Raw genomic sequence first — 72,089 nt, 5'->3', positions numbered from 1 at the left:
AAAATCATCTCCAAAAGAAAACTCCTTACTGATAAGCCTTCCACACCTAACCAAATCTCCACGAACATAGTAGACACCACTCCTCTCTTTAACTTCTCACCAGTCTCACATGATGTAGTACTTAATACTACATCCAAACTTAAAGCTTCAAACTTCAAAGGAAACAACTTTCCAGTGCACCTAATCAAATTATGTGCCCCTATTCTCACACCCATAATTACCAATTTCGTAAATGCCTCCTTCCATACCAATCAGGTCCCAGCTAGCATTAAAGCGGCGTGGGTTACCCCTCTACTAAAAAAGCCCACTTTAGATCCATTAGTGCCTACAAACTACCGGCACATAATGACTGTCCCTTTCCTACTTAAAATGATCGACAAATTAGCCTACAACCAAATACAATCCCACTTCGAACAAAATAACCTACTAGGAGCCAGACAATCTGTTTTCAGGCCCAACCACAGTACTGAGACAGCCCTCTTGGATTTGAAAATCCAATTGGACTCTATCAGAGACTCAGGCAAACTAGCCACCCTACTGCTACTAGACCTATCAGCAGCATTTGACCTGGTAGACCATGATAAACTATGCGGCACCCTAAAAAAAGACTTTAATTTCTCCATTAACGCGACACAGTGGATCAAATCCTTTTTATCGGACCGCACATCCAGAGTTGCCATCGGAAACTATGCAGCGGACCCCATAGTAGTACCTATAGGAGTCCCCCAGGGATCCTGCCTCTCTCCCACCCTCTACAATGCATATACTAAACTCCTTTTCTTGGCTCTTGACGATATGGGTGTCATCTACACTAACTTTGCTGATGACACCCAGATCCTCTTCCCCTTTACAGGTGACTACACTCAAGACACCAACACCATCAATAAAGTTTACTCTATAATTTAAATTGTTGGCCCTAAACAGTCTCTGCCTTAACGATGAGAAAACGGAGGTCCTCATCGTGGGCTCCCAAAAAAGAATAAGCACCCTCCACTCTAACTATTCTCATTTCAACATTGATGGTACACAGAACCCAGTACTCAAACAAGTTAAAACTCTTGGTGTATATATAGATGCCAACCTCACTATGCACAAACAAATAGCAACCCTCTCCTCGTCCACAGCCTACACAGCAAAACTTTATCAGCTGCCAATTTCTTACCCCTACAAATTGCATCACGTTAGCCAGACCACTGATTCTAACAAAATTGGATTACTGTAATATCCTATTCCTAGGAACCTCCAAAACCAATTTAAATAAAATCCAACTATTACAAAACAAAGCCCTTAGAGCGGGTCTAGGTATGAATAAATCTGAACATATATCTAGCATCAGAAGAGAAAACCACTGGCTGCCTATTGAAGCAAGAATCATTTTCAAAACACTCAGCACCGTTTATAAATGCATCACCAACAAAGCGCCTAGCTACCTCAACAACACTATCAAGAAAGAAATCTCCTGTAGGACACTGAGATCTAATAAACTGGCCCTCTTGGAAGTTCCTCAATACAAATACAGTAGAGCAAGAGGAAGCAGCTTCAAAGTCTTAGCTCCATCGCACTGGAACGCACTACCCATTAGTATTAAAAATGAGGACTCCCTACTAAAATTCAAAAAAGCACTGAAAACTTGGTTATTTAACAAATATTAACCTCAACTAGTCCTACTCCACCTTAGTACTAGAATGCCTCTGGTTTACAGCCTTTCTTTGAACCTAAACAGTAAATGTAGTCCCTACGGCTCGCATGTACCTCTAGATCTGCGACCAGTGTTTTAAACAAAATGTGACCTGCTACCGTGACCATTTGTAACTGAGCATAAGAAATATGATCACATGATTTATTTGTAATTCAGTATAAAATATGTATTATGTGATGGTAACTGTAACCCTGTATAAAAATGCTACAATTTATTGAAATTTTCGCCGTGATACCCGCGGGTCTGGGCGAGTAACACATGTAATAAATAAAAAAATAAAAAATACCTATTCCTCCTACCTTTTCTTCTCCAACCTGTTCCTTGCCAACTCTTTATTCTGGTCGCTGGATACCTGCTGGTTTCATCTACTTGTCGTCAGAGACCCCATTTGGACCTCACCATTTTTCAGAAGTCCCTGCCAAAAGTCTACATTCAACCCAGAGATATTGGACATAAAGACACAGCCAGGCCTTCCCAGCCAGTGCTTGTACTGATCCTGTGCCATGTAAATCCTGGGAAGAGCCGTCCTGTGGTGTGGGGAGCTGATTCAGGACTCCCCAGTCATACCCTGGTGCGTCCTGGGTTGGTTTGTCGCGTTACACTAACTTCATTACTCAGGACAGTCTGGCGTCAAAAGCACAACCATCAGGTAAAAACAGGTATGCAGTGCCAATGAGATTCATTGCTTTACTCCCTGTAGCCCTGACATCATTTATCATTTTTAATGTTTATTTCCAGTTTATCGGCTGGGGTTTCATTTTTTTCATCAACTATGTTTTGATTGAGTGCTCTCAGATACTCTGTGACATACCATACTCACTAACCACTGACCCCAACCTCCCACAGGAAATCCCTTTGTTGATACTGTAGTACTACTACTACTGCACTGTGAGACATAAACATAATGACCACTTGCAAATAAATCTTTCACAACCTGCCTTAACATTCCGTGCCCCTCAATACTCCTTCTTCTATGAAACTTACAGGTAAGGAAAAGCGCAGGTTAGGGCAAGGTCTCAATGGTTACCTCAATTGGTCACATATTCCTTACACAGGTTCCTGGGAAGTTATCAGCACCTCGGGTTGCATGCACACTGGTTTCTACCCCTCGCTTGATATCAGCTTTGCCGCTTTGGGTTTGTTCCATGCATCCACTGCACATTCAGTGAAAAGAATAAGCTCTCATTAAAAGTCCTGCGGCCTGTGACACGGGATTACTACATGCATGCGCATGCCATATTTGTGACTGGGAGTGCGGCAGTCTGGCAAGGTTGCAATTTTATATATGCATCCAGTGTAGTTAAATATGAATGGGATGTGTTACTTTAAGTGTTACTTTGTGTTAAATTTGATAAATATTAGATTTGCATGCGCATAGCAAGATAAATATCAAAATCACCAAATGAAATATAACCACAATCCAGATATGGTGTGCTATGAAGTGCCTAGATGCTGGGCAACAAGGGGTTTGATAATGCGCATGCAAGGAATGGGACTTCACATGGAGAACCCACTGTGAAGAAAATACAATAGTTATTAAGCATGCATGCACACTGATATACATACACAGGGAATTATAAATCTAAATGCAGTGGAATTTTTTATAAATTAATTAAACTCTGCAGTCAGGGTTTCACAGGGTGAATTTTAAGTGACTTGGAGAAACCAGTTTCACAGAGTTTTAGAGGCCAAAGGAATGGTAAATGAGTAACTATGACCGTAGCAGATGGTCAGCTCAGGAAACAAATCGGCCAGAGTTTTTAGGTAGATATCATCTCTTTTAAGTACACAGGGTCTTGCAGAAGGATCCGAACATTTGCTTTTGACCAATAATAAACGTGGAGTGAAGGACGCCTGAGGCCAGAGTGACCGATACTCAGGGGTTTTGATTGTTTTCTCAGATGTGCCGCACATGATGAAATGGTAGTCATTTACATTAGAGTGTTCCAGGACAGCAGTAAAACCATGGTGTATGAGATAGTTGTTGTCAGTTCAAAGGGAACCTTTTTTAATGCTCTCTCTCATGTTGCTGAAGTATCCATGTGAGCCATGTGCAATTATGGGAGAAAACAAGATGGTCCCTAGGTAGGACCCTCCAGTCCCCTGCACACTATATGATGCTGAACAAACAGCCTAAATTGTAATACAATTCACTTAGAATCTCTAGATTAGCTTGTACAACCATTAGTACATGATTTAGACAAAACAAGTTAGATGTTTTTTCAACAAAAATATCTAATAACATCAAAGATATCCAAAGATGGAAATAAGTCCGAGAGTAGCTGACGCGTTTCAGGGTCCATACCCCTTCTTCAAGAGCAATTCGGACTAAAACGAACAGACAAAAACTCATGCAGTTATGCCACACATGCAGCGATAAACTAACTTCATACATTCCCGACCCGCTCTGCCTGCTCCCTTAGATTCACGCTGGCGGCTGTTGGCTGGTGTCAGGCCGGACAGCTATGAGTGAGGCACTTCTGTCGCCTCTCCATACCTCCCCGGAAACAATAGAATGCCCCCCTCCGCCATAAGCAAGCAGCCGAACTTGGGTGGAGGAGCCTCGAAGGCTATTCTTATGACACACCTCACCCCACGCCAGTAACTGACAATTGAAAATATTTAAATCATGCTCAATTGAAAGTGCTGATGAACTGTAGGGCATCCATATGTAAAATACATGAACTATACTTTCCAGTATGAATGCCTGGGGTTGTAGTCAAATATTCTGGAAGGGTATGTTTTATGTATGTGACTGCATTGTTTCAATAGAAATAGTTTTACATAGTCATTAATGTGCCTGCATGTCCGACTGTGTGCAGTGCCCTGATGGATTTGGGTAAGCCTTGCTCACAGTCACTCGCAATAACTGCCCTTGTCGCCATGGAGTTATGCACTATTCCCGCAGCACTAGAGGGCCAAACACAACACCTACATACTCACAGTATCTTAAAGGTTTTTCCTTAATCATCTGAACACTCTAACACGCTTAATACCGAGAGGTTTCGGTCGCTGGGTTCGAACCTGTGTTGCTTAGCGTCGTCTTGCTTCCGAGGCGAGCACGTTGCCTTGAAAGCAAGACAAGCAATCTTATGTACTTTCTGAAATGAAATTATTGTTCAATACACTTTAAATGGAAAACATGCTAAATTTGGTGATGGTATGGGAACAAAATTTGTGACACACTCGGGAAATTACCGTAAGTTACCAAGAGCAATCTGGATGTGACCATGTGAAATTATGTTCAAGGTTAAGAGGTCTCAGACCAGCTGGGACTTGTAATGAATTATGTTTGTTTGTGAATGTCTACATGTATGATGATATCATAACCTACCACAGATGAATTCCAAGAAGGGATGTGCTATTAATATGATCTCAAGATGGTAGTTCAGATAACGGCCACCAATGAGAATGGGGCAATTGGAGAAAGATGAGATTTCTTTGCAGAGGTTTTAACCAATCACGTGTGGTGGGTGGTTTATAATAAAATATGTGGGAGTGTTTTAACTGTTGAGAAAATGTATATAATGGGTCAACTTGTGTGGTTCAGGGAGACTTGGGTTAGTTTGACTCCATAGGGTCATCCAGCTCCTCCTGGCCTTTTGTACAATAGACCTGCTTTATGGACAAAATGTGCACTTTCTTCTTAAGAGGTGGGCCTAATCTGAGTTAAGGAGATTAGAGACCGACCCCTTCACTACTTACAGAAACAACACCTGAGGGCTCATTCCGAGTTTGGTAGTGGGGTAAAAAAGTGGCAGTAACAGAATAGCCACCACTTTTACCACATTGCCAAATTATAGCCTTTGAGGTAAAAAGAGGAAAATCCTCCAGCACTTGGATGGAGGTATTTTCTCCACTTTACCTGCCAAATAATGGAGAAATGACTGCTGGCTGCAATACCTGCAAACCCCAATGGAGTTTTATGGGACTCCAAATTGGGGACTAACACAACCTTGGAATAGAGAGGATTTACCTGCAGTTTCCAAGCTGGTAGCTAAGCAGTAACAGTAAATCTGTTTACTGGATTTACCCCTGGAATGGACCCAGAAAGCTGAGCATCTCTGCAATAACATAATTAAACGTATAATATGGTAGAGTACAGCTTTCATTTATGAGTTTGGTGATAATTCGGCAGTTAATCTTCCAAATTACAGCCAAACTCAATTAAGGTTACTGCCACTTGGTCCTGTCACGTCTCGGCTAAATTGGAAACTGCCTTGGCGATTGTCTGAGCGCTATCCGGCACGTAAAACCCTTTGAAACTACAACTCCCACAACTCTTGCTATTATAGCCACGTGACATACACGCATGACGTTGCTGTGTTTTCATTTGTTGTGAACTGCATTTAACTCCCGTCTATCCGGAGATCGAGTGCTCCTAAACTGTTGTTAGTTACGAGCTCTGTTCCCGGACTCCTGTTTGAATCCTTGACTACCCGGCGCTCGAATCAAGTTATTGTCTCTGCCTTGTCCTTGTCTGCCTCCCGACGCCTGCCTCCCTCGATTGTTCCCCTTGGATTATATGAACCCGGCTTGCTCATTATTGACCTCCCACTTCTGAATCCTTAAGTTTTGGTGACCTGATAACCCGAACATTTTCGTAAGGGAAATAGTGTGAGGTGAACGCCCGCTTCCCTGATCATTTCATTTCTTTCCTTGTCCACTCCTGTTACTTTGAACACTTTTGGGATGCTCTGCTGTTTACACTTTGGATTGCTTTGAACCTTTTTGGGACGCTCTGCTGTTTACACTTTGGATTGCTTTGAACCTTTTTGGGACGCTCTGCTGCATTGACTCTGGATTGCTTCGAACACTTTTTGGAACGCTCTGCTGCTTTCACCGTGGTGTTCCTAGGATACTGGCACACCTTCCCTTCACCAGACATCCTCCTTGTTTTCTGCACTTCGATACTAGTAGGTTACTGGTATATTGTTCCTACGGAGCAGGTAAGAGTGGGTAATTGTGGGCGGTGTTGGCTGTTTGTTCTCCGGCACTACTTGGCTGCATTTCCTGAACAACTGTTTTGTTCTTTGTCCCTCTAGCTCTGACGATTCTGCTCCGGCCTTTTCACTCAAGCCCCCAGCCTGCCAGGTGTATTGATCCCTGTAGGCTGAGCTCTTGGGAGGGAAGTCTTTGGCACATCACCATAAAGACCCCAGATTCCTTGAGTGAAAGGAACTTCCCCAGAAGAGTGGGGAAGTATTATTTGCAACGACCAGAAAACAATCTCTGAGTTGTGACAGGTCCTGTGGATTTACAGCGGGCTGATCGGTGCATGAACTGTGATTGCACCTATTCCAAGCCCACCTACCACCCACCCTCTGTTAACTTACTACTCTATGCAATGATCTGCTATTATACATACCTACCTCCTCCTCCCCCATCCAATATTCTGTCAAAAATGTATATTGTACCTACTTGTGATTGTAACTGCTGATGTAACATATTCTGTAACCAACTAAGCTCCTAAGTATACTACGCCGTGATACCTCCGGGTCTGGGCGTACAACAAATGTTGTAAATAAATAAATATGCGGATTTCAGCAGAATTGCCACCGGCTATCATTCCACTGGTGCTAATGCCACTGATTTTGCCAATTTTAAGTGACAGACTTACCTCCAACTTTCTGCTGGAGGCAAACCGTTCACCTTACCACCAGATTTGGTATTACAGCGGTGCAGTAATCTGCCGGTCATGTGCCAAAAACGGTTTTACCACTGCATTACTGTCGTTTATACCCGCACGGTCGTACTTGTAATGAGGCGCATTGTGCGGTAAAGAAAGTTTAGAAAAACCTGAGGCCACACAAGACTATTTGACATCACTAGGCAACTAAGATTGAAGGGGTGGGGGCACAGAAGAGAAGCACATTGATGAGATGGAAAGGTCACAGGTGGGTGACTTGTCATTCAGAGGCACAGGGACAAAAGCTCAGCCCAAGAGAAAATGATGCAGCCGACAGCAGCAGAGGAGGTAATGGCAAAATAATCCCAACTATTTCCTAGGAACCATGCGTGTGTTTCTAAGCTGCTGCGGTGCAGCTGCTCCGCGGACGCTCTCATCTCGGCCTCCGCCTGCCTGGCAGCTCATTCAGCGATCATTGCAATGGTGGCCGGGAAGCAGCGTTTCCCTTCACTAGATTATGCAAGAGCCTATTCAGAAGGGTAATTCCGCCTGCGTTCAGACTCGCGGCTAGCCATCGTTGGAAATTACCTTTCTCCTCTGTTTAGTGTGCCAGCAGGTCCGTGTTTGTGCCTCATTTTTGCCTTGCACCCCGCATTTTCTAAAGCAAGTGATGAGCTTCTGTTTGCACTGGCTGCAGATTGTATTAATTTGATATAATGTGATATGTTCGGTGTCCACCTGTTGTTTGGGATAATCTTTTCCAGATGTGAAGAATTACAGAATGCATAAACATATTAGGAACATTAATTCGTGCCAGTGATTACATGCGTCTCTTTCCCCTGTGTGACGTTCGAACACACCTTTATCTACAGAGAACGGCAGAGCTGCTCCGCTGCTGCGCTGCCATAAACTAATTAGGAATCGTCTCTTGATTAACAAACGTATTTGTTCGCTTGAGTCTGTCATCTGGACATATAAATGAACAAAAAACTGCCCTCTGTGGGTGAGCTCCTTCTCAGGAGAGATGATTTTTTTTTACTTATTTGCATAATTTGCAGGCATTGGGTGTGTCAGGGGAGAAGCTCTGCACATGGAAACCACATCTCTCGTTGAGGAAGGGGTGTGCTGATGTACAACAGTCCCTTATGGAAGCAATGCTAACAGCCATCTGCGTGGAGACTTGGCACCGTTTCTGTGCCGCAATTAGAGAAGCTCATGTTAGGCATGAGCGTTTCCATGTCGTACTATGAAACATGTGCCTGTGACAACACTCCATCGCTTTCACAAAAATGTTCCTGAATAAATCCCAAGACTACATGCCCACCTGTCAGTCAAGCCTATCCATTTCTAACTGCCTCCCTTCCCAGGGCCCCGCTGTGGACTCTGCAGCCATGAAACACCCATTAAGATCCCCTTCTGTGCTAGAGCCGGACTCCAGTGCAGAGATCTGCCAAACCTCTTCAGAGAACTCCTCCAAGCATCCACAACTGCAGAGCAGGGCTGCAGGAACCTCAATGCCTTGTCTGAACCGACAAATCTCCTGACAGAACTCTAACTGTCCTTCCCCACACCATAACTCTAACCCCAACTGGAACCGTAAACCTAACCCCCAAGAAATCCTGTTTTAATCTTGATGGCCCGGAATTACGTTAAAACAGCAAATGTTTTACTGCGAGGTCGAACCTCGCATGGAAAACCAGTGTTTTCTATTTAAAATCCCCCCAAGCCCTGCTTCCCCCATTTTAATATATACCCCAACCTAGCCCCCCATATATTTTTTGTTTCCAATCATTGCTTTCCACCTCACAGTAATGGTTTGCGTTATAATAGGATGATACCGATGGCCCACATATTTACAGACCTATAGCGAATGGCCGCTTCAGTCTGCTGGCGAAGGCCGCAGGGAAAGGCATCTTGCCTGTCTATGCCTGTCTCCCTCCTCCATACCACCTAGGAGTGCAGGAAGCAGACCTCCCAGGATGCCCATTCATTCCTCCTCTACCTGTTGCATCCAGCCTGAAGATCGAGCGGATGCTTTCCCAAGATGGCCGCCACCATCAACATACCCCAAAACCGTTCCTGCTGCTGGGAGCAGTGCCTGATATCTTCAACCCGATTGGTCCTGAGTTTCCAAATTTCCATGGCCTCCCCAAAGCCGGCAGGCAAAGTCATTTCCGTACACCGGAAAGGCCGCAGGGAAAGGCATCTTGCCTGTCTATGCCTGTCCAGGGCTGGATGGCGTCTCGGCGCAACACTCCCTTCAACTCTACTCGCGCCCTACCTGCACTGCCAAAGACCTGGGAGCTCATTCGCAACCCACAAAGTAATGGGCTCACTCATCGCAAAATCAGATGTTTTACACTGGCCGCCCGCAATTTACCGACTGCCCTATCCACCTGATTATATCGGGTTATGCACTCCCGACTGGACCTACTTCACCCCCACCTCTACCGTGCTCCCTTCTTGAATCTCCTGTAAATAGTCGCCCCGCTTATGTATCCTATTCCTACCGAACTGCAATGCCCTGTCTTTACACCCGATACAACATACGCATCCTACCGACTGAATCCTTGGATCTCAAACATGTTACTCGGATACGACTCTGCCGTAAGCCAGCCACCTGCAAATGGCATTCATCAGATCCTATAAGAAGGACTCTATACCTGTTATAACTCCCAGCATATGTTCTTTTCACCTTTTTGTTAAGATGGATTTCTGAACTCTGGCCTGGAGGGGCAGAGGTTCATAAGGCCAGACTAGTTTCTTGGAACAGGGTAACCTCTGGACAAGCCAGACCAATCAAGGTAGCTATGGCAGGCGGTCAAGACTAAGTCACAGGAGGAGTGAGGGTGACTGAAGGACCTCAATGAGCACACAAAGCAAGGACACTTACAAATTTACTCCAGACAGGTGTTATATCAAAAATATAGACACATTTATTACACAGCCTTTGTAACATAGACTATAGGAAAATAATCACAGTAACACTAAGTAAAGCAACACAACACTATAAATACAATGCATATACAAGACCATTGGGGTCTAAAGGGTTAAATGCACGGAATATGTCGACAACCTAGAGGGGAACGAAACAGGCAGTGCAGATAGTCTTTAGGCCCCTTTCAACATCGACAATACACCTAACTAAGAGGCAGTCCAAGCCCTAAGAAGAAAGTAGCCTTGTGCTCAATAGTACATGCAATGCAAGCGCACACGGTTGTTCCAGTGGGCAAAATAGGGTCTCTTCAGGGGTCTCTAGCAGCTCGGGAAGGAGGATGAGGCGATGCAGAACAAGTTCCCACTATTCCGGGAGGACCTCCACTTGAAGGCAGAGGCAGTTCCAGAGAGCGGGGTGGAGTCGCTAGTTCGCACTAGCAGTGGAAAGGAGAGGGGACCCTAGGGGCCACTTGTGCGTAAAAGGGGCCCTTGGCACCAGGGGCCACTGGTTAGTGTTGGAAGTACTCAACGGTCCCATGCGCACTCTGACCCAAACTTCAACCGTTCAGTCCACTCGGGTTGCAGGTTCGAACACAACAAAAAGGACGTCTCTGCGACTTTCAGTTCCTGAGATAGAGATGATTCCCAAATGGGACAGTGGTGATTTATCTGCTCAGGCTGGATGAATCAACCCAGTTTTACTGCAGAAGGCTTCAGGGGCAAGAGGGTCACAAATGCAGCGTACTTGCAAAATACATTGCTGCGGCAGGGCAACACCGTAACCACGTTCACTCCGGTCCTGGCGCTCTCGTCTCACTGCAGACATGGGAATGCTAAGTGTACGGATTTCGGTGTGAGGGTGCCAGGTACACAGAGCTAGCAGTACACCAAGTTTCGAAGGCCTCCTCGAAACAGCGGTGGTGACAGAGCAAAGCAACTGGGTAAGGTGGTCAGACCACTGGTTGGCCCAGGGACACTTCCGAGAAAGCTTACTTGCAGGGGTGGGGAAGGTGCAGGGAATGGTTGGTCCCACTATTCCAATGGGTAAAAGCATCTTCGCAGAACTTCTAGGACGACCAGATGCAGAGGAGTCCCACGGGACGACAGCGGGCTCAGGGTGCCAAACCTTCCAGCGGGTCACCAGCAGTTCCTTGACTTGGCTTCATAGTTGCAGGATACTTGGATCTTATCCTTTGTTCAGTGAGAACTCAGGAGATCGACATGGTATGGGTGTTTTTGGTCTCCTCTTATCCAAAGTTCCCTTCGCGCCAAAACAAAGAGGACCCAATGGGAGATCTGCTCACAAACACACACTCCATACTTGGACCAATCATGGACCACAGTGGTCCCATTCATTCATGGAACTCCATACTCTCTGGCACCCAGGATGTGTATTGGACTCAGACGTTCCAGCCCACATCCTTGAGGCACACACACAAGGCATGCAGGAGCCCGCAAAAGCATTGGGTTTCGCGGGAAAGTACATGACCAAATAAGGACTGACCCAGGTCGACTAGACCTGGGGAAGGTGAAGGGGCAAGATGGCCAAAGGACAGGACAAAAAACCTTGTGGCATGGCCATTTCGGAGCCAGGCCACCTATTCATGCCAAACGCAGTTAACATGGTTAACATGGCAGGAAAGGGTTAAAAATAATGCAAAAAGATAGCTGCCACCAGTCCTGTCCATGACACATCTGCCCAGTTCATAAAAAGTCCAGCGAGAGTATCTGGGGCCTTGGGAAATGAGTATAGACCCAAGCGTGCTATATGGTAAGACAGTTTGCACATTTGATAGATGTTGCACAAAAGTTGCAACACAACATGACTAAGGAAAACAAAGTCTCCTAGTACTGACTTTCTTAAGGGCATGTCAGTTTCCCCATAAAAAATGAGCGAAAGCCCAGAGGTGTGCAGCTGAAGACTGTGCTTTTTTGGCAAAGTCCGTCAATGGTGTCTAAACAGCAGCAAAAACTTTGAAGGTGTACACATGGAGGGAAAATTACAATCTTTCATAACACTCGTCCGCCCTCCATCCACCCCCAGACTAAGGATAGGGGGAACTAATCCAGCCCTGGATGAGTTTCTTGTTCAGGTCGGTTAAACATTCTGGACAACCCATCAGCATTGCTATGTTGGACACCTGGCCTATGCTCAATATTGAAGTCAAAGCCTTGCAGACTTATGGACAACCTAAGCAACTTTGGATTATATTGCTTCATGTTCATTAGCCACTTTAAGGGCCTATGGCCAGTTTGCACAGTGAAGTGGGTCCCATAGAGGTAGGGCCTCAGCTTCCTTAGGGCCCACACAACAGAGAAACACTCTTTCTCTACTGAGGACCATCTGAGCTCTCTGTCCTTAAGCTGGCGACTAATGAAGCCAATAGGGTGTTCCTTACCCTTCTCATCTACTTGTGATAGTACAGCTCCTATCCCAGTGTCAGAGGCATCTGTCTGCACAATAAAAGGTCTTTGGTAATCAGCGGCCCTGAGAACAGGAGTCTGGCACAGGGTGTCTTTTAAGCCATTGAAGGCCTTCCCACACTCTTCAGACCAAGTTACCTTCTTGGGTTTCTTTGGAGTGGTGAGAGCAGTCAGATGGGCAGCTATGGTACCATAGTCTGCCATGAAATTTCTGTAGTACCCAGTGAGTCCCAAAGAGGCTCTCACTTGGGTCTGTGTAGTGGGGGTAGGCCAGTCTTGTACTGCTTGTACTTTACTGGGTAGAGGCTTTATCCTCCCTCCACCTACTTCATGTCCAAGGTAGACCACTGATCCTTATCTAATCTGGCACTTACTGGCCTTTATGGTAAAGTGGGCCTTCCGAAGAGCATGTAACGCAATCCCAAGCTGTTTCACATGGTCTTCCAGGTGGCACTGAAAACTGCTATATCATCCAGATATGCAAGACAGAATTTATCCAACCCATTCAACACATGATTCACAAGCCTCTGGAAAGTGGCAGGGGCATTTTTCAACCCTAAAGGTATTACCCTGAACTGGTAAGGATCCTCTGGTGTTGGGAAAGCTGTCTTCTCCTTGGCATGCTCTGCAAGAGCTATTTGCCAATAGCCTGCAGTGAGGTCAAACGTGCTGAGGTACTTGGAGGCACCCAAAGTATCCACTAGCTCATTTGTTCTAGGCAAGGGGTGTGCATCTGTCTTGGTGACAGCATTCAGAGCCCCGTAATCCACAGAACCTCAATTCTGAAGTACATGCCTTTGGAACCAAAACCACTGGGCTGGACCAAGGACTACTGGAGGGTTCAATCACCCCAAGATCTAACATTTTATTGACCTCTGTCTTAATGTAAGACCTTACTTTGTCTGACATTCTGTATCCTCTAATTTTGGTAGGTACACTGTCTCCTGTGTCAATGTTATGTTTGCATCAATGTGTCAAACCAGGGGACTGTGAAAACAAGGGGGAGAATTGCCTAAGCAACTTTTTCACCTCAGCCTGTTGATCAGAAATACGGTGAGGGGCCACTTGGACACCCTCAATGGAGCTGTCTGAAGGACTGCTTTGGAACAGGTCAGGGAGAGGTTCTGATTCCTCTTCCTCAACATCTGAAGCCAACAGCAGTGCAGCAATTTCAACTCTTGGGATGAAAGCCTTCAGCCTATTTACATGGAACACTTTTGGAGCCTGACCAGCCCTTCCAAGTTACACTAAATAGTTGACCTCACCCAGTGACTCCACCACTGTGTAGGGGCCTGACCATTTGTCCTGTAAAGCTCTAGGCCTTATAGGATTCATGATCAGGACTTGCTGACCAGGTGTGAAATTGATGAGGGAAGCCTTCTGGTCATACTAATGTTTCGTAGGGCTCTCATGACCCTTTGCAAATATCCTGAGTCCAAGGAAGAAGTTATTGCAATTTAAAACCATTCCTGCGCACACTCAGAAGGGAAAAGAGTGTGCTATTTTTATAAGAGCCTCCCCTTCTCAATGGCCCCTTGGCCCACTCTTAGCTCACCACGCTTCTCCACACATTTTGAACTATAAGTATCTCCGATTTGATGTGACCTATGGGAACAATTAAAAGAATTACAGACAGAAAGGAATACGAATAGCTGACCTGTTACCAGGTCGTTCAGACTACAACAAGACCACTTCAGGATCTAATTCCAAGTTCTGGACAGTGCTCTCAAGAACCAATGTGGATTTGCCTTCTATTTTTCCAACACTCCCCGCCGTATACTCCAGTCTGAGCAATTTATCATGTCAGTCATATCTGTTCATAGAAACCACTGAATTGCTTCATTTCTATAAAACCGTTGTTTTTGTGCTACCACGTCATTCCCGTTAACGGTTAAAAGGAATCCAACGGCTTGTCCGTGCCCTCCCATTTGAAGTTATTGACCCTGTTTGTTGGTATCATACCAATGTTTCACAATAGCTTGCCCTGCCTTCAACTTTTCACTAGCCAGACCCATCAGGAGTACCATCCTTTATCTGAGCCCTAGCACATAGTCTACTACGTTGGTAGAAATGAGGGGAGTGGGCATCTCCCATCCCTCCTTGACTATGGCTAAGGGTCCCCTTACAGGGTGACCAAACAGAAGTTCACAGGGGCTGAAGCCAACTCCCTCTTGTGGTACTTCTCTGTAGGCAAACAGTGAGCGGGGTAACAGATGATCCCATTTTCTTCTTTGAGGTTCTTCCAGAGCCCCAATCATGATTTTCAAGGTCCTGTTAAACCTTTCAACCAGACCATTGGTCTGTGGGTGGTATGCAGATGAAAACTTATAGGTGACACCACATTCCTCCCACATGGCCTGCATATATTTTGACATAAAGTTGCTGCCCTTATCAGACACAACTTCTTTAGGGAAGCCAACCCTAGTAAATATGCCAAGCAAAGCTTTTGCAACTGACTTGGCAGTCACAGTTTTCAATGGGATGGCCTCAGGATACCTGGTGGCATGGCCGACCAGCACCACGATAAACCTATTTCCTGAGGATATTTGGGGGGTCAAGGGGACCAACAATGTCGATCGCTGCCCTTTCAAATGGTACCCCCACGACTGGGAGTGGTACCAATGGAGCTTGGATTGTTGAGCCACTCTTACCAAATTACTAGCAGGAGGCACAACTCATGCAGTGACTTTCTACTTGCACCCCAGCTTGGGCCAGTAGCAGTGCATGGATAACCTTTGCTTGGTTCTCTTGATTCCAATGTGACCATGACCACAAAAGTGATGGGTGGAAGGTTTTGAATGAATCTGTACCAATGGCATTGCTCTGGGCAACCTTCCACACAACCATTTTTTAGCCTGCCTGTGCCATTGCAAAAGGGGTCTAGCCGTATGCAAATCAGTCAGGTACTGCCACCAATGGTAGCAGCCCAGCCCAAACTGCTAGGCCAGGTCCCCTCTGCACAGAAACACAAGCAACCCCAGACATGTTTCGGCCTTGTTGGGCCTCCTCAGTGAGGTGCAGCTTGGTTCCCTATGGCGCAGCGAGCAAGGGACCCACGTCTGGGCATACCCTCTCTCACATAGTGAGACAAACTGTGACCACAAAAGTGATGGGTGGAAGGTTTTGAATGAATCTGTACCACTGGCATTGCTCTGGGCAACCTTCCATACCACCATTTTTTAGCCTGCCTGCGCCATTGCAAAAGGGGTCTAGCCATATGCAAATCAGTCAGGTACTGCCACCAATGGTAGCAGCTCAGCCCAAACTGCTAGGCCAGGTACCCTCTGCACAGAAACACAAGCAACCCCAGACATGTTTCAGCCTTGTTGGGCCTCCTCAGTGAGGTGTAGCTTGGTTCCCTATGGCGCAGCGAGCAAGGGACCCACGTCTGGGCATACCCTCTCTCACATAGTGAGACAAACTGTAATGGCTTGGCAGGCGAAGAATGATGGTCTGGAAGGTTGCCCAGAGCAATGCCTGTGGTTAAGATTCAGTCTAAACCTTCCAGCCATCACCTCTTTGTTTTTGCTTTGTCACCCCGAGTGGGACAGGTATGCCCAGACGTGGTTCCCGTGCCTGCTGGGCCTAGAGATCCAAGCTACTCCTCACTGATGAGGCCCAACAAGACCGAAACATGTTTGGGGATGCTTGTGGTCTCGTGCAGAAGGGATGTAACCTAGCAGTTCGGGATGGACTGCCCCTTTTGGGGTGGGACCAAGCCTGATTTGCATATGGTTTTACCCCTTCTGTAATGGCTTGGCAGGAGAAGAACGATGGTCTGGAAGGTTGCCCAGAGCAATGCCTGTGGTTAAGATTCAGTCTAAACCTTCCAGCCATCACCTCTTTGTTTTTGCTTTGTCACCCTGAGTGGGACGGGTATGCCCAGACGTTGGTCCCGTGCCTGCTGGGCTTAGAGACCCAAGCTACTCCTCACTGATAAGGCCCAACAAGGCCGAAACATGTTTGGGGATGCTTGTGGTCTCGTGCAGAAGGGATCTAACCTAGCAGTTCGGGCTGGACTGCCCCTTTTGGGGTGGGACCAAGCCTGATTTGCATGTGGTTTTTCCCCTTCTGTAATGGCTTGGCAGGTGAAGAACAATGGTCTGGAAGGTTGCCCAGAGCAACGCCTGTGGTTAAGATTCAGTCTAAACCTTCCAGCCATCACCTCTTTGTTTTTGCTTTTTCCAATGTGACCAGCAAGGGTCTTACAGCAAGGGGAACCACTAACCTCCTATGGTCTCCTTCTGTAGACTCTGTAGGCTCACTATATGGGCCCATCTTCCCAATAAATCCTGCTTTTCCCAGGAGGTTCACCCTCAAGCTGGGAGCAGGCCTGTCTCCTTAGGCCTTACAGAGATGGATACTCACGTTGGCCCTTACTAAATTTTTCCCTGTCAGGACCACCTTCGACTAACACATCTTTTCGTTAAGGATGGTCATTTGGGTCAAATACTTCAGGTATCAGCACCTTCTCGTCAGGTCCTGGTGATTAACCAACTACCTCTACTTCAGTGGTAGGTGAGTTAGGGGGAATATTTTATTTACCTCTATTGGATTTTCTTACTCCTTTAGCCTTGGGTTTCCCCTTTGGCTGGGGCATTGCATGGGTCTTGGCCAGTGCTGTCCTTGTTTGAGACCTTGTGCAGGGTCATTCAGCTGTATCTCCCACAAGCCCTAAAGCTCTGAGATCATTTCCCAGCAAGACCTTTGCTGGAACACTCCTCTGTATGCTCACTGGAATCCGGACTGCTGTACCATTTATATTAAGATTTACAGGTATTACTGGGAACATGAGCGGTGGGCCATCAGCCAACTTAGTGGGTAACAGAGGAGCTCTGACAACTTCTTCTGGGTCTACCAAGGTAGAATCCACTACAGTTCGACTACACCCACTATACCTAAGAGCTGGAGTATCTACTCCATTGATCAGCACATGGTCTTTAAAGTAGTGCTTGGTATTATCTGGAATCCTAGCATAAACCTCTGAGACTTTAGGCTCCCAGGAACCCAGGGAAACTAAAATTACCTCTGCTTTTATCCCACTTGGGAAGGAGCCTGAGGAGAAGGATGACCCTGTAATCTCTTCTTCTTCATAGGAGGAGAAGGTCAGATTAGCAGAGTGGACCTCCAAGGTTTTGACCTTACATCTGGGATCCTCCTTCACATGGTCAGTGGCTCCACAAGCAAAACAAGATCCACTGGGTCTGTTTACATAGGGAGGCTTACTATAACCAGAGTTATGGTTTGGAGGTTGACCTCCACAACCCTGTGAGTTCTCTTGTGTTTTACCCTTATTTTTCCTTTTGTGGCCCTTTTGGGAGGAAGTTTTATCAGATTCTCCTCCCTCCTTATCTTTGGACTTTTCCCCCCTCCTCCTGCTTACCAGGGTGAGTCTTGTCCTCATGGTACACACTATGTGACACCCACAAATCTGCTGCTATGGCAAGCTTCTTAGGATCTATCTCCTTTGAATCTGCCAAATGCTGCTTAAGCTCAGGGGAAGAAGATGCAAAAATATGTTCAAGCATGACAAGACATATCATACCTTCAAAAGTAGAAACCCTATAATCTTCGACCCAGCCAGTCAAGCTTTTTAAGGATTCAGTTACATAAGATACCCAAGTACCACCTTCCTTCTTTTTGTACTCTCTGAATCTTTTTAAGTATTGGGCAGGAGTCTTTCCAAACTTTAAGATGAGAGTTTGCTTCAACATTGCAAAATCTGCTCTCTGAGCTTTTGACATTTCCATAATGGCACTGAAGCCAGAATGGGGCAGTCTGCTAAGTAACCAGGCAGTTTTATCAGTATTGTTAACTTGTTGAACTTCACATGCATACTCATTGTATTCAGCCAGTCCATTTATTTTATTTATTTTATTTATTCGCATTTGTATAGCGCACTTGCAGCCCATGGACATCGAGGCGCTGTTACAAGTAAGTGTTGGATTCTTAATTCAGCAGATATGCATGAGACCAGAGGTCTTATGGATACAAAATTACAGGCATAGTTGCAGGTGAGGCATGATATTCATAATACAGTAACAGAATGCATTCAGGTACGTTTCATACAAAGAGCTTGGTTTTAACAGCTTTGCGGAAGGCTTGGTGGGATTCAATCATTCTGATGTGAGGTGGCAGTGCGTTCCAGTGGGTGGCGGCCCGAGTGGGAAAGCTGGCGCCGCCAGCGCGCACCTTGCGTGATTTGGGCGTGACAATCGTGTTGGAATAGCACGTTCTTAATGGTCTGGTGGCAGAATGCTTGGAGATTCTTTGGGTCAAGTATGGTGGAGCAAGTTCATGGAGGCATTTGTGGGTGAGGGCGAGTGTTTTGAAGACAATCCTCTCTTTCACCGGGAGCCAATGTGCCTGTCTTCTGACTTCTGAGATGTGGTCTTTTCTAGCGGTACCTGTGGCCGCCCTAAGTGCATTATTTTGAACTAGCTGAAGTTTGGCCAGGTTCTTGTTGGAGGTCCCAACGAGTAGGGCATTACAGTAGTCCAGCCTGGATCCAATTATTGCCCTAGCAATGGTGAGGCAATTCTGGCGTGACAGGAAAGGTCTGGCAGCGTTGAGGACTTTCGAGTAATAGGCTGAGGAGGAGGCAATGGCATTGACCTGTCTATCCATTGACAAGTCGGAGTCTAGGTAGACTCCGAGTGTCTTCACATGTTTGGAGACCTTGATGGGAATGTTATCAATAGTGAAGGAGGTGTACTGTTCACCGAGGTTCCCCAGCGTGGAAGGTGCTCCTATGAGGAGGAGTTCGGTTTTTTCACTATTAAGGCATAGCCAGTTATCTGCCATCCATGATTGGATAGTGGAGTAGATGGTGGTAAGAGTTTTAGTATCCGCCAAGTAATCGCCTGTGAGTGGGATGAGGACCTGGGTGTCATCCGCATAGTTTGTATACGAGATGCCCAGGGAATCGAGGATGCTGAACAGTGGCCTCGTGAAGAGGTTGTAGAGCGTGGGCGCGATACATGAGCCCTGAGGCACACCGCAGGTGATGTGGCTAGGGGTGGCACAGGCTGAGTCGGAGAAGACTTTCATGGCCCTTTCTTGGAGGAAGGAGGTAATCCATTCGCAAGCTTTGGGGGAAAAGTTAGCTTGGGTAGCTAAATGGCGACACAAGGTGTTGTGGTCCACCAGGTCAAAGGCGGCGGATAGATCCAGGAGCAGAAGGAGATCAGGTTTCCCTGCGTCTCTTAGATCGTCCATTTGGTTCTTTAGGTCCAAGAGAGCCGTTTCGGTACCGTGTCGTGGGCGGAAGCCAGATTGCCGCAGGCCGAGGAGACGGTTTTCTTCAAGGAACTTTTGGACTTGCAGGTAAGCTGCTTTGTCCAGGATTTTCAGCAGGAAGGGTACAGTGGTGATAGGTCGATAGTTCCCCGGGATAGTGGGGTCCAGCAACGGTTTTTTGAGGAGTGGGCGTACCCAGGCCTCCTTAAGTCCCGTTGGAACGTGGCCGGACTGGAAGGATGAATTAATGAATGCTGTGAGAAATGGAGCTAGGATCTGTGCTGAGTCTTTAATGAGACTAGCTGGACAAGCATCTCCCTTACAGTTGGAAGGTTTGATGGACTTGAGCAGGGCGATGACCTCGTGCTCAGTAATATCTTTGAAGTCAAAAGATGGAGAGGGATTAGTGGTGGAGGGTGTGGTGGGTTGACTATGCAGGTTAGTTATGAGGCGGGAAAGGGCTTTTTGGTGGCCACGAATTTTAGTTTGAAGAGTGTTAAGCTTGTCTAGCATTGCGGATTGAATGCTATTGCACCAGTTGTCATCTTTGATGAGAGCGGGAGGAGGAGAGGATGGTTTTTCCAGTTCCCTGAATATGGTGAAGATTTCCTTTGACCCCGATTTGGCGTCATAGATCCTAGCGTTGAAGGAGGCAGCTTTAGCTAGGGTGATGTTAGTTTTGTAGGATTTAGAGATGGCTTTGAACGCATTTTTGGTGGTTTCTGAAGGGTTAGCTTTCCAGGTGGAGAGGGCAGTCCTCTTTTGCGCGCGATGTTCAAGGAGTTCTTTGGAGAACCATGAATTAGCGTGTTTGGTTTTCTTGGCTTTTTTGAGGGTCAGTGGCGCAACAGAGTCAACTGCTTGGGTGATGACTTCTTTGAAAGTGTTGGCTAGGGTTTCTGGGTTATTGGAGAATGGGGCCTGCAAGGCCGGGTTGCGGAGGTAGGGTGCTAAATTCTCGACTGTGAGCTGGCGGGAGCTCCTGGCGAGAGTAGCTGGGCAAGGGGCGGGAGGTGAGTTGGTCTCTTTTTCGGTGCGAAGGTTGAATTGGATGTAATGGTGGTCAGACCATGGGATGGGCGTGTTTTCCGTGACAAGTAGTGAGCAGCTATGTTGACTGATCCAGTCGAGGGTGCGCCCTTTGATGTGGGTGGAGTCAGAGACAGATTGCGCAAAGCCCAGGGTGGATAGGGCGTTCTTGAGGGTTTTGGCATGGGGGTCCTTGGGGTCATTGAGCCCCAGGTTGAAGTCGCCCAGGAGTAAGACCTGGGAAGTCTTTTTGATGTTGTTGGACAGTGCGAAGATGATGGTGTAATGGAAGTCAGTGCAAGGACCCGGAGGTCTGTAGACAATGTGCACAGTTATGGTGCAGTTAGGAGAAACATAAATTTTGAGTGGGAGGTAGTCACTATTGTGGTCGAGTTGCCCTGCCATTTCCCTAATAGCAAAGGATTCCCTGGCGATGAGGGCCACGCCACCACCTCTCTGAGAGGTGCGGTCCTTCCTGAAAATGGAGTACCCAAACGGAATAGCCAGAGATAGTGCCGGGCCTGAACTTTCATTGAGCCAGGTTTCCGTGAGGAATAGGAGGTCAAGATTGTCCTTAATGATCAGGTCGTTGATGTCGAGGGCGTGGGCAGGTACAGAGCGAGCGTTGAGCAGGGCGCAACTAAGGGTGTGGACCGTTGAAGGTGTGGTGGAGGTGGGTGGTCTGGGGGGGGTAGTGGGTGGGTCGGGGATAGGGGGTAGTATGTTTTTGGACTTGGTCGTGGTGTCAGCACTAGGCATAACAGGCAGTGCAGAAACAACATTGGGCATAGGGGCAGCAGTAACAGCAGTGTCAACAATATCAACATTTGGCATGGGAGCATCACAAGGCATAACAGGCGGTACATAATCCACATGAGGTATAAGTGCAGCAGAGACAGTAGTGGCAACATTGGGCTTGTAAGCATCACTTGGCCTGGGCGTGGATGGTAGTTCCGCGACAGTGTTAGTAATGGGCCTTTTGATTTGGGCGTCTGATGAGTTTGGGCGGAGATGAGGAGCAATGGCTTCAGTGTACAATGGTGCCATGGTGCAGGCAGGCCTGTGGGGCACAAGAGTGTCATCCGGGTAGGTCGAGTTAAAGTTGTGCCTGCATGACGGCGGCAAACATCTGAGACCTACCTTTAGGTTACGGTCAACAATATTCGGGGTGTAGGTGATAGAGGGGCGGGTGCGCGACCGGAGTCATGCGTTTCTGAAGCTGCACGGCACTGTGCACAAAGTAGTAGGGAGGGCCTTCCCCCATGATGGGGGGGACAAGCAGATATTAAGGCAAGTGGCCTTACCTTGTGTGGGGCAGCATAATAACGCCTTGCGCGCCGTCGAGCAGCGGAGAGCTGCAGAGAGCGGCGTCGGCCTTTGCCAACGGCCTTCGCCAGACTGCGGCTTCGCCTGCCGGTCTGCCTCCTCTCCCTTTAAGGCAGGAGAGGAGGGGCTGGCGGGCGCGGCAGGCAGATCAGCTGTGCTGGGACCAGCTGTGCGGAGTCGCGCTGTGTGGGAGGGGCTCTGCTCCTCCAAGTGCATCGCGGGCCGGGCCGCGTGCATCCCAATGGCGGCGGGGTGGGGGCTGCAGCTGTGGTTCCTGGGGGGGTTCCTGGCGTGAGGCCCTCGCAGCGGAGCTGCAGAGAGCGGCGTCGGCCTTTGCCAACGGCCTTCGCCAGACTGCGGCTTCGCCTGCCGGTCTGCCTCCTCTCCCTTTAAGGCAGGAGAGGAGGGGCTGGCGGGCGCGGCAGGCAGATCAGCTGTGCTGGGACCAGCTGTGCGGAGTCGCGCTGTGTGGGAGGGGCTCTGCTCCTCCAAGTGCATCGCGGGCCGGGCCGCGTGCATCCCAATGGCGCCGGGGTGGGGGCTGCAGCTGTGGTTCCTGGGGGGGTTCCTGGCGTGAGGCCCTCGCAGCGGAGCTGCAGAGAGCGGCGTCGGCCTTTGCCAACGGCCTTCGCCAGACTGCGGCTTCGCCTGCCGGTCTGCCTCCTCTCCCTTTAAGGCAGGAGAGGAGGGGCTGGCGGGCGCGGCAGGCAGATCAGCTGTGCTGGGACCAGCTGTGCGGAGTCGCGCTGTGTGGGAGGGGCTCTGCTCCTCCAAGTGCATCGCGGGCCGGGCCGCGTGCATCCCAATGGCGGCGGGGTGGGGGCTGCAGCTGTGGTTCCTGGGGGGGTTCCTGGCGTGAGGCCCTCGCAGCGGAGCTGCAGAGAGCGGCGTCGGCCTTTGCCAACGGCCTTCGCCAGACTGCGGCTTCGCCTGCCGGTCTGCCTCCTCTCCCTTTAAGGCAGGAGAGGAGGGGCTGGCGGGCGCGGCAGGCAGATCAGCTGTACTGGGACCAGCTGTGCGGAGTCGCGATGTGTGGGAGGGGCTCTGCTCCTCCAAGTGCATCGCGGGCCGGGCCGCGTGCATCCCAATGGCGGCGGGGTGGGGGCTGCAGCTGTGGTTCCTGGGGGGGTTCCTGGCGTGAGGCCCTCGCAGCGGAGCTGCAGAGAGCGGCGTCGGCCTTTGCCAACGGCCTTCGCCAGACTGCGGCTTCGCCTGCCGGTCTGCCTCCTCTCCCTTTAAGGCAGGAGAGGAGGGGCTGGCGGGCGCGGCAGGCAGATCAGCTGTGCTGGGACCAGCTGTGCGGAGTCGCGCTGTGTGGGAGGGGCTCTGCTCCTCCAAGTGCATTGCGGGCCGGGCCGCGTGCATCCCAATGGCGGCGGGGTGGGGGCTGCAGCTGTGGTTCATTCTTTTCCTCATACACACTTAGCAGATCCTTTGGAAACATTGGATGAGAGAAGGACCCAGACCCATGTCCAGGACTCTTGGATCCATTGGCAACCTGAAGCTTGGTCAGTTCCAACTGGTGATCCCTGTCTTTCTGTTTTTCTGCCTGCTCTATCTTCAGCTTGGCCATGTTAAATTGAACTCCTTCTGCCTAAACAGCAGTTCCTGTTTCTTGAATTCAAGTATGGCCTCACCTTCAGCACTGGCAGAGGAAACATTAATCATTACATCCTCCAAATCCTCATGGTCTATATGAAACAGTGCAGCGGCAGAACTTCCAGTTCTGCCAGTGAGAGCAGCCCCACCTCCTTCTGCACTGTCATCAGAAGCTATGGCATTAAGCTGAGCTTCTTGCCAGTCCATGAGTCTTTGGATCATTTCCATTTTTGTGCCTTGAGCAGAGATACCTCTCTCAGCACACATCTTTCGCAATGTTTCAGATTTAGAAGCATTTAAAGTTAACAAGGTACTTGTTTCCATATTGTTAGATATGACTATGGCTTTTTTCAGTTATACTACAACAATCCACTATGTGTCCTGGTAGGGATAACTCAAAATGCCTTCACTAGTATTCAACACTGGATACCTTCAGTCCTATCCCAAAGCTGCCACCAATTTGTTGAGATGGATTTCTGAACTCCGACCTTTAGGGGCAGAGGTTCAGAAGACCAGCCTAGTTTCTTGGAACAGGGTAACCTCTGGACAAGCCAGACCAATCAAGGTAGCTATGGCAGGCGGTCAAGACTAAGTCTCAGGAGGGGTGAGGGTGACTGAAGGACCTCAATGAGCACACAAAGTAAGGACACTTATAAATTACTCCAGACAGGTGTTATATCAAAAATATAGACACATTTATTACACAGCCTTTGTAACATAGACTATAGCAAAATAATCACAGTAACACTAAGTAAACCAACACAACACTATCAATAAATGCATATACAAGACCATTGGGTCTAAAGGGTTAAATGCACAAAATATGTCGACAACCTAGAGGGGAAGGAAACAGGCAGTGCAGATTGTCTTTAGGCCCCTTTCAGCATCGACAATACACCTAACTAAGAGGCAGTCCAAGACCTAAGAAGAGAGGAGCCTTGTGCTCAACAGTACATGCAATGCAAGCACAGGTGGTTGCTCCAATGGGCAAAATAGGGTCTCTTCAGGGGTCTCTAGCAGCTCGGGAAGGTGGATGAGGCGATGCAGAACAAGTTCCCACTATTCTGGGAGGACCTCCACTTGAAGGCAGAGGCAGTTCCAAAGAACGGGATGGAGCAGCTAGTTCGCACTAGCAGTGGAAAGGAGAGGGGCCTCCAGGGGCCACTAATGCGTAAAAGGGGCCCTTGGCAACAGGGGCCACCAGTTAGTGTTGGAAGTACTCACCGGCCCCATGCGCACTCAGACCCAAACTTTGCCCGTTCAGTCCACTCGGGTTGCAGGTTCGAATACAACAAAAGGACGTCTCTGCGACTTTCAGTTCCTGAGATACAGCGATGATTCCGAAACGGGACAGTGGCAATTTCTCCACTCCGAGTGGATGAATCGACCCAGTTTCACTGCAACAGGCTCCAGGGGCAAGAGGGTCACAAATGCAGTGTACTTGCAAAATATGTTGCCGCAGCAAGGCAACACGGTAACCGCAGCAAGGCAACACGGTAACCGCGTTCACTCCGGTCCTGGCGCGCTCATCTCTCTTCAGACCTGGGAATGCCAAGTGTACGAATTTTGGTGTGAGGGTGCTGGGGACACAGTTCTAGCATTATACCAAGTTTCGAGGGCCTCCTCGAAACGGCGGTGGTGACAGAGCAAAGCAACTGGGAAGCTGGGCAGCCCACTGGTTGGCCCAGGGACTCTTTGGAGAAAGCTTACTTGCAGGGTTTGGTGAAGGTGCCGGGAGTAGTTGGTCCCACTATTCCAATGGTTCAAAGCATCTTCGCAGACCTTCTAGGACGACCAGATGCAGAGGGGTCCCACGGGACGACAGCGGGCTCAGGGTGCCAAACCTTCCAGCAGGTCACCAGCGGTTCCTTGACTCTGCTTCGTAGTTGCAGGATACTTGGATCTTATCCTTTGTTCAGTGAGAACTCAGGAGATCGACATGGTATGGGTGTTTTTGGCCTCGTCTTATCCAAAGTTCCATTCAGACCAAAATAAAGAGGACCCAATTGGAGATCTGCTCACAAACACACACTCCATATGTGGACCAATCACAGACCACGGTGGTCCTAGTCATTCATGGCACTCCAGACTCTCTGGCACCCAGGATGTGTATTGGACTCAGACGTTCCAGCCCACATCCTTGAGGCACACACACAAGGCATGCAGGAGCCCCCAAAAGCATTGGGTTTCGCAGGAAAGTGCATAACCAAATAAGGACTGACATGGGTCGACTAGACCTGGGGAAGGTGAAGGGGCAAGATGGCCAAAGGACAGGACAAATAACCTTGTGGCATGGTCATTTTGGAGCCAGGCCACCTATTTGTGTCAAACGCAGTTAACGTGGGTTAACATGGCATGAAAGGGTTAAAAATAATGCAAAAAGATAGCTGCCACCAGTCCTGTCCATGACACATCTGCACAGTTCATAAAAAGTCCAGTGAGAGTATCTAGGGCCTTGGGAAATGACTATAGACCCATGTGTGCTACATGGTAAGATACATTGCACACTTGTTACATGTTGCACAAAAGTTGCAACACGACAAAAGGACTAAGGGAAACAAAGTCTCCCAGTACTGACTGTCTTAAGGGCATGCCAGTTTCCCCATAAAAAGTGAGCGAAAGCCCAGAGGAGTGCAGCTGAAGGCTGTGCTTCTCTGGCAAAGTCAGTCAATGGTATCTAAACAGCAGCAAAAAGTTTGGGGGTATACACATGGAGGGAAAATTACGTACAATTATGAAATCTTTCCTAGAACTTTCCAAACTGTATTTGTGCACCTACCTTGTCCTATTTATTTATTTATTTATTTTATATTTTTAAAGCGCTCACACAGCCCGTGGGCATCGAGGCGCTGTTACAGAATGTGTTTGTTTTTTTAGTTGTGTAATTGTTTTTTTTTTTTTGGGTGTCTTAGTTGCGTATTGATAACGTGTTAAACACCCAGAGGATTCTAAGCGTGGACCCGGGGATTGAACCTGTGTTGCTTTGTGTCGTCTTGCTTCCAGGGCGCGCACGTTGCCGCTGAGCTATCCTCCCAGGACACTGTATGCACGACTGATGTAGCTCCCCGTAACATGTGGAGAGGTGTTACCAGTCTGTATATTGGTACCTATCTTGTCTTATGTATGCATGCCTGATGTAGCTCCCTTAACATGAGGAGAGGCGTTACCAGTCTGTATATTGGTACCTACCTTGTCCTATTTATGCACGTCTGATGTAGCTCCCTGCAACATGAGGAGAGGCTTTACCGGTCTGTATATTTGTACTTACCTTGTCCTTTGTATGCACGCCTGATGTAGCACCCCGTAACATGAGGAGAGGCTTTCCCAGTCTGTATATTTGTACCTACCTTGTCCTATGTATGCACGACTGATGGAGCTCCCCGTAACATGAGGAGAGGCGTTACCAGTCAACTGGTCAACAAGCAGCCAACTTACCATTACTGGAGTTCTCAGTACACAACCTTTTAATGATGCCGAGGAACATTCATCATTGCCACAAATCACTTTAAAATCACGCTTACACCAATGGTGGCAGAGAGGTACAGAGAGATACTGCTGTCCCCTTGCTGTACCTATCTGCCATCTTCTACACACTGGAACATCCAAATCTAACCAACCAATTAACCCTGATGGGGCTCAAGTTCAAATCACTTGGTTCCTCTCAGACTGAGAGCAACTCATCTATTATTTTTATACTCCACACTTGTCTGATCCCTCTAGGTTCATTGAGTCCCTCTCCACACTGCGCACAACCTTTTTCCCACCCACTTTCCCGACCAAATCTTTTCCACTTGCTGCCCAGAATTACATCAATTTCAAGCAAGTTATCTCTGAATTCCACAACAATCCTGACCTAGAACACATCCACTACAATACCTACTTGAAGTTAATAGCTGAAGGACTCTGAACCACCTGAAACTAAATGCACACAAGATGGGGCTATGAGCTGTGAACCTAGTCCCTACCTCTTCCGAGCTACCACTGTAGGTAGAGTTGGGCACCTCCACCCATGTCAACTAAGGCAGCAAAAAACAAGACGTGGATCTATTTTTATCCCCTAAGTAACTTGGTGGTCAAATCTTCCTTCTTCCTTCTGGAGGTCGTGCCTTGCATGTTCTTCTTCTCTTGCTGCCCTTATTGAGCTCACGCTACCATGGCCCTGATATCCTCTGTCCACTAATATGACAACAGACTTCTCCTGGAACCATGGAATACCTGCTCCACAAACTGCACGGTATCTACACATACCATTTGCATCTCATCCTCCTCAATGAAATTTCCCCCAATCGGAATATGCTTCGTTGGCTTCTTGTCTTTGGCAGTATTTTATTTTAAATCTTATGCATTGCGCACAGGACAGTTCAGTGCACTGGCCCCAGGATCTTAGGGGCTGACTCACACGGAATTTACGGTGAGAAACTATAGCTTAACCTTGACTTGAATCTGGAGAGGGCTATTCGACTCACAAAGAAGTTATATTTAATCATAGTTTGACGTGCCACTAAAGAGAGCAGAGTACATTGGATCAATCTACTTTGTGTGTTTATTCAATGAGGTGGCTTTCAATAAAGAGGAAGAGACATTTGGTGCTATGACAACACTCTAAAAGCACAACACTGCATGACAAAAAAGAGAGCCTAAGAAGTAACATGGACAAGGCAGTCTGTGTTCAGCCACATATTGTGCAAAATACAGGCGCCAAACAGAAGGGCCTTATCTGGAGGCATTGCTATTTATAAATGGGATTGAACACATATGAATATTGAGAAAATAATTATCCATTTCTATCAGAGTGCTAAAAAAAGTGACGTGCTTCTGTTACGAAACGTGTAGTGGACTATTTAATAGTGGATTGAAACATATTTGCTGTATGAAAACACATGCGTTTTCATGAATTAACAACTTTAATATCATTTAGAAAAATCAATGAACATCTTTACTTTAACAGAATTATGGGAACTCAATCATAATAATGGAAGAATCACTACCTGCTTTGTATTCAGCGCCCCTTTTTGCTGCCAATGCCAGTATAGCATTTTGTTGGAGAAGTGCAACAATGCCAAGTTCATTGCTGGGTGTTGCCCCTTTGTTGACCATTTAAATTCAATGACACTCATGGCACCCAGATATGCCTTATCAATAAGAAACAAATAGGACCAGGAGCAAGGAACAAAGTGCCTAAACTATACACTGTCTAAGGTGATCAAACAAGCAAATAAGGTCTACTGCATAGACTGCATTGTCAAAACATCTCCACCTTCACCTTTCTAAGAGTGGGCCCATCACTTGAAGAACAAGTGCACGTTTTTTACATAAATCAAGTTTATTGTACAGTTATCCAGGGAGCAGTTAGATGGTGCTGTATGACCAAACTAACCCAAGTCTCAACAAACCACACCTGTTGACATCCTATATAAACATTTGCAAAATTCAAAACACTCCCAGAAACTTTATTACATTCCACCCCCCCACATGTGATTGTACAACAACCTCTTCAAAGAAATCCCATCTTTCTCCAATTCCTACGTTTTAAATGGTAACCCTTATCTTAACTACCATCTTCGTTCAGCTCATGTGTAGAACACACCTCTTGTTAGGATTCATTTGTTGTGGATCATGACATCATTCAATTAAACATGTCTATGCAAATATAATTAATTACTAGCCTTAACTTTTGATTGCCCATGGTTTGTATAAATATTTAATGCTATATGGAGAAGGCTGGGTAATAAGTTCTCTTTGAGTTATCAATGCTATCTCATTCCCCAGGTCACTGGTTCCATTTGAACATTCTAATCTAAATAGCTGCCACTTTATCGCACATAGCACATCTGAAGATACAATTGAGACTCCTGGTTTCCAGTTACATTAGTCTTGGGCATTGACTCACCCCGTGTTTTACTGCTAGCAAACAAATAGTGAAACCCGTTCTGTCCCGCTCCCATGCATCAGGAGAATACCTCTACCGTCTGCGATATTTATCAGACCATACAATATTGGCCAGTTTCTTCAGCTGAGCTGACCACTAAGGATGTGAAGTTACTTATTCACCCGTACCTTAGCCTCTGAAACCTCACAGAATCAGTTTCTCAAAAGTCAAAGTTCACTTTTCAAACAGCCCTGACCACCATGTTTTGATTCATTTGTAAAAAGGCCACTGTATTTAGATTCATGAATTCCCCATGTATGTGTATCAATGCACATACCTGTTTTCTATACCCAGTACTCTTCATTGCATGCACATTTAAAACCTTCTCTGTCTCTTAGTTTTCATGTACTTCAAAGCACCCCATGTGAGAATGGTGTTTTATGTTACAATTGGTGGTTTTAACATTTTTTCTTACTGTGCGCATGGGTAACCGGTCATATTTTCAAAAGCATATTTTCGAATGACCATTATGTCGAAAACATTTTGGGTAAAAAGAAAATGTCGAATGTTTTTTTTATTTTATGTTTTTTTGGGTTTCGTTAGTAAAAGAAAAGTATAAATAAAAAAAAAACAGGGGTTTGGGGGGAACCCCCCCATTTTAAAACTAAAATAAAAAAAACATTCAAAAAACATTTTTTCACCAAATTTGGTGCCGAGAAAATGGCATTCGAAAATATGGGTTTCGGAAATATCACTATAAACCTTGCGCATGCAAGCTAATATGTATCATTTATTGTCACGGATGGCACTCTGTTAAGAGTGGCACAGGGCACCCAGGTAGGGTTTGGGTGGTTGTGCCGAAGTAAGATGGACAGATAAGTACACACACAGCTGAAAGTAAAAGAGAACAAAGAGTAGGCAAGTGTAGCAAGGAAATAAGGTACAACAGAATGGATTCCCTCTTGGGGTGTATGCAGATAAGGGAAAAGAGTATTCCACGGACCTTAGGAAAAACTCCAGCCTTCTGCACAGTTTGCTATAACAGAGGCCACCGCTGTTTGCTCATGGCTGGGAACAGCAGCTATGGGTGTCTGTAACGCAGAAACGAGACAAGGGAAGGGGCAGAGGTTGCCTGCCGGAACCAACAGACAAGCTCTGTACAAAGGGGTCTACAAACAGTACAAGAGAAGACACTAACAGACAAATCCAGGAAAAAGGAAGTCGATGAGCAAACTAGCAGAAGGAAATGAGGGGAAAGCCGTATAACAGGATTGGATAGGGATAAAGAACAGAGGGTTGAAAACAATGAAGAAAGCAAGGGAGCAGCAGTCAGGAAACAGGGGGACTGCAATAACTGAAAGTAATAAATGTAGGTAAACTGTTGTGGATTGCAGAGGACGGTAGGGTACAAGGTTGAGAGCTCAGAGGAGCAGGACAGCAAAGAGCAAGCCCAAAGGAGCAGGGCTGTAAGGAAGGGAGCCCAGAGGGAAAGGGCTTAGGGCAACGGAGTGAAGCAGGCTGCACGGCAAGGAGCCCAGAAGGGCCGGGCAGCAAGGAGTGAGCCCAGAGGAGCAGGGCCGCTGACTGTAGAAGGCTGCAGAGGACTGTAGAGGGCTGCTAGGCTGGAAGCCCAGGGGACAAAGGCTGTTGATAGAAAGCAGCGGAGCGTGATCAGCTGCAAGGCAGGAAGTCCCGAGGATAAGGACTGTTGACAGCGGAGTGAATCAGGCTGTGCGGCAAGGAGCCAGAAGGGCCAGGCAGCAAGGAATGAGCCCAGAGGAGGAGGGCCGCTGACTGTAGAAGGCTGCAGAGGACTGTAGAGGGCTGCTAGGCTGGAAGCCCAGCGGACGAAGGCTGTAGGTTGAAGGCAGCGGAGCGTGATCGGCTGCAAGGCAGGAGCCTGGAAGACAAGGGCAGAAGGTAGCAGCGGAGCGTGATTGGCTGCAATGCAGAGAGCCCGGCAGGGCACTGGAATCAAAAGCAGGAGTAAGGAGGAACAGCATACAAAGATTTGTAGCTCGAAGCAAAAAGGTTCTGGAAGGACTCTTAATGCAAGAGACTGAACCCCTGCAGGCAGCAGCTTTTATACCGCCCTGCCCAGCACAGAGGCAGGCTAATTGGCCGCACCTGGATCAGCACACCTGTATCCAATCTGCCTCCTCCCTCTCTGTCCCTGAGCTGGTGAAAGGAGCGCTGATCCCTAGGGCTTCTGGGGATTGTAGTTCCGATGATGACGGATAGGAATGGCCAGGAATAGATAGTTATAGCCAAGTGCATTGTGGTAAGTGTAGTTTGTTGGGTAAAATACAAAAGCACCAAAGTCTCGCAAATGGGGAATAAGGTCCAAAAAGCGAATAGAGGTTGATCCAAGAGTTTTCTGTAGATAAATGAATAACAATTATTCCATATTGATTGGCAATGTATGTGCCCATGGCGCAGGCATGATAGTATGCCCCTCTCCAGGCCCCTCTCCAGGCTCCCTGAAGACCGACCAACAAGAAGAATGTCTGTCACACCGTGAACGAGTCTTATACCAAAAAGGCACATCATGAAGCACCAAAAACTGTTTAAAGTTGCAAGGTGAGAGTCTTGAAGGACGGAGACAGTACCAATGTTCTGAACCTTTGAGGTAAAATTCAGAAAAGACAAATGGCCTCATTACGACCCAGGCGGTAAGTTACCGCCTGGGCCGTCACTTTACCACCATGGCGTAAACTACGTTTACGCCATGGTGGTTGGCGGACTTACCGCCCCATTCCAACCTTGGCGGGGCGGTAAGTCCCCAATCCCCATTTACCCTTCCCCATTCCCATTTTTGCCCCATAGGGCATAATGGGAGTGGGGAAGGCGTTAATTACGCCACCGTAAATTACGGTGGCGTAATTAACTCCATGGTCCCTTAGCGCCATGGATTTTAACACCCGCTAAAAGCGGGTGTTAAAAGCTCCATGGCGCTAAGGGACCTCGTAATTGGCGGTAAGGGGTCGGCGCAGCTAACGCTGGCGTAAACCCCTTACCGCCAGGGTCGTAATGAGGCCCAAAGTCTTTGGAGCACTACACCCAACAGTGTGTTCATAAAGTGAGGAACTGCAAAAATCTGCTGCAGGCTTCATGGCAAATTTTGCGCTGAAAGTAGTGGTCTTCCTAGGGGCCGGCAACAGTATAGTGTTGAAAGATGGAGCCAGAGAAACAGCTGAGTTGGTTGCTCTATGAAGGTTTTCCAAGGCGTCAGAAGCAACAATGGCAAAGTCAAGATTAGCCGCAGAGAATTCAGGAGTCACAGCGGCGGTTTCTCCATGATTTGTAGGAAGTTCAGAAGCCACAGCAGCAGGGAGATCATGAATGGCTGTTGATAGTTCCGGTGCTGTAGCAACTGGGAGTGTAGGTGCCATAGGAGAACCAGCGGGCAGGGACGCACCTGAGACTGGTAGAGTAGAGTCTGGTAGTTTAAGTGCTGCAGAGGCACCAGCAGGAATAACCGGAGCTGTAGTCTTAAAAGAAGAGGTGTTAACTGGCTTAGCAACAGGTACTGTCCTTGCAGGCAGAGAGGAAGGGGGTGTTTCTACTGAAGAAAGAGTGATGTGAGATGCTGCAACAGTAGCAGAGTTAGAAGTATTAGCAGGAGGAGCAGCAGAGATTGGGCTAGTAGATACAGTAACAGGTAGTATGACAGATGTGGGGTCAGGATAGGATAGGCATTCTGAAGGCTGGTCTTCAAAGTCTGGTGTGCTCAGATTGCTAGGTGGGTCTGGGGTATTGACTGTTGGAAAGGCTGGATTCCAGACAGGTACTGGGTATTGTTCAGAATCTGAATCATGGTCTGGTGTACAAAAATCCTTAGAAGCAGGGTACATTTCTGATTTGGTCACTTCAGAAGAGGCTGTAAGTGTGAGTAAAGGACAGTAGTCAAGGGAAAGAGTGGAACAATCCTTAGACTCAGAAGGATCTCCAATCAGAAGATTACACTTGTCTTGTGGTGTAATGGCAGTGTGAGTGATTTGGCCCACCGACGGAGTTGATTCTTTACTGTCTGTACAACAACCTGAGTTTCTGTGGGTGGAAAGTGAAAGAGCTGTGTCAGACTTTAGAAGGGATGCATATGCTAAATTTAGGTCTTCCATCTGCTTGGTATAAGTATGTATCCTTTTCTGCGTGGCAATTCCAGGCCTTATCATGTCGATCACTAAAGACAGAATGTCGGGTGTTGGACATAGTGTCTGATGGTCTGGTAAATTGTGTCCCTTCATTAAATTCTTACTATGCAAATAAACAAAGTCATCACAGAGGTCTTCGGTTTGTCTTTTAAGGCGTAAGAGTTGTTCTTGTAACAGGTATGTTCCATTAGCCTGATCTAAAGCTTCAGAATCTGGTGTAGCAGAAAATGTGCGTGTAGCAATAGGAAGACTGACATTAAAGTTATTATGGTTAGTAGATACTGAGGAACCATTAAGATAACCGATGGTCAGTATCGGTCTTTTGTACCCAGGACCAGCTGCACTAACCTCAGGATACTGAATGCCTTGTCCTGTTAAATGAGGGTTTCCAGCAGTCTGGGGAGCTTGCCAAGCTGATCTTGAGCATATCACTCTGGCAACAGCGTACTCTGGTTTAGAGTCTCCCACAATGAGTGCTATATCCTTGACTGTAGCAGTGTTAGAAGAATTGTCAGCAGACTCAGGAGTGTTTTTCACTGTTTGGGCTAACAAGATCTGTAAGAATTCATTATCTTGTTGTAGCTCTTCAACAGATAAGGACTGCGGATCATAGTCGCAAATGTCATAATAATTATACATGGAAGAAGGGTCAGCAAGCCAGTGAGTGTAGTACCGTGCTTGTAAATATTTGTTTACTAAGGCGAGACTGTCTTTTAGACTAAGGTTTTTGTTTGCTGTCTTTAGGGAAACTAAAGATTTTTGCAAAGGTTTCTTAACCCAAAAGGAAAACATCTTTGGTCTGTATGTGCCCTTCCTGCCTATGGAACAAGACATTTTTGGCTCTTGCATTCTGTCACGGATGGCACTCTGTTAAGATTGGCACAGGGCACCCAGGTAGGGTTTGGGTGGTTGTGCCGAAGTAAGATGGACAGATAAGTACACACACAGCTGAAAGTAAAAGAGAACAAAGAGTAGGCAAGTGTAGCAAGGAAATAAGGTACAACAGAATGGATTCCCTCTTGGGGTGTATGCAGAAAAGGGAAAGAGTATTAGACAGACCTTAGGAAAAACTCCAGCCTTCTGCACAGTTTGCTATAACAGAGGCCCATGCTGTTTGCTCATGGCTGGGAACAACAGCTATGGGTGTCTGTAACGCAGAAACGAGACAAGGGAAGGGGCAGAGGTTGCTTGCCAGAACCAACAGACAAGCTCTGTACAAAGGGGTCTACAAACAGTACAAGAGAAGACACTAACAGACAAATCCAGGAAAAGGGAAGTCGATGAGCAAACTATCAGAAGGAAATGAAGGGAAAGCCGTATAACAGGATTGGATAGGGATAAAGAAAAGAGGGTTGAAAACAAGGAAGAAAACAAGGGAGCAGCAGTCAGGAAACGGGGACTGCAATAACTGAAAGTAATAAATGTAGGTAAACTGTTGTGGATTGCAGAGGACGGTAGGGTACACGGTTGAGAGCTCAGAGGAGCAGGACAGCAAAGAGCAAGCCCAAAGGAGCAGGGCTGTAAGGAAGGGAGCCCAGAGGGAAAGGGTTTAGGGCAACGGAGTGAAGCAGGCTGCACGGCAAGGAGCCCGAAGGGCCGGGCAGCAAGGAGTGAGCCCAGAGGAGCAGGGCCGCTGACTGTAGAAGGCTGCAGAGGACTGTAGAGGGCTGCTAGGCTGCAAGCCCAGCGGACGAAGGCTGTAGGTTGAAGGCAGCGGAGCGTGATCGGCTGCAAGGCAGGAGCCTGGAAGACAAGGGCGGAAGGTAGCAGCGGAGCATGATTGGCTGCAATGCAGAGAGCCCGGCATGGCACTGGAATCAAAAGCAGGAGTAAGGAGGAACAGCATACAAAGATTCGTAGCTCGAAGCAAAAAGGTGCTGGAAGGACTCTTAATGCAAGAGACTGGGCCCCTGCAGGCAGCAGCTTTTATACTGTCCTGCCCAGCACAGAGGCAGGCTAATTGGCCGCACCTGGATCAGCACACCTGTATCCAATCTGCCTCCTCCCTCTCTGTTCCTGAGCTGGTGAAAGCAGCGCTGATCCCTAGGGCTTCTGGGGATTGTAGTTCCGATGATGACAGATAGGAATGGCCAGGAATAGATAGTTATAACCAAGTGCATTGTGGTAAGTGTAGTTTTTTGGGTAAAATACAAAAGCACCAAAGTCTCGCAAATGGGAAATAAGGTCCAAAAAGTGAATAGAGGTTGATCCAAGAGTTTTCTGTAGATAAATGAATAACAATTAGTCCATATTGATCGCCAATGTATGCGCCCATGGCACAGGCATGACATTTATACACAAAAAGTAACACTAAAAAGTAACATATCCCATCCACAATTAACTACACTTGATATATATAAAAGTGCAACATTGCGCTCAGTTTGAAGCACCCCCAGTCTTCAATATGGCACATGCAATATAAACCCCCCTTGCTTGTGTGGACCGTTCCTGATCACACCAAAACCTTTTACCCCACTGTATTAGAGGGAAGCTGCAACTGCAATTGGGGTTAACAGCTATGGTTAACAGGGATAGGTAAGAAGTATGTGCAATGAGCATGCTGCTTTGGGAAGCTGCTCCCAATTTTATTGTAAACTTTTTCAGCAGCAGCCCATACAACCTTACGTCAAAACGAAGTATGGCAAGACAGCAGTGTGGCAAGCCACACTGTTCTCTCTATGCACCCATTTGCCACTGTGCACATTCCAGCTGCTTCCGCCATAGCATTAAGTTTATGTTTATTATGAGCTCAATTGAGATAGTATGCTATGAATCTCTTTTTTGTCATATTACATTTTGGGTGGAATGGCTCAGTGAGAAGATGCACTAGTCTTGTCCTTCATATAGGCAGAGGTTGTTCAATAATAACACACTTTAGCAGTGGTTGGAAGTCCATTGAATAATGATGTTTAAGCATGTAACGTTGTCATTATGGAATCCCATTACTTCATCAAAACACTTCATCACTGAGCTGCCAGCACAATCAGACAAATATTGTCACCCTCAAATTGGGCTATCCCAGTTTGACCCATCAATACAAACTCAAGAAAAAATAAATCGTCTTGAAGCTTGTCCCACATCAGACTAGGGACAGAAACGTGTTGGGGAAACATAAGAACAGTCAGACCAGGAGCCAGCAGTGAGAGAGATTCGCCAAAATGATATACCAGAATGGGAGCTTTATTTTCCCCCAAAGTAGCTGAATATGATGAATTCAATCTGCTTGAAAGCAAAGTGCTAATGGTAAAGGTATTCATCAAGTGAAATGTTTTGGAAACAGGCTTTAGGAAATTAAATGTTTTGTTTTGTTGACAGGTTGCAAAGAAAAAGTAAACATTGGTGTTCATGTGTTTTATTAAAATAGAAAGAATACATGTTTTATGCTAATGAAGAAACACGTATTTGTCTGAAACTCGTTGTAAACAAGGCAAAGGACACCTGTGTACTTAGCAGGAGAGGAAAACAGTTCCATGAGGAAGACGGCAGCATGTTTAAATTGTAGGGAACACATTTTCATGAAGGTGTTAGAAGCATGAATATCACAGCAAAGAGTGAGAAGGAAGCAGCACAACAGTGAACGTTCCAGATGAAGTTAAATCTTGGACTTATCTTCCAGGACAATTATTCACGGTGCTTACCAGCTGTCCAGTCTGGCCATACATTTTTGAAGGTTGTAAAGGTCGCCTTTGTATGTTTCATGAACACCCACCGCTCTCTTGTCCTGCTGCTAAAGTTTGAATGGCATTCAACTCTGTGCAGTGGAAATAGCGAATTGCAGTCCGTTTCTCTGTCAGTTCGAAGATGGCATGGTCCAGGAGCAGAATACTGAAATGACTGTATTTCTGGGGATTCAAATGTGTGACCAAAATGTTACTTCATTGTGTTTTTAAATCACATTTTCTCTCCACACCCTTTCTTCTTTTAGTTTGGGCTATTAGGTGTCAAAGCTGAAACTATTGCATTAGAGTACAGATACGAGGATTGGCATATGAAGAGAGACACACATTGACTGCCCATGGCCATGCTAATCTCTGTGGCAATTCCCACCCAGTTCCTGCCCCTCCCTCCCAAAACACCTCCTCATGGGAACTCTTTGAGTTCGCTTTAATTAATCCTTACCATCAAACTTTGCACTCAAAATGCCTGTTTTTTTTTTTTCAAAGTAGTCTTCTGAGAGTTAATGACCCTCATTATGAGACTGCCGGTATCCTGGCGGTAATTCCGCCAGGATACTGGGGTATGCAGTGATAAAATTGCGGCAAAAATGTCGCCTGAACAAAAATTTGTGGCAAAAATGCTGTGGTTTGACCCGTTAAAGGTGTACCCCATTACACCATTTAAGGGGAGCGGGGGTTGTGGGGGTGTCTCTGCATCCTTTACATGGATTGCGGCGGCAAAACCACAGCCTTTTTGCCACAATATTTTGTGTTCATGGCCATTTTTGCTGCGATTTTAACACATGGAACCGATACTGGCAAATGCTAATACCATTACCAGCACTTAGTTCAGCGGTATTACCGCTGGATTATGAGTGACGGTGGTAAATCCCTATTCCATGGAGTTCCATTGGACTCCAAGGGGGGATTTGCTGGTATTACCTGCACCGGTAATACTGGTGCCAGTAATACTGGTCATTTTCTGCCAGTAAGGTGGCTTAATTACCCACCGCTCTTATCATAGCAAATGTCTTACCGGGTCTGTCTTCAGCCACTACATTTATAAGCACTCTTAATGTCCTTTACTGAGGTCCTGTTAAAAATAAGCATTGGCAAAGTCAACAGGTTTGGCTTGTGTATAATTATTAGGCATTTGCTAGGTACTGCTATTAGCTATCCAGGTACTCGCACCATTTTGCACCTGCTACCATCAATGGCCGGTCAATACCAGTACAGTTGTGTCTGACAAGTACCTTTCCCATTCCTGCACAAAAGCCCAAACTATTGGCCTTGCCAGTGCATGTTTCTAAGTGCTTCAGACATAACACTGATATTGTCACTTCCTTTAATCAAGACTGGGAATGATATAAGAGAAAAGTGTTTTTAGGGGGCTGAAATGTAATACAATTCACAACTCAAGAAAATCAACATTAGTATTTGAAATAAATTATTGAATGCATTTCAGCATTACTGTTAGACTGTGTTGTATTGTTGGGCCCCATTGAGGTTGCATAAGGCAGCAGCTTGATTTTCATCATTTTGTACCAAGTAAAGGCTTATCTCAGCTCTTTTTCATATTTTGATCCTGCAATCACAATTGTCACATTGGATGTACAGTTTTGTAACAACCCAAAGGCTTTGCGTAGCTTGAGTGACCCTGAGTGCCTCATTGTATTACTGGAAGTGGCATTTCTCAAGTAAAGATCAAAGAAAAGAAAAACATGTCATTAATAAAATAACCAAAATTGTAGTAAAGCAAACGTACTGTGCTTACGAGCGACACATTATCTCAGTGACGAGTGGTTATTCCAGCTGCACTGCCAGAATATGTTAGTGGCGAACAAAGCACAGACATCATAAGCCAATAGACATGCCAACACCTGCGTGGGCATCTGTCCACACAATCACATCAAACAAAAAGCCTCCCTCACAGCCCGACCTGTGAACATGCAACACATGCATGTAACCTACGCTGTGATACCTAAGGGTTTGGGCGTGAAATCAAATGCAATAAATAAATAAATAAATAATAAATGAATGCATCAATTGCACAGGCACACATGAGTATGCCATAGCCCCAAACACATATACATGGCATGCACACACATGAACTCAAAGTACACATGCAGCGCCATGAAAGATCACATCAAAGTCCCTGAAATGACAATGCCACATCTTGACTTCGCCAAGCACCCAAACACACATGTCTCTTCCAGATGTAGAGGGTGTATAGCTACACATAGCAATTGTCCGCACAACATCATGTCCATCATGCATGCACCTGACATGGGCACCACATCGTCATCTAGCACCCTTGCCATCAAAGCATGTCTAACCATCAAGCGACATTGCATGTGCATGGTTTTTGCAACTGTACAACTACACACACTGCAAATACCAGCGCATATCCAATGAACAGATGTCACACTTCAGACAGGGGGATCGTTGCCTGGGGACTGCATGCCACTGTAGTTCGCTGAAACACCTATGCCTCATACATAAGTGTGTAACTACGAACATTCAGTCACATGCACAACACACATGCACTGTAGAGCAGTGCACCATGTAGCTACTCACCAGCAGCCGCCAGATGCTGTTTCCATTTGCAGATCTTGGTGTACAGCTCTGGGTATCACCTCGCCAATACCCACATGTTGGTGGATGAAAACCTGCACATGCCACATGGTGCACCTCCATGGTTGCACCAGCCTTTAGGGTGTGCAAGGCCTTGGTGTGGATCCTGGATTTGAGGTCCTCCCAGTGCTTATGGACACTTTTGGGGCAGCAGACTGATACCCCCTGCGTGTTGATGGCAGACATTATGTCTCCCAGATCTGCTTGCATCCTTTTTTGCCACATTGCTTCACTGGGTCGTAGAGGACATCATCGTTCTCCAGGACCTTATCCACCAGGATGCCAACTTCCCTGGATCTGAAGTTGGCAGCCCTCTGCCTTGCGGCCATGGGGTTGCCGCTCTGGTTAAAGGAAGATGGTGCAAACATGGCAACCCCCGAGCCAGGTGTGGCTCGGCAAAGTGGTCCTGGAGATGGGCTGTGGAGAAGTGGTGCTGAAATGAAGAGGTGGGAGTCCAAGACAGCAGCTGAGGTGGTCACAAGGCTGGGCACAGGAGCATAGGTAATGACAGGTCAGCCGGCACTCCCAATGCAGTGCAGGTGGGCAGCAGGCACTCACACTGGACAAGCAGCAGCAGATGGCAAGGTGGGAGGCAGCACAGGGAAGGAGGAGGCAGGTAAAAGGGCACAGAGGCAGGAGAGTGGGTTCTCCTGTGTCTAGCTACAACGGCAGCTAAAAACAGAGTAATGGCCCTTAGCGTTTACGTTATGTGACACACGCTGCACACAGCATACCCAAGCGGCTCAGAGCATTGACAGGGATACACAAGAAGATGGATGCGCACCACTAACTGTGTGCACGAACGAATGAAGACAGACGAGTATTGTTTACATGTATTTGGGGTTGACATGCAATCTGTTCCCTTCAGGCATCGTGTACCATATTTTTCCTTTTGGGGGTTGCCTCTGCGCGTATGCGCAAGTATGTTTGTCCATTTTGTGGACTTTCGGTGTGTCGCGTATGCAATTCCTGATTTCAGGGTGCCTCTGCATGTCCCTTACCACTTTTTTCACTTTTTGGAAGCTTTCCAGGTATCACACATGCAATTTTGAGTTTATGGGTGCCTCTGCGTATCGTGTACTGCTTTTTTCACTTTTCGGAAGCTTTCCGGCTATTGTGTACGCAATTTTTGAGTTTAGGGTGCCTCTGCATATTGTGTACCATATTATTTTGCTTTTGGGGTACACTGGAGACTTGCTGGATGACACATCTACATCGCACACCACATAGACTGTTCCCTTCCTCCTATTGCCCAGAACAATAACTTGGTGTGCCTTCCATTAACCCTTTACACCTGAAACATGAGTGGAGAGGCCCCCAAGAGGGAAAGGGTGCAGCCGGGGTCAGAGTCGGGGATGTGGTGAAGACACATCTGCCCCAGCCTCAAGAGGACATGGAGGGCCACAGGTGACCCGGCACCTGGACACCAACATGGTCGCAGATAGGCAGGTGTTGTACCATCACCTAAGGCCCTTCGGCCAAAGTAGGGAGTCCTGTAGAGCAGGAAGAGGCTTCAACCCAAGACACGGCACAGAAGACGGGTCCATGAGGAAGAGGCACATCACTGATGAGGAGCTCCTGAAGTCTCGCTGACTACCTAACCGATCACTATCGTGAGATGTACCAGTATGTAGGGAGCACTCATACACCCACACAATGGATGGTGCATTGGCAGCGGGTCACAGACCAGATCAACACCTTAGGTGTGGAGATGCGCACTGCTGAACAGGTTCAGAGGTCGTGGAATGATTGCACACGTAGGACCAAGCATATGCTCATTGTCAACCAGGCCTTTGCACTGGCTACTGGAGGGGGGCCATCAGAGGAAGAGCAGCTGGCAACACATGAGGCGTCCGCAAGTCAATTCATCCTCCTTGAGCAGGTGCAAGGCATGGGAGGGCTGTAGAACTATGAGGACACATCTGGGTGAGTGGTATTTCTTGTGCATTGTATGTTCTGACAGTCATGCAAGACACAACATATATGTGTAGTGGTACATCTGGCTGCAGTCGTATAACATACTTGGGTAATACATGTTTGGTAACATTTAGACTCATGTCACATGGCCTTCATTCTGGGAGTATTCTGTGTGGTGGACATGTGTGGCACATGTCTGTGTGACAGTACACATCACCCACAGGGTACTCGTCTGTTTCATGGGCAAGAAATGACAGACCTACATGTACTGTTGTTTGCTGCATTCTTGCGGCATGCCACTTTGCACTGATCAACAGGTACATGCGATAGATGTTGGCGAATCACATCATTTCATGCTGAGTTGCATGTTCAAATTGTCACCTGCTCCTATGGGATGTCTTGTCATGATGCATATCAGAGCTGTCTGTCATCGCACCCTGTGGTGTGGCCAGAGTGACAGTGCTTCAGTGCCCATAGACCACTGCTCGAGTAGCAGGCAGTGTTGATGCAAGCACACTTGTTTTTTTTATGTCCTCTTTTATTTTACTGTGATATGGTTTACAGAACACATTACAAAAACAATCACATAAAGACATGACTAAACATTCCTTACATACAGAACAAGAACAATATAAAATCATGTCAATTGATTTAAAATGACCTGTTAAATGTGGTAAAGTACAATAATTAACTAACCATTTGCCCCCACATTAATCTAGACCAGAACAAATTCATTGAATATTCAGAGCTAAAACATGTCAAATCTTTAACAAAACACCTCACTCTAGAGGGCAATCCATAACCCAATGGCGGAGAGTTTCCTGAGAGTCTGACTCTGTGCAAAAGCAGCAACTCATTAAAGTGCCTGGTGCAAGATTAGAATTCCAATGCGTACTCCGTTCTCTAGTAGCCAGATGATTCAATCTAAACTGCATGTAAAGAGCCAGCATTACTTCCCATTTATCAATCAATTTAAATGTGGGAATGGTCTGATCTTTTGGGAGTTTCCTGAATAATGCTTCGCTGATGAAGTTTCTTCTGTTATTCAGGTATACTCTGGCGAGAACAGGCTCCTCCTCCTCATTTATCTGAATGGGAAAAACTGCTGTTTACCTTTTATCTCTATTTATTTAAAATGTTTACTACACACAACCCAATAATCATAAATGCAAATTACTGGCATCAATTGACTGACATGTATTTCTTAAAGTTACCACAACAAACACCGGATAAATTTGAAGATTTGAAATCCAAACACACATAGGATTCTTTGCACATTAACAGATAGGAAATTTAAACACACTGTGGTGGCTTGGGTTATCACAATGCTCTTCTCTCCCAGCAACCTCCACCCCAGGCATCAGATATATATGAACCCCTAGTTTGAAGGCAAGGTACAGGGACTGAGAATATAATGGGCATTTTGTTTTGGCTTTTATTTGAAAGTCAAGGTTTGGGAAATTAACTCAATGGGAAAATTGTTTGGGGAAAAAACATTCAAATGAAATGCAGGGTTTGGGGATTTTGGAATAAATGGGAACATTTGTTTGGGGACAATTCATTTTCACAGGGAAGGCGGGGTGTTGGAAGTTTCATTTTCGAGACACTAGTACATTCAAATGAACAGCAGAGTTACCCATTTACATTAAAGAGTAGAGTCATTTACTATGCAGTGGGATAATCTTTGTCAATTTCAAATTTCGACAAAGAACATCACCCCATGGTAACGGACCATATGGGAATTAATTAAATTATATGTTTAGTTAAACAAGATAAGCGTGTAACACTTGTATCCCCTTCCCACTAATGGAAGAGCACCCACTAATGAAAAGGAAAGGGTTCAAACAGACAGCTTTCCCTCACACTTACGGTTAAAATGGATATGGTGTTTTTCTCTAAGGGAATTAATTAAGCAATATTTTTAGTCAAATATGTTGAGGGTTTACTCAGTTTTGACCCCCCACCCACTAATGGAATGGGATTGAGGCAGGTAGCTCCCCACACAATTGATAGCTTTGGGGCATATCTACTTGCATGGGAGATTTTTGTTCTTAGCTCAGGAGGCCAGCCATATTTTAGACCCTCTTTCAGGAATAGGTAGGCAGCTCACACCTCTGGTCTCTATTCACAGCAATATCGCTCCAGCCAGGTGTTAGGCCTCTCTCTCTCTCTCAGATAGGACTCTCAGCTTCCAGGCAAAGGTCCCCAGCAAATGTCCCATGGTCTCCTGTCTATCTGCTCTCCTGGGTGTCAGCCTTCCTTTTGACAGCTTTCTGTTGTTGTCAGTTTGCGCTCTTCTTTTTTTCTCCCCCTTTTACATTGAAAACGGATATAATATAGCGCTGATGACACTTACCTATTATGAATATTCCCATGGCACAGGTTGGACATCTCTCTTTCTCCCACTCCCACTAATCCGCCCACTGGCAGCTAATAGGGCAAGGAGTTTAGAGGTCTGTATTATGGAAAATGGGGAAGGTGCATCATTTCAAAATTACATGTGTTTACATTTAGTTTTTTTACACAAAATCTCACTACATGGCAACTACCTTCATTTTTCAGATAACTGCATGAATGAATATATTTTGAATTCTACATTTTATGGTGAATCGGGGAATACTAATTTGATTGCGGCACCACCTTCCCGGGAGAAGCTATTGGTTTTTGCAAATTGCTCCTGAGCCGAAATAGTGAAAAATATGACACGTCACAATTCAAACATTAATTTCACAATCTATCACCTCACCAACTTTCGAGTTCCTCTGAAGTATGAGAAGGTCAGGATCATGGTTTTCTTCTTAACTCACATTCTATATGTCACACGTGGGTAATATTCACAGGGAACTGACAGGATTTTATGCCCATTAATATGAGTCCTGGATGAGCTCACTGGGACTAACAATTCTCTTTTTATTCAAGAAAGGGGGCTCAATGTTAATCAATAGCATTGCATACCTATGGAAGGTCTTACTTTCATATTCCCAACAAAGCCCCTCATGAGTTTAATTTCTCCGCAGTCACATGTGACCTGAACATCTGCTTATCAGTAGATGCCTGTTTCTACACAGAGTTTGAAGATCCATTAAGGCTCTGACATGCCATTTATTGGGGTTGAGTCAGCCCTAAAAGGTCATTTCTGTTGGCTGGCCTATCTGCAACCTCTACAATTCTGATCTAATTCTTTATATTTCTTTGTTTTTTAAACTGAAAACCAGGCCTGTTTTCCTAGTGGGCCTCAGCCAAAGGTCTGGATGTCACAGTTCCAGATAGACAGTAGTTCAGTGGGGGAAGCAGCAGAAGCCAGTTACATGCATACCTCTGAGAGATAGCATTTTAAATTGAAAATATGTGTTATAACATGTAACATTTGTAATTTGCCCTGGATCTGTTGCTCATAAGTACAATCTTTCTTTAATACAATATTTGAACATATATAAATTCACTTTTGAAATTATTCACCCATAGGCCACAGTTAAAACAGAAAACTATTGTTCACTTATACAAAAAGTAGGCTTTTCCATTTAAATGTCAGTTTATTTGTGAAAAGTAAGTGCCTTTCTCTGTGTTAAATGAAATCTGTCAATTGGCTTCACTTTTTAAATATAAGGCACAATTACTCCTATTTTTTCAAAAGCACAGCAATTCAATCTATTTTTTCCCATGTGTGCTGCTGCAGTTTTGAATCTGTCAAAATGTGCCTTTTCCCAGTTTACACAAAGTCAACATCACCACATGTCATTTTGATACCATTAGACACAGTTGGCAATATTACAGTTCTGAGGTACACTCTCCTTCAGCTGAGGGCCTTTCCATTTTGACAAAGTTGAGGGAGGCCCATTTTCATTCCCTCACTAGGCCTCATGTTGGGAAAGAAGTGGTTTGGACTGACCTGCATATTCCAATAGGTATCAACATCACCCAGCTTCATTCTTATAATGGGGCCTTGCATGGTCTCTCAATCTCTGTCACATCGGGGCTGTATTACTCAATATCCATTGAAAAGGATTACTATTATAAGCTGCTGAAATCCAGCTGGATGTGATTGTATGATTGGCTACATTGGATCCTTGGAATACACAGATCCCAAGATTGCATTAAGGATCAAGTTCAGATCCATGCCCACCAGGACTGGAGGGGACGATTATTGTAGAATTTCAAGAAGAGCTACCCCTGATGAATGTCAGACATCTAAGAGTCAACAGACAGAAACATGTTGTGTTATATATAGAATGCAACAAATTAATTTTGCACTGATGTTTGTATGTTAAACGTTGTTTTTTTTAGTTACTGTGGTATGGTTGTGTTTTCATTTTACATTGATGTTTTGTATGTAATCGTCCTGCATAACCTGTTTTTAGGGTTGTTCCTTAATCTGTGTATTATTTAACATAGGTTTTAATGAGAATTATGTCTTTTTTCTATAATAAAAATATTTTTCTTAATGATATAGCTTGTGTGTGTTACACCTTTCCTTCCCATTAAAATGTGAATTTGAACTGCTATCATGCATGCTGCCAGGGAAATTGGCATACACTTCCATGGACAGTCCATTAGTGTCACACATTACCTGCACATTAATAAGAGTGCCAGTGCTTGCAGTTTGCTGTAGATGTGCTCTGTCAATCGGGGGGCCGTAGGCCAACATCACTACAGTCAATTACACCTAGTACACGTGGGAAGTGTGCTACTGCATAGGATTCCAGGCACACTTTCTGTCTTTCCTCCAGTGTTCAGGGCATATATATGTGCCTGCGCACACATGCACATGCTGTTATGCATGCCAATACCTGGTGCAGACAGCGGAATTGTGTGGCCTGTGATATCCCACTAACTATTGCTGTGGTTGGCTGGAAGGCACCAGTTGCAATGAAATAGAGTGCAGTCACCACTTTCTAAAGGGAGGTAAGGTCCTGGGAGCAGATGGCAGGTGATGCTAGGTCATCTTCCCGCTCCCTGACAAGGTCTAGGACTACATGGGGGGTCCGGTATTTAGCATATACCGGTCATCCGGCATCTTGAAAAGCGGGGTGCAAAAATCTGGGCCCTGGGCATCCTCCTCCGGTGTCCATGGGCGATAGCTCCTGCTATTGCTGGGTTCATTGTAGCTGTGGAAGTTGGTTTGGTGTGCATTGCATGCTTTATACACATTGGTTCCTATGCACGTTCAACTTTACGCCTGCTATCATGTGGCAGCTAGATCACGGGGTTTGCATTTGCCTTTTTTCCTGATGCGAGGTTCTGTGTTGAAATCCATGAACACGGTTGGGTTTGCATTGGAATGGGCATGTGTTTGCTTCTTTTAGACCATCCCTCAACACGCCCACATTTTCCTGTGTTCTTCCTCACTCTGCATGTTCCTCCCCCCCATTTGCAGAGTTCCTGCGAAGCCCGGAAAGGTCCATGAATCAAAGTACAGGGTTTTGCACGCAGAAAGGCCCGCAAAATCTCGATTTTCCACACAATTCATTCTATGAATCGGGGCCTTCACCAGCAATTACTAATATTCCCCAAAATATTAATATTGCAGAGATTATATTTCCGTCATTCATACAGGGTTGAATGAAAACAACGTATACACGTCATATTCTTGTTTTAATCATTAAACATTTCAGAGATATTTTCCAAAGAGTTGAACGCATGCACTTCTGAAGATCGATACTTACCACAGAGTTAATCTGTTGTCTTTTCGTTGCACAGAACAGTTCTGTAAAGCCAATAGTGCTGTAGCAAAGTGGTTCTTTGGAGCTACTGAAACAGTTTTACCCTCAAGAGATAATGAGTAGGTAAATATTCCATTTATTTTTTAAATCAACACTTAAAGTGTCTTTCCATCACTATTTTATATTTACCCATGCAATAAACACGAGCACATACCCTGCAGCAATCTAAGAACATCTTGAGTGGCCACTATCTTCACTGTAGTGCAATTTAAGCAAGTTCAGTGGTATCCACTGCACATTCTAATGGGTTGTTCACTAATTTCAAATAATTCCAGAGGCTAAATGATGTGTTGTGTAATTGTACTGCTGGATAGAAATTGGTTGTCAGATACTAGCAGTACCTTGTAAGTTAAGAGCCAGCTCCGACGGGGGCAGTTGTTCCTGGTGGTGGATGCAAGTCGGAGCTTTGCCAGAAGATGAGAGGCTCTCGCCGTCGAGGAAAAGTTGAAGATCGTTGCACCACCAGGGAAGAGACCAGCCGCGGAGTGCTCCGTCACAAGGCACCATCTTTTGGTCGCGCTACAGTGGTCAGTGGCTATCCGGTTGCCGGGGTGCTCAGCACGGGCAATTCGACCACTAGACGACCTGGAAGCGAAGACAAAAAGCAAGGGACTGGTTGTTCCCACCAGTCAGGGGAAGAAGACTCTCCAGCAGGGAGATCTCCTCTGTCGTCTGGAAGTGGCGAGTTGGTTCAGTAGGGCTCCACCGAAGGTGTCGTCGTTGCAAGTCGGCTCAGCTTTACCCTCATCGGATTCTTAGGTCCTGTGGCGACTTCTGAAGTTCCAGTCCCAAAAGCCCTGCTTATATGCAGAAAACCCCCATTCATTCAGCCTAGCTGACGATCAAACATGCTAAGTGGTGAGCGGGGCGGCTCACCACTCGGGCCAATCACACAAGAGTGCGACCTGAGTTGGCAAGGCAACTCAGTCCAGGGTGCCTAGATCCCCTCCCACACCCCCTGTGGTACCCAGACAGTGATCCACTGTGATACTTTTGGGACATACAGTCTTGCCTCTCTCCGATTGGGCCTGGCCTCTGAACTTTGTGATTTACAGTAGACCCTGCCTTGCTCGCCTTGCATTTGTTTCGTAAAAGTGTTGGCACTGAGTTGGTTTCATAACCTGCCTTTTTCTCTCCCTTTCTAACAAATACTAGAGTGCCACCTAGGTTAAAGCATTCACCTCTGTCTGCAAATAAGTGGTGCCGTTGAACATAGACTTGTCGAAATATTGTTATGGTATTGATATATACTTATAGTAACTGTGATTGAAGTTGTTTGCCATATTAGTGCCAGTGTGTTTTCCATAGATGTGTTTTTAAATAAATAATTATATATCTTTACATCCAAGCTCTGATACGTGGCTGCTTGTTCTACTGTGTAAATTGCCCTGTCTTGTATACTCCAAATACGGCCTAACTCTTCTTGAGGGAAGTCTGACTGCTGAGCCACAGCTACCAAATGAATCTGTGTGGTACAGACTGCTACCAAGTGGGTTTACTGCCAAACACCTGTAGTCCTAAATCTTTTGCAGTGGTCCCAGAGGGAACTGCACAGGTTTCTGCCTAACACTGGTGGAAGCGGTGGGATTTGTATCGAGTATACAGTTTAGAGTGCTTTTCAACACTTTAGGATAACTAACCACAAAGCTTAGCACTAAAAAGCAACTTTCTAAAAACATGTCTACTATGGAAGTTTACAGCCAGGAGTCCTTGTCAGGAAAAAATACTGAGAGTTTGAGAGCTCTCTGTAGACAAGAGAATCTTTCTGTAAAAGGCAAGAAAATAGAACTGATAGCGAGATTGCTGGAAAACCAAAGTCTGGGTACTGGTTCAGAGGAACCACCTTCTCCAGCAAATGTAGATAACAGTGATGGTGTTGATCTAAATCAAAGTTCTGATGATAGTGATGAAGAGGCTGAAGAGGAAGGAGAGGCTAATGAAACTTGTCTCCCCTGCTCCTCTGTCTGCCTTACCAGCTGTACCTACTGGGCCTATAGCAGGTCCCACACTAAGTCCTCAAGTCCTTGAACTAGAAAAAATGAAAATAGACTTGGAATTCAGAAGGATTACTGCTCAAACTGAACAGAAACACCAAGAAATTCAAAAAATTCTTAGGCTCAGAGAAATGGAGCTCAAGCATGAGTTAGAAATGAAAATGTTGTCTGTCGAAACTGCTTCTGTCTCTGGCTCCTCTAGAAGTTCCAGTCCCAAAAGACCCCGGATGCCTAAGGAATTAATTGGTATGTATGAACCAAAGTTGGATGTGTTGGATTGGCTGAGTTTGTTTGAGTACAATCATGGGCTCCAAAACATCACAGGTAATGAGCTACTTACATGGTTGTTCTCTAGGCTCCCCCCTGTTGCAACTGATGTTGTAATGGAGTTGGGGGAGGAGGATAGGAAAGAGTACGAAAGTGTGAAACTAGCTTTGATAGCTAGATTTGGGAAGACCCCTTCCCAGTATCTTAAGAGGTTTAGAACCCTCAAAAAGTATGATGGTACCCCTTGGGCTACCTGGGTGAGTGAAGGGTTGAACAACTTAGAGGGATGGATTAAGGGTTACAAGGTGAACAATTATGAGGGTATGAAGAATCTTTTTATGTTGGAGTCTATTTATGATGCCTGTTCTCCTGAGCTCAGACAACACTTGGCTGATTTGAAGGAATTGGATTCCAGGAAGCTAGCTAAGGCTGCTGACTTGTGGGTTGCCAACAGGGCTACTCATAAGGATTCTGGGGCAACTCAGAAAAAGGATGGGGGAAAACAGCCTAAAAAAGACTCAAAAGAGAATTCTAATAACTCAAATTCCAAAGACGGCCCCAAACAAAACCATAAGGGTAAGCCACAAGGAAAACCACAGCAGAATAGTGTACCTTCTGGTGCCAAACCAGAGGGAGGCCAGAACAAGCCACCATTCCAGAAAGCATTCGGGAAATGCTTTGTTTGTGGCTCTACTGACCATGTGAAAGGAGATCCCAGATGCAAGGGTAAACCTTCAGGGGTCCAGCTTGTCTCCTTAGCCTTCGCTCCAGAGGAGGAAGTCCAAATGGCAAGTGGAAACTTTCTACTGCTGGTTGATGAACCCATTGGAGTCTCAGCCAGTGTTTCTTTAGTGTCTCTGGGTTTGTGGGAACAACAGAATTTAGATGTCTATAATTCTATCCGAGATAATACTAAAGAGTATTATAAGGACAGTGTCCAGGTGAATGGTCAGGAGACTCCTGCCATCAGGGACACTGGGGCCAGCATAACTGTGGTGGATACATCTATTTTTCACGCTGAGGATGTTCCTAAGGCACCCAAACGTCTCACCAAGTTAGCTGGAGGGCCTGTGCAGATGCTTCCCCAATTACCATTTCTCATCCAGTGTAACGACATGACTGTGAAGATACCTGTCAGCATACAGAGTGAGGTACCAGGACAGGTTCTGTTGGGTAACGATTTAAAAACTCTCGGAGTTGTGTCTCATACCCCCAGACCTCCTAGTAAACGGTTACAGGAGCTAACCAGACCTGCAAGGGAGAGAACCATGAGAGGTACTCCCGAGGAGATGATGAAGAAGGATATCACTCCTGCTCCACTGGATTTGTCAGCTGTTGTCTCAAAATAATCAGAAGTGAAAGGGAAACCTAAAACTTCTATACCGAAACCAGCAGCCAACACTTCCGTGCAGCCAACAAGGAGTTCCCCTCGGTTGTCCAAAGTTACACCAGTAACTCCCCCTCCAGCTGAGGCTGAGAGGGTGGTACAACCCTGTGTGGTAGAATTAGACTCTGAAGAAGAGCTAATGGAAGTCCAGGAACTCATTGGAGATCTGGATCCTGTTGACCATCCTGAGCTGCAGTCTTTACTGGCGGAAGGTGGACATAACAGGGCAGACTTTAGTAAGGGACAGAGAGAATTTCCAACTCTGGAAGGTCTTCGCCACCAGGCAGAAGCTCAGGCTGAAGGGCAAGAGCCTGGGAAATACAGGTTGCACTGGGAAGATGGCCTCTTCTACAGTGAACCGACTGAGTCTGAACCTGGAGACTACAAACAACTTGTAGTACCCCAAGAGAACAGACAACAGTTCTTGCAGTTAGCCCACGAGATTTCTTTGGCTGGTCACTTGAGCTTCAAGAAGAATAAGGAAAGGCTCTCTCTCTACTTTTATTGGCCAAAGATGGGGGCCGAAGTAGAAAAACACTGCAGGAGCTGCCACACCTGCCAGACCTCTGGTAAGGTTGGCGCCAAGAATGTGGCACCTTTAGTGCCTCTCCCAGTTGTGGGAATCCCATTTGAGAGAGTAGGGATTGACATTGTTGGTCCACTTGATCCTCCAACCTCCTCAGGCAACATGTTTATACTTGTTGTAGTAGACCATGCTATTAGGTATCCTGGGGCAATTCCTATGAGGACTTTTACAGCTCCGGCTGTGGCTAAGGCCCTCCTTGGTATTTTTACCAGGGTCGGGTTTCCTAAGGATGTAATCTCTGACAGGGGGTCAAACTTTATGTCCCACTACATGAAAGCCATGTGGAAAACCTCTGGAGTTACTCACAAGTTCTCAACAGCTTACCACCCACAAACCAATGGGTTGGTAGAAAGGTTCAACCGAACCATGAAGAGCATGATAGGTGCTTTAGAGGAACCCCTTAAATGGAAGTGGGACCTTCTACTGCCATGCCTTCTCTTTGCTTATAGAGAAGTCCCTCAGGAGGGAGTAGGTTATTCTCCCTTTGAGCTTCTCTATGGTCATCCCGTCAGAGGTCCATTGGGCCTGATTAAGGAGGGGTTGGAGAGTGCTCCTTCCCCCAAGCCAGTCAGAGTGACTGACTACGTGATAGGTCTCAAGAGGAGAATGTCACACATGATGGCGGAAGCAAGTGATAACTTGAAAGCTGGACAAGCATTGGTCAAGCACTGGCATGATCAAAAGGCTAACAGGGTTGAGTTCACTCAAGACCAGCTAGTTCTCGTTATGATCCCAACAAGGCAGAGGGCCTTGCAAGACAAATGGATGGGACCCTTCAGAGTTGTGGGTAAACTTGGAGAGGTCAACTATCTGGTGGGCAATCCCAAGGAGGCTCCGACCGTCTTCCACACCAACAGACTCAAAGCGTATGTCTCGAGACCTGATGTAGGAGCGTTGCTTCTAGCATCATTAGAGGAAGAAGAAGAGAGTGAAGCTCTTCCGGATCTCCTCAGAGGCTTACCTTTAGACGAAAACATTAAAGGAGTAAATCTCTCTTCAAATCTGACACCTGAACAACAAGAAGAGTGCAAATCTATGTTGAATCAGTTTGCCTCTCTGTTCTCACTTTCACCAGGCTTGACCCCTTGGGGCCAGCATGACATACTCACTGGTGACTGTCTCCTTGTCAAAAGCAGAGGATACAGAATGTCAGAAAGTGTAAGAACCCACATCAAAGGTGAGGTCAGCAAGATGCTTGATCTCGGGGTAATAGAGCCCTCTAATAGTCCATGGTCTAGCCCAGTTGTGTTAGTACCAAAGGCAGGATCTAAAGAACTTAGATTCTGCGTGGACTATAGGGCTCTTAATGCAGTCACTAAGACTGATGCCCACCCTTTGCCAAGAACAGATGAGTTGGTGGATAGACTTGGTTCAGCCAAGTTCCTCAGCACATTTGACTTGACGTCAGGCTATTGGCAAATAGCCCTGACAGACCATGCCAAGGAGAAAACTGCATTTTCTACCCCAGCTGGCTTATACCAGTTTAAGGTAATGCCTTTTGGATTGAAAAATGCACCTGCTACATTTCAACGGATGGTAAACAAGGTTCTGAATGGGATGGAGGACTTCTGCATGGCATACTTGGATGACATAGCAGTGTTCAGCAATTCCTGGGAAGAACATGTAACCCACCTAAGAGATGTTTTGCAGGCTCTTGGACGAGCCAATCTGACCATAAAGGAGAGTAAATGCCAAATTGGACACAGTAAGGCAGTCTATCTTGGACATGAGGTAGGAGGTGGAGAAATAAGGCCTTTGCTCAGTAAGATTGAAGCTGTGCAAAATTGGACAACACCTACTACTCAGACCCAGGTGAGAGCCTTCTTAGGTCTCACTGGGTATTACAGGAATTTCATTGAGAACTATGGGACCATAGCTTCTCCTCTTAATGTCATCTCCTCTCCAAAATTTCCTAAAAAGGTTAGATGGAACGAGGAGTGCAATCAGGCCTTTGAAAACCTGAAAAAGGCTCTTTGCCAAGCCCCAGTTCTCAGAGCTCCTGATTACCACCAAACATTCATTGAGCAGACAGATGCTTAAAATGTAGGAATAGGTGCAGTACTCAGTCAACTGGATGGGAAAGGTAGGGAGCACCCCGTTTGCTTCATCAGCCGCAAGCTGAAGGATCCTGAAACAAGGTGGGCAACAATCGAAAGAGAATGCTTTGCTATCGTGTGGACTTTGTCATTCAGACTGACCACCAACGCTTGAGATGGTTAATGCAAATGAAAGGGGAAAACCCAAAACTCCTGAGATGGGCAATCTGCCTGCAAGGGTTTGATTTCACCATTGAGCACAGGTCAGGGTGTCACCACCAAAATTCTGATGGTCTCTCTAGGATGTATATCATCGACTAGAGGTATGAGATTCATCCAGGAGTGGATTAAATCCTCCTGTCCCTTAGTCTGGGGGTGGGGGGGGCGAGTGTTAGGGAGAATTCTCTGTTTAGGCTGAATTTCCTAACCTAGTGAGTCCCCCAGCAGCTTTGCTGGATTTCTGGAGTTTTTTTTTTTTTCATCCTGCCAAGAGTGAGACTCTTTTCCTACCACTCTTGGACATGAATGTGGTTGATTTCATTGAATGAAAATGTGTTCTATGGGCTATGGGGTCTTTTACTCCGTAGGGCCTCATGTGTTTTCCTATGTGTGTTACACCGCACCCTCCGTGCCGTAACGCTGGGGTGTCCTAGAGGATCCCCACCATAGACTCCATATCCTGGGACTGACTACTGTCTCCCAGGGCATGTAAAGTCACCATTGGCTTTACTAGGCCTAAATTTACTAACAGAAGTAGTACAAACCATCCTAATGTGGACGTACTGGTAGGGGTAATTCGATTACCCCTGGGTCTGTTGTTCGAGGGGGCACTGTCCCGTCCCCCTCGTCGAGTTTTGGCTGGTGGCAGTGGATACTACTTTTTATATTCGACCGCGAATATATTCCTATGGGATTCTTCCCATTGTTGGAGGCTAATACTTTTTCACATTAGTCTCTAACATACCGCCGGTTTATTTGTCTTAAATAAATCCACTGGTTGGTATTTTCTGCCAGAACTCGTTTTTTTAAAATGGCGTATGTGTTCGCCTCTGTAACTCCGAACCAAAGGTTGAGCCCTTTGTTCCACTTTTGGCGGGCTTCTGCACAGAAGCCCTCCAGAGTGGTGCCATTCTGTCTGGGTACCACAGCGGGTGTGGGAGGGAGTTTAGGCACCCTGGACTGAGTTGCCTTGCCACCTCAGGTCGCACTCTTGTGTGATTGGCCCGAGTGGTGAGCCGCCCCGCTCACCACTTAGCATGTTTGATCAACAGCTAGGCTGAATGAATGGGGGTTTTCTGCATAAAAGCAGGGCTTTTGGGACTGGAACTTCAGAAGTCGCCACAGGACCTAAGAATCCGACGAGGGTAAAGCTGAGCCGACCTGCAACGACGACACCTCCGGTGGAGCCCTGCTGAACCGACTCGCCACTTCCCAACGACAGAGGAGATCTCCCTGCTGGAGAGTCTTCTTCCCCTGACTGGTGGGAACAACCAGTCCCTTGCTTTTTGTCTTCGCTTCCAGGACGTCTAGTGGTCAAATTGCCCATGCTGAGCACCCCGGCAACCGGATAGCCACTGACCACTGTACCTCGACCAAAAGGTGGTGCCTTGTGACGGAGCACTCCGCGGCTGGTCTCTTCCCTGGTGGTGCAACGATCTTCAACTTTTCCTCGATGACGAGAGCCTCTCATCTTCTGGCAAAGCCCCGACTTGCATCCACCACCAGGAACAACTGCCCCCGCCGGAGCTGGCTCTTCACTTACAAGGTACTGTGCCGCCTGGCTTCCCTTGAAACGGTTAGCGTGAGGTGTCTTAAATCCTTACCTTTCCATTGGGTCGCCTCCAGACCTTCTTAAACGTTTGTTCTAAACTGGTCCAACCTTTCTGTGACATTTTGCTACAAAGACTTGAAGTGCATTTCCACTGTGATACTTTTGGGACATACAGCCTTGCCTCTCTCCGAGTGGGCCTGGCCTCTGAACTTTGTGATTTACAGTAGACCCTGCCTTGCTCGCCTTGCATTTGTTTCGTAAAAGTGTTGGCACTGAGTTGGTTTCATAACCTGCCTTTTTCTCTCCCTTTCTAACAAATACTAGAGTGCCACCTAGGTTAATGCATTCACCTCTGTCTGCAAATAAGTGGTGCCGTTGAACCTAGACTTGTCGAAATATTGTTATGGGATTGATATATACATATAGTAACTGTGATTGAAGTTGTTTGCCATATTAGTGCCAGTGTGTTTTCCATAGATGTGTTTTTAAATAAATAATTATATATCTTTACACCCAAGCTCTGATCTGTGTCTGCTTGTTCTACTGTGTAAATTGCCCTATCTTGTATACTCCAAATACGGCCTAACTCTTCTTGAGGGAAGTCTGACTGCTCAGCCACAGCTACCAAGTGAATCTGTGTGGTACAGACTGCTACCAAGTGGGTTTACTGCCAAACACCTGTAGTCCTAAATCTTTTGCAGTGGTCCCAGAGGGAACTGCGCAGGTTTCTGCCTAACACTCCTCAAACTCTGTGGGGACTAATCTCAGGATGTAGGCATGGTCAGTCAAGCCTATATGGCAATTCAGTCATGGATGGCATAAATTCCCTAACATTAAATGATAAGAAAACAGAACTGCTTATTATCGGAACCGATACGAGGTTGAAGAAATTAGACCCTAAATATAACCAATTTGTGATTGCTGGTAGTGTTGCTGGTAGTGCCATATCTGTTACCAAGCATGTAAAAACGCTGGAAGTCTATTTGGACTCTCAACTTACGTATAATAAACTTGTGGCATACCTTAGATCAACCTGCTCATAAATGATCAGATTGGGACAGATCCGCCGTTATTTATCTGAGAAAAATAGGGCATTAGTGGCTTGCACCACTATCATTGCAAAACCTGACTATTGCAACAGCCTTTTGGATGGCACTTCACAGTCAAACATTAAAATGTTACAAGTAATTCAGAATGGGGCTGTGCGAGCAGTTTGTGGTCTTGGGAGGTGAACTCATGTCTCAGAGGCCCGTCGACAGCTAAACTGGCTTCCAGTGGAGCAGAGAGTGCAGCATAAAGCCCTTATCCTTGTTCATATGTGTCTGTCAGGCAATGCCCCCTATTAGTTTAGCACACGTGTAAAAAGGGCACCTATCAGACGAACTCTGCGCTCTAACAAGGATGCTCTCTTGCCTTGCCCCAGGTTTGTCCTAAAAACATTTGGTGGTACCATCTTTGATGCCTGGGCTCCCTTACTATGGAATGCTTTACTCTCATCCCTAAAAGCGATTTTGTCCTTGGTCCACTTTGAGAAATGTTTGCTGGCTTTTCTCTTTGACAAAGATTATTGTGGCCCTGCTATAGCAGCCTTTTTCTTTTCTATGTGTTTTTGTTTGTGAATCTTGTGAGCTCTCTGAGGCCTAGAAATGACATGGTCATTTGAAGAAGAGGACGAGGTTCATTTTTCAAACACTTGTACCAGTGCCAAGAGAAAATACATGCTTATATGGAGCCCCTGAGTGCCCTTACATAAGGCTTTGGCATCACATTTCAACAATATGTTCATGAGGCCCAACTTTAAATGCAAAAGCATTAAAAAAATGTTCAGCAATTAACAAGTTGCCTGGCAACAATCGAAAGCTGGGCGGATCAACACCTGTTGAAATTACGCACACACAAACAATTTCTTCTCCTTAAATGTATCCCTATTGTAAGGAAGGCTTGGTATCGAATGGTAGACACAGCAACAAAGGCTACAAGTAATGAAAACCTTTATTTAGTATTTTAGTTGGGTTGGTAAAATTCCTAACTGGCCCTAACTCTAAAATTGGAAATAGTCTCAACCATTAAACAAATAACAAACACGGCATCAATGTTGTTGACTCTACTAACAAATGTCACTGCTCTCCTAGTTTTGGAACCTTATTTACAAATGTGTGCCTCAATTGTGCCAGCTCTAAGAACCACACGAACCACGTACATACTCTTCTTAGAGCCGCAAGGACTAACTGGAGGTTCTGCCTCAATTAAATGTGTTTGCTCTACTAACCATTATGGACACATTTACCATACTCACAGCCTGGAGGATCTGCCAGAATTATTGTGTGGTTGCGAACAGAGCTGCGATACTCCTGCATTTTTTCCAGGATTCTACCAATTGTCCATGTGACCTCTTTTTTTTCACCCCTTTGCAAAGTCTCCTACAAGAGGTTCAGATGGTACTGGAACATGCGTCTCCATAGCATCCACCATTACCATTGTATCCAGCTTTTCCTGACTGGCAGATGCCTCTTAATAAAGGCAGGAAGTGCCTGCATGATTCATCTGTTGATCTCTTGTTATCTGCCCAAATGGAGCCCCACCTTCAACTCTACCACTGCCATGAGGATGCTTGCTGCAGTGCTGTTGGTGGCATCACTGCTATTGAATGATGCCACTGGATCAGGCTGAGCTTTATTTATTTATTTGAATTTATAAAGCACACAAAGCAGCCCTTGGGCATCGTGGCACTGTTACAGCATTGCTTACTTAGTTACAAGGAAAAAGACATGAGCACCTGTCTGTGGTTCTTAATTACATTGAACCTGATGCCAGACAAGTGAACGTTACACTAACAGAAAACAGCAAAATATGCAGAGATACAGGCAAAATGATTGAATGAACAACAACAGCAGGTGAGTTAGAGACGGCCAAAGCCCATCTCAGTGATGCAAAGGTGCGTGGGCTGAAAGTACTGGGTGAGCTAATTGAAGAGCTCAGTTTTGAGAGATTTGCAGAAAAGATGTCTCGTTTTGAAGGGTTGTGGGGAGGGCGTCCCAGTGTTTGGGAGCAAGTACAGTGAAGCTGGCCACCCCCCTTGATTTGGCCCTTTTGAAGGTCGCTACTTTAAGTTGATTGGAGTGGTGTGACCTCTTGGGTCTGGAGGATGTTTCTCTGGACATTTTTCAGTTTCTTCAGCAAAATAAGGGGCGCTGTGAATGAGAGACATTTGTGTGTTATGGCCAGAGTTTTGAAAAGTATCCTTTCTTTGACTGGAAGCCAATGAGCATTTTGTCTGGCGCTCTCAATGTGCTCCCTTTTGGGAATGCTGAGGGCAGCCCTAAGCGCATTATTTTGAATGACTTGAAGTCTGTTCAGATGTTTGGACGATTTGCCAGCAAATAAGATGTTACAGTAGTCTAATTTGGCTCCATTGGTAGCTCTGGCTATGGAGAGACAGTTTGGCACAGATAGGGATGCTTTAACCGCATTTGTTAGTTTGGTCATGAGGGACGCTGAGGACGCAATGGCGCTGACTTGACGAGTCATAGAGAAAGTGGAGTCAATGTACACTCCAAGGGTTTTGACTGCTGCTGAGACAGGTGTTGTCAATGATAAAGGAATTGTACTTTTTGTCAAGCTTGTTGAGTATTTCCTTGGGGCCTACTATGAGGAGCTAGGTTTTATCCCCATTGAGGCATCACCCATTGACTTCCATCCAGGATTGGATGGTGGTGTAGGTTTTGCATAGTGTTTATGCGCCTCTTTCATATGAGCCAGTGAGAGGAAGGAGGACCTGTTGGGTATTTTGTGTAGATTTGGGGCCTGATGGTATCTTCTTACCGCCAAAGATAATGGTGATTTAGCAATGACTACTTCTTGCATTCAGATTGGGTTTGGTATGCATTTTGTTGTGGTATAGTGATGAGCATAATTCTCCGTTCTATTTGTGGCCCCAATATCCAAAACCCCCCTTCTTCTTGCGTGGTCTGTTCGTGTGATCACTAGAGAGACCTCAGGCCTACATTTTATGGATACCACAATTTTCACATACAGCATTCACAAACCCATGTGGTATTATCACTAATTTATTTACATTAGTGAGATTATATTTCCAGAGGCCTCTCTCTCTCTGCTGATTCATGTACGCCCAGCAGACTATTGTATTATACTCCACTCAGAAGTCACACACACATACCCTGAGTGGAATCACGCACACAGCTATTTATAACTGCTCATGACATTACTCCATCTGTATAGAAACTTGGCACATTAAACATAATAGTTTTTTTAGGCACCAAATGAAAAACAGAAGCAAGAATACTCTTAGGCAGATTGTGTGTTATCACAATTTCATTTCAAAATGATACATTACCATTCTTGTGAGGCAATCCTCTCTGAAATAAACATGAGAAAAACAAATGCAATAAGACCACAAATTTAATTTCATATTTGCAACAAGAAAAAGAAAGATTACATCATTTGTTTTACATTTGGATGGCAACATTAGAATGTGGCATTTAAACACAGAGATTCCCCAGTGGTAACTATCGCTACACTGCCTGCCCGAAAAAAGACTTCATACACACAACGCTCCCTCAATTGTACGTGATAATTACCAGCTGTTTGTAGCTTTTCAGCACGCGAATTTCCTGGCTTGTCGCCTCCAAGAAGTGGCCCTGGGTTTTCTTTTTAAAGCGCACGGCAAGAACATGCAGTTCAATCTGCAATCTTCAGTTCTCAAGCCAGTGCCGGGTGACTAGGAAACCCCAGTCTTTGAAGGTCAGCCGTGTAACTGGAACAACCCCTCCCAGCAGCCCAGCAAGGTGACCTCACGGCAGCTCCAGCCAAGTCCTCCCTGCAGCTCCGCAAAATGTCTAAAACTTCTCCTTCTCCCAGAGCTGCTTCAAGAAACATCTGTTACAGCCTCTAAGGTGACGGGTCACCAATCAAAATACACAATATTCTACCCTCCTTCCTCAACAAAGGCTCACTTTTACAGTAAGCAACTGTATCTAACTGATTTCCTGCTATTCGAATTTTGCTTCCTGCAAAGACCGTGAACAGAGCAAAGAGAGAGGAAAAAATAAATCTGAACACACGTTTAAAATGAATCTCAGCCTGCCTCATTTTGCACATGAAGAACACATTATAATGTTAAGGAGTTAAAATCATGTTAGTATTGTTACTTAAGTTAATTAATTAAGTATCTAATGTTTCTCCTGTAATTGAGGCATTTCAAGTGAAAGAAAATGGTGTTCTTTTAAAATAAGTATTGAGAGAAATAAAAATGGTGTTCTTTTAACATAGATAGCCTGTCTTCATATACCTGTCCATATGTCACCCTGGCAATGCATGGCTTGCTGTACCACCTTACAGCAATAATGTGATCCCATGCAGTGGCGCTGCACTCCAAAACACGCTAAATTATACTACAGACCTGAGTATCATCTGCATAGTTTGTGTATGCTATGCAGAGGTTGCCGAGTTTGTTGAAGAGCGGTAGGGTGAAGAGATTATACAAACTGGGAGAGGTGCATGAGCCCTGTGGGACTCCGCAGTGTATGGTGGTGGGCGCTGCGCAAGCCTGATACGAGAATACCTTCATGGCTCTCCCTTCAAGGAAGGCGGTAACCCAGGCCGTGGCTTCCTGGGGAAATTGGCCTGAGTTGATGAGTTGCCTGCAAAGCATTGTGTGATCCACAAGATCGAACGAAGCAGACAGGCCGAGAAGGAGGAGAAGCGCTGGCTTGCCTTCATCCATTATTTCCCCTAATTGATACTTTAGGTCCAGTAGGGCAGTTTCGGTGCCGTCACCAGGGCGGAAACCTGATTGCCTCTTCCCTAGGATGCTGTTAGATTCTAGGTAGTGTTGGATTTGATTGTATGCCACTTTGTCTAGGATTTCTAGCAAGAATGGCACAGTGGTGATGGGTCTGTAGTTGTTTGACAAAGGATGGTTTCGACAGGAGTGGGCGAACCCATGCCTCCTTTAAGCATAGTGGGACCGTGCTGGAAGCGAAAGAGGCATTTATGAATGCAGTCAGGAAAGGCGTTAGAGTATCTGCAGACAAGACGGGTCAGGGTGTTTTGAATGGCCCAGTCTGTTGGGGGGGCTGAGCCTGCCTTGTCCCATCTGTGAGTGCAGGCAATGCAGGGAGGTTTCCCTTCCTCGCAATGGCCATCTTCAACAGGCCTAACTCTTCAACCTCCCCCTTCTCTGGAATTGCCACCCGTCGATGTTTCTACATCCCTCTCCTCCAGGAAGGCCCCAAATGATGGGCGGGACTCTTCTACCTCCCCCACCTCAGACTCACTCTCTGCCCCTCTCACAGACATAGCTGGCCACCTTGTCTTTGTGTAAAGAGAAGTCCAGTTTTATTTCTTTATTTGGAGATTTGCAAGGTGCAAACTTGCAAGGGGTTCCACTTAATAAAATCCTGGAAGTATGTTACAATCCATTGGTACAATACAGAGGTGTGACATATAAATGAGGTTTTGAAAGCGTGCAATGGAGATACAAACCCAAGTAGTCTGCTTGCGTACAGTGGTATCAGAGATCTTCATTGATAGACTGGATTTCACAATGTGGGTGATGCTTTTGTTACAGCATCATGAGTAACAAGGGAAAAAAATGTAATTTGTGGTATAAACATTACACTAGAACTTCAATAGGTAGACATCATTACGATTTCCGGTGCAGTAAAAATGCTGTTAAAAGTTCAGGTAAACCCAGTACCACCAGGGAAACACAAGAACACCGGGATATCAGGCGCTGGTAACAGGGCTGGACTGGCCTATCGGCCAATCGGCCCGTGGCCGATGGCTTTTGTCCACCAGGGGGCCGGTTTTATAACAAGCCTCCCTGGGCCGTTTATTTTGGTGTGCAATCCTGGTTTTTATTGGTTTTGTAACTTACGTTACTTTAAGTAACGTAAATTACTTTTGCTGCCGGGCCCGAGCCAGCTCGCACTAGCAGCGGATTGGGATTGATTGGCTGCAGACCTGCAGCATTCATCAAAGCAAGGTAATACGCACGTTGGTTACCTTGCTGTGATGAATTATAAAGGAGGGGCTGTGCTCGCTGGCCTGTCTCAGTGGCCTGGCAAAGGAATCTGCCGCCGCCGGCCTGGCTGGCGCCAGTCAGGCGGCTCTAGGCTGTGAATTCTAACACTGCAGCCGGCACCCTGGGCTACTAGTATGGGCTTGGCCGGACCTCGCACACTGTACAGACACTGTGCTGCAAGTTGCTTTCAACTTTGCAGGTGCACCGTGCCAGCAACAAATTGTTGTTGCACACACTTGCAAAGTTGAAATCAACTTTGCTGTCTCAATGCCCTGGGGGGTGGAGCCGTAAATTGCCAGGCAGCACGCAGCGACAGTTAAATTCAGGGAGGAGGAGAACTGAGGGGGGAGAGAGCTGGTTCAGCGACACCTCTCCAGTCAGTGGGGGTGGGGTCAGGTGATGCCTGGGCATTTTAATTTGGGCGCACACACGGTCCCGGAGGCAGTACATCACCATCACTTGACTTTGTTGGACTTCGCTTTCAGCGTGGCTCAGCAGGTGCCTGGCGCCAGCGGTTCCAGTGTCTGCCTGCAGACTGTGCCACTGCCGGGCCGGCCCGTGGGGCAGCTGGTGTGGACTCCTGGGCCAGTGGCCCACTGCTGACCCTGGCCCAAACGCACACACCGCTATGCGGCCTGCCGAGTCCACCACCAGGCACATTATAAACTCGCTTACTTCTCCATGGTGAGCAGTCGCCATGCGAAAACGGCATATGGCAGGGACCTTTGATGTCCGGGAAGCAATACTGGATTGATGACTTTACCCAGCCCTGGACACAGAAGAGGCGGGAGGGCATGCCCAAGGTCACATGGAGGGGCAGTCTTTTGCATTCCCGGATTGCCCTTGGTGGCCAAAGAAGGAGAAGTCTCTCCCCCGGCCCGTGGCTTCAGATTGTAGCTTCGTGGGTAGCCTCTATGCCTCTCCTTTCTATTCTCCCCTCAACCTCCTACTCTGGAATTCTAGGAATGTCACATATCCTCGGACACACGCACCAGGATTGCAGTTGTTTTAGGATTTAAACCTAAAACGTAAACCAGGCATGCTCATCCCATCTGTAATCCCATTCAGCAAGGGCTACCCGTTTGGTGAGTGAGTCAAGCAAGATATGTTTGTGTGTGTGTGGGTGGAGGGGGGGCGTACACCACTTAATATTACCCTTTATATTAGTAACACCCACCTCAACTATTGATGGTTTAAACAAAACCAGTTATTCTGGTGGGACTTCGCATAGATCTGAACTTTGCAAAGCTTCAGTGCTTGAAGCACACACTGCATGTGCAGTGTGTGCTTCAAGCACTGAACACTTGACAGGCATGTTAGCGCGACATGTATTGGTGTGCCAGACTGCCAGACTGTGTGACAGTTTGCTCCACAGCAGCATAGCATCAGGGTGTTTCTCCTCCCCCCCGCCATGCTTGACCAGGTACTAGTGCAGAACTCTTGTCAAGTCTGGCAGTGTGCCTCAGAGCGCTGGTGCACCAATAGCATTTTCGTTGCTTTCCCCCTATTGTTAGTTAAGGTTTGCCCAGCACACAGCAACTCATGACAAATGGGTTGCGAGGGCAAAGTCCTTTTCAGTAATCCCCCAAAAACATCTGCATATTAATGACGTGATACTGTTCTGTTTATGTGTGTGCATTTCAAGTCCCTCGTTACTTATAAAATGGTCTGCTTATTTTTTTTAATTTATTTTTTACATCCGGCACATTTTCTTTGCATAAAGCACAGTAATAAACTGCATCTATGTTTCCAACAGTGATAAACTTACAACTATACATATTGCCGTAGTCCATTCAGCCGTGCCTACTTGACCTGTTTTCAGCACCATATTTGTAATGGCGAAACAAAACCAGTGCATGCCATAATTACACAAATTTCTCTGTAAATGCTACCGGCAAAGGCGTTCGATGTCATGGGTGAGCAGTCGATCCAGTCCACTTTATTATAGTACCATTAGCGCTACAGATACAACTGAATAAGTTATGGGCCAATCTCCCTGCAACACCTCTTGAAACCTAATGTCGTGCCACTAATAAATGGCTTGTGAGTTCAACTAACCACATACTTACGTTAGGTAGGTCGGCAGCTATATATTTCATCAGAGCAAGTAACCTCACAACTGAGATAGTTTTCATTATGCCCATTATTTTGGATCCACTTTGTTTGTCATGTTCCCTCATGTATCAGGCCAAGCATTGGTTCTCTTTACTGACAAATTTCAAATTAGAAACTTGATCAATAATACAAAGCCATGCCATGCACCCTCTATGTCACTGACACCTGGGCTACCCACCTGCAAGACATCAAAATTACATGCCAAGAACGTGCCTTTGCTTCTAGACTACTAGACACACTATGACAACACAGGGTCTAGGGTCGGACTGGGCTGGCTGGGCATACAATTCGCTCAGGCACCAACGAAAAAGTGGACCAGTTGCAAATAGCTATTCATTCCTTTTGTGACAGACTGTTTAACTAGTACCCAAGGGGGGATTTTATGATGAAACGTAATGCAAATTGCGCAATTTAAAGAATATTGATTCAACAACAATGGTCAAAACTACTAGCCGTAGCTGAACAGCCACATGTGGAAGTGTTTGATATGTGCAATAATTGTAGCACTCTCTTGCACCATTTGAACAGCTACTACGACACATTCTGGCACAACAAATAGCTGGCGACAACAAGGGACACTCTGGTGACAAACTAAGCTAAGTGTTGCACTACCTCATGTGTGTTTATTATGTTGCTCTGCCTTTGTATACTGCTATAGTGATATTGTATGTGTGTGTAGAGTCAGAAGCAGGGACGTGGGTTTCGATGAGTGTAACGGCTCGCTGCAAGCGTGCGCAGTACTCAAAACCTTACCCTAACATCCCCAACCTATCAATAACCTCTCCCTAAAACTCATTCCGGTTTCCCCACTTCCCCCTTGCTAGCCAACCATCGTCACCCTAACCGTCCTTCGCTGCTGGGTTGCGGAGCCCTGTATAAGCATCGACTCTCAGCAGGTCCCAAAACCACAGTGGGGTGGTTGGTTCATGCCACTCCTGCGCCTCGAAGCTGTGGACCCGTCACAGAACTGTATGCAAAGATATGCCATTTTATGAGTTGTGTTGAAATGTAATATTTGAGCATACATGCAACTGGCAAGGTACTTTCCGGTGTCATCATTTGGATGTACTGCTTATTAAATGCAACTCTATTTTCATTACTGGTGGCAACGAATAGACATGCCTTGAATCTGGTTCTGCAAAATAAGTATTTAGCTATGTGATGATGTTTTTAAAAACAAGAACAAAAAGGAATGTTATCACTTTCTCAAGCGTTTACACAAAACATAACGTGCAACAGACATATGAACCCTTCATAAGTAGCATTTTCTGTATAGTCGTGAATTGACGCAATTCACGGATGATGGTTCTGAGGGCCACTTTTTTTGAGGCGAGGGTTGGGCCACTTTTTTGGGGGTCCGGGCCTATTTCTTGTCCCAGTTCGACCCTGGCTGGTAACAGTAGGGCAGTTTCCTGGTATCCCTCCAGTATTACGAGGGGGATAACCGGAAACTTGTAATGAGGGCCAGCAAAGGCAGGCATATTCTAGGTTAACAGATGTGGCTAAGTGCAGCTGTGGGCTGCATTTGTTTTTTATTTACAGGTAAGTGCCGCAGGAAAGTAGTGAGAGACTAGTCAGTTCTTGTGTGTGAAGATTTCTATTTTAGATATGCACTTTAAGGTCCACTCACTGCGAAATGTCCTAGTGCTGGTTGTACATTAGTAGCGGGAGCACAGTTCCAAAACGAATGTATGCAAAGGGGCTGGACAGTGCAGCATGTGCAGTGCTGCCCAGTCACCAGGAAATAAGTCACCTTTATGAACTGCACCTTTCTAAGTCACACAAGTATAAAAGTGCACTCTTGACTCTTTTTTTTTGTTTGACTTTCCAAGAATCAATCCCTATATTTCATTTTACCATGAACATCTTTCATCAAAACCAGTGATGCACATCAAAGCACAAGTGCTATCTCTATGCGGCTGCACTTGCATAGTTCAGGCATTTCACCCTTGGGACCCGGTTTATGGAAGTGGCTTTGATCCTGCTGCTGACATATGCTATAGCCAGACGTTAAGACATGCTATGTTATCATTTGCTTTCAGCGCAGTGTTCGTAATGTTTAAACAGAGTGGGAACTCTTTACTTCTCCATCCCCCAATTCACAGATACCAAAAGAAGCTTTGCACGTGTATATGTTGACAGTCCCGGTGCAGTTTAGTTTCCTCTGTAAGGGAATGACTTACGCCGATCAACATGCTGCAATGTTTGCGAGAAAGACATTTTTACTTTTATGTAATCCACTTATGTTGTCCCAACCCTGTGCACCACTATGGCACCTGAAGTGGGCTGGTTACAGGTCAACTAAACCACATGATAGCTACATAGATTAATAAACAGATTATCAGATAGCGATAAGTGTGGAACAAGAAGGGTCAGACAGCAGACAAAGCAGAGGCCCGGACACCAAAGTTACAGTGGCCCGGACACCAAAGTTACAGAGACCCGGCCTGCAGTCATGATTCTCAATTAGTTGGATTTCACTTCAAAATGTTTAGTGCCTGGGGAGTGTTTCCTGGAAACATGTGGGGTAAATGGTAGTTTTTGGGGCACTTTTAGCCGGTATAATTGACTAATCCGATCTGCTACACAGTAACTAACATAAGTCACTAAATTGGCCCATATCGGCTGGGAAATCAAGTCCACAGTAACCTCTCACCAGGCCCGTCAGACATCCCCCTATTTGCCAGTTCAACAAAGAATGTACAGTCAGGGATATCATTTGGGGATTTCCAGGGGTAGCAGCTGCTACCACTCAACCCCCCTCTGCTACCGCTAGACCTGTCCGCTGACCTCCGGGCCACTGGACAAAGGGGCAGTGCCAGCAGCAGACTTCTGTGTTGTGTCTGGAAAAGGCGGTTGTAAATGCAGATAAATGTGCCACAGCTTTTGTCACCTGGAATCTCGATCTCGTTAGCCGGATAAATAACAGGGATGCAGGAAAAGTCATGAAGCCGCCATCACCAACAGGTTGGCAGTCCATTAGTGAAGAATGCCTGAATGGTTGGGTTCAGAGCTGTGGCTGTCTGTGAAGCTCATACCTAGTTCTGTAGCAACAGGAAGGATATGGGGGCTGGGTCTGGGAATGGGTGAGAGCAGCCTGCAGTGCTTAGTGAAAGCACAACATGAACGCAAATCTCATCAGTGTTTCTCGTTGTCTGCTTTGCACATCCAGTGAGCCATGGGACTGTGATGAGAGGGGTGTGCCCCAGTGGCTTCTCCGGCTAATCCTGCCTGGGCACAGTGTGTCCTGGCCCAAATCTGGCAGTCCTGCATCACAGGCACACGGTACATAGACGCACAGTGAGATAATTAATTTACATGAACTTGCCCTGTGCCTTTGAAGTGAACCATCTGTTACTTCCTCACGCAAAATAACTATATATTTGGAAGGATAGCTCAGGGGCAATGCACTTGCTCTGGGAACAAGAGGCTGTAGTGCAACATGGGTTCCATTTCCGTTCCAGTGCTTAGAAGCCGGAGGAGACTGGCATTCAGCAAGATATAAAGGACCGAAGAAAATGTGCTGGTTACATGTAAAAATTAAAATAAACCTGCAATTACTGTGACCTGCAACACATCCTTCCCCTCTATCGCCTATCTAACAAATAAAATGGTGGATAATTGAGACTCACACTGTTGGGTTGTTGAAGGACGGTACTTGATACTTTAGTTGCTATTTGCTTGAGGTTGATGGTGCTGGAGAATGCTGCAGACTTAAGTTGCTGGAGAGTGGCAGTATGTAAACATGTAGGTGTTGGAACAAGGCATTGGGGGTGTAAGGTGTAGGAAGGCAGGAGTGGGTTCCAGACATTTAAAGCTGGTGACTGAGTACCCTTAGCGACTCGCAGTGGAAGGTGGGGTGCCCGTGGTGAAAAGGGTTGGGGGATATTCAGGCTTTGGGTGACTGAAGAGAGTGGGTTGCTGTGCAATGGTTCACGCGTTGGTCTTTGAAGCAAAACCACTCAGAGCAACGGAGGTTCGAATCCCGGAACCGCGCTTAGAAATCAAACTCAGGTATGGTATTAGATGCGTTATAAAGAAAAAAGTTAAAGAGCACTATTGATAAGAAAATACCTGCGCGTTTTGTCCAAGTGTATAAGCATGAAGTGGTACAGCCTCTGATTGTCTTCTGGTTGGACTGGTGTTGATCAGTTGTTGTTTCCAGTCTGTGGCCAGACACTTGGCAGGCACTGGATGTCTGCGCTTTTGGGTTTAGGCCTCTTCGAGCTGCCCTGTCCGTTTACAGTTTAGCCCGAGTGATATACAATAGTCAAGGTTGTCGTGTTTGACGTCTGCTTAGATTCACAGTAATTTGGTTATATGGGCCTATGCACACTGATATTAATGCTACATAGGGTGATCTATTCTTGTATGAAATGTATATCATATTATAGTGATATCGTAACCATAATTTTCTTAGTATACTGAGGAACAATGCTATTTGATGCCACTTCCTGTTTAAAAGGTTGTGTGCCTTCACTTCCTGTGATGTCGCTTGGGGGTGGAGTCAAATGACATCACTCCGTGTAATGTCATCAGAGGTGTGCCTCTTCCGCTACGGCATTTTGGTGAAATAAGTCCCTGTGAACGGTCATGATTTTAGTGAATTATAATTTTTAAGATATTCATTCTATTTTAAGTCTATTTGATTGGCCCGGTAGGATAGCTCAGGAGCAACACTGTCTCTTGCATTGAAGTCCACACAGTGCAACATACGCGTGAATCCTGGTCGTGCTGCTTATAGACTGGTCTCAGTTATTGGACAGGTTATGAAGGATTCATTAGAGAAATAAAATATAAATTATTTTCTTAATTGGCTTTACTAACAGGGCCCACCCACTGGCGTAACAGGGGCCCCAGCAGCCCCCGCGGTGCGGAGGGCCCCGCCAGCACATGTTGTGTGGGGGGCCCCCCTGGAGAAAAAAAGAAAAAAAAAAATTCAAACATTTTTTTTTCTTTTTCAATTTACTCTGCATTTATAAAGAAATGATTTCTGTAACAGAAATCATTTCTTTATGAAGGCAGTTACTACAAAAAGAAATGTTCTTTTTGAAGTCCGAGGGCTCCGCCCCCCCATGACATGGCTGACCCTAGGCTGGAGGCCTTCATGTCATGGGGTGGGGGGAGCCCTATCACTTAAAAAAGAAATAGTTTATTTTTGAAGTCACTCTGCCTTCCCAAAGAAATTATTGCCGTTATGGTTCGGTCCTTAACGAAAATAATTTCTTTATGAAGTCAGAGTGACTTCAAAAGGAAACAATGGGCCTCATTACGGGTTTGGCGGTAACTGTGCCGGTGCTACCGGCAGGTTGCCGCCGGACCCGTAATGATTTACCGGTGCCCAACTTCCCGGTAACACAGGCATTTTACAAGCCCGCCGTCCGGGAAGTCAGGCGTGGCAAATGGTAAGTCCCCATTTCCATTGGACTCTATGGGAATGGGGTCCACGGAAGCACCGGCACCGTTAATAATGGTGCCGGTGCTTCCATGAAAACTCTGCAGGTGGGTGTCGTTCCCCCTGGCAGGTCTGGTCTAACCTGCCAGGTGGGATAGCAACCTCCTGCAGAGCTGTAATCTGCCGATCCGGAAACAACGGTGCCGGTAAGCTTACCGGCACCGTTGTTTCCAGACCTGCATAGTTGTAATGAGGCCCAATTTTTTGGGAAATGTTAGGGCTCCCCTCAACCCCATGACGTGTGTGTGTGTATGTTGAAAGGCTGCACAATTAAATGTATAGGTGGCTGCCTGTGTGAGCATATGGTGAAAGGGTGCGCACTTAAATGTATGGGTGGGTGCCTGGAAGTGTGTGCCTCTATGGTGAAAGGGTGCACACTTAAATGTACGGATGGCTGCGTGGGTGAGTCTGTATGGTGAAAGGGTGCACACTTAAATGTATGGATAGCTGTTTGGGTGTCCCTGTATGGTGAAAGAATGCACACTTAAATATATGGATGGCTGGGTGAGCGTGTGTGTATATGGTGAATGGTGTGTGTGCTTGCGTTCAGGGGCACAACAAATCTACATTTCGGGGGGCTAACCCTTCATGTTGGGAGAGGCGCTAACTTCATGGGCGGTGAGGGAGGGGCAAACTTATTTGTTTGGGACATCTCATTTCTTTACGCATTTTAATGAGACTATTCTAGTGCAGCTTCAATGTTACAAGCAGATAACTCTCTCCTTCAAGTTTGAAAGCACCCACTTATGGACTGCTGTGACAATGAGCGGTCTCCTGCTGCCTCTCTACCCTTCCAATCACTCCTCTGGCATGCAAGTTTTAAACCCACATCACGATTTCAATTGCCTAAAAAATGTGGCATTTGAATGCAGGTACTAACAGTGAAATGCTTTATGTTAGTAATTGCTGGGCTCTTGTTAACAGCAAAACCCAGGTGCCATTTAACATCTGTGTCCTGTTCTGTCTGGCAACTGCTGTGAAGGTCGACCAGGTTGAGTCATCATAGCCCAAAATTTCAGGGGGATGGGGGAGGGAGTGCTGAATCCCAGTCAACTCAATGGTGTTGCACCAATACTTGTGTTTAATGCCTTGATTACTCATTACTCCTAGCCCTATTCTTCCTCGTCCCAGTCTGTATGAGACAGTACTTGTGTATGAGGCAGAGTGCCTTATACACAAGTACTGGGATGAGGTAGAGGTACATGAAGGCAATGCCTGACTTAGCTACCTGTAATCCTCATTACTCCTAGTCCCACTTTTCCTCATCCCAGTGCATACCTATGAGGCAAAGAGCCTCATGCGTAAGCTCTGGGACAAGGAAGAGGGACGTGGAGGTAATTCTGGGCCCAGGAGCTGAGTTTGGAGGTTGGGGTAGGGTTGGGAGGGAGAGGGGATGTGTGTGGGGGGGTGCAGGATTGTGCAACAAATCATAAAGGCTGTCCATGTCCAGGCTAATCAGGCATGATATGTGGTATTGGTGGCTAGAGAGGCATTTTGGTGTAGCCAGTCTAGTTATTCCTCATTTTGGTATGACATTTTTTTAACTGGGCATTTCTGATAAAGCAGTCCTGGTAAGTGAATTACCTGGCTGAATTACCTGG

This window comes from Ambystoma mexicanum, chromosome 5q, assembly GCF_040938575.1.
Source record: "Ambystoma mexicanum isolate Mex_15411 chromosome 5q, UKY_AmexF1_1, whole genome shotgun sequence".
In the NCBI taxonomy this organism is placed as follows: Eukaryota; Metazoa; Chordata; class Amphibia; order Caudata; family Ambystomatidae; genus Ambystoma; species Ambystoma mexicanum.
The sequence above is the reverse complement of the archived record's forward strand: the minus strand, read 5'-3'. Positions refer to the sequence as shown.